The following is a 70,743-nucleotide window of genomic DNA, read 5'->3' on the forward strand; positions in this document are numbered from 1 at the left end:
TATATATTTTTTAATTTATTTTTGTGATTGCTGTGTGAATCGGTGTGAATTATTGTGCGAGATTGGTGGATAGTTTTCTTTTCATGATATTGCTTTGGCTTTCGTGTTTAATATTTTGGGTTTATGTTTGTGGTGGTTTTGATTATTCAATGTCTTCCATCTTCTTTAACTATATTATATAATATTAGTTTTTTTTTTTTTTTTTTGGATTATTGGTTGACTGGGCATAGTGTAGATTCATTTGTGTAGACTGTATGATTTGTGCCTGCTTTGTTTCTAGCCTTTCACATGAATCTGCAATATCTTTTTTCGTGTTGCCATCGTTTCATGCCATTTCCAGTCTATTCTATAAAAGCAATTGGCAGAATTTGGCTTGGTTATTGTATTTGATGTTGACCATTGATGATGGTTTGTTGATTCTGTGTGGTATATGATGGTTGACCAAAAAATTAGACTATCTCCTGTTTGTCCATAAGGTCGTCCAAGTCCAAAAGGGTAGTCCCAATTCGAGAAGGTCGTCCAAGTGGAAGAAGGTCGTTCAACATGACAGCACCTAGAAGACCTCCCAGTACTTAGAAATTCTCAAGATAAATTTATATTCAAAAGCTTATAATCTAGACCATGTTCTACTATTATGAAGTATGGACAAAATCTTTATCCATCGCTTTAACTCTCTACTAAGTTCTTAACTTCTAATGGCAGTTTTAGAAGATAAGTCTGAACTTTTTAACTTCTATAGCAGTTGTTAGACGTGGCAAAACGGGCAGGTCGGGTTGGGTTGGGTTGGATCAATCGGGTTTGCGGGTCAATCGGGTCGCGGGTCAAAACGGGTCATTTTTAAATGGGTCAATCGGGTCGCGGGTCAAAACGGGTCTTTTTTAAACGGGTCAATCGGGTTGCGGGTCAATCGAGTCGCGGGTTGAGTCGAGTCGTAAGTCAGGTCGAGTTGACCCGTATTTTTCAAACAAGTTTTTTTTTTGTTGAAATAGATGTAATCTGTCAATTGCTTATGAGTTCCTTAACTATGATTAGATTCTCACTGGTGATACTGTTACCACTAACCAATTACCACTAAACACTTGATACCCAAATTTGGTGCAACTCTTGTTTTAGCTTTCTAGAAGCCAATCTTGGTATAATCTTCAATTTGTTTAAAGTAGGAAGAGAAAATGAAAGTGACAAGTAAAAAATGACAAACTATAATGAAGTACATAACATATTAAGTAAAGAAGAATAAGTAAATACTTTATAAGAATTACACCTCAATCTCAATCTACTCAACGTTGGTAGACGTGGCAAAACAGGCTGGTCGGGTTGGGTTCGGGTCGGGTCGGGTCAATTGGGTTGCAAATCAATCGAGTTGGGGGTCAATCGAGTCGAGTTAGAAAATTCTGACCCATTTTGTCATGTCTAGCAGTTGTAGAAGATAAGTCTGAGCCTTCTAACTTCTATAGCAGTTGTGGAAGTTAAGTCTAAACCTTCTAACTTCCATCCATGTTGAGAAAGTTACTAAACAAGTAACCATTCTAAAGCTCACTATAAAAAGACTCATCTATATCAAGTGAAGGTAAGTTTCCAGCACTCTTAAAGTTGGAATTCTTAAGTTCTAGAGAGAAAACTAACTTAAGCATCAGAGAGTTCTTGGCCAGTTCACCTCGGTCATCTTTGATTTTGTGTTTCTTTCTTTTCAAGCCTTCCAAGCAACCACTAGTTTTGGACCCAACGTCTTAATCAACTTTTCTTGTTTGCATCAACTTGTGGACTATATGTATGCCTCATTCGTATTCAAAGTCTTGCATCATTTCATTATCTTGGACTTAGAAATAGAATGAGCTACATCAATCTTTCAAAATTCATGTTTTCCCCCACGCTTAAAGCTCAATTACATCATTCACACATCTCACTCTCTCATCTTTCCTTTTTTGAATCCAAGCCCAACATTTTTTCTTTCTTTTTCTTTTTCTTTGCTTTTTATTTTTTTATTTTTTTTATCTTTGGGCTTTGAATCCGATTACAAGTCACTCATCTCACCCTCTCATCCTCATTTGGGCTTAAGCATAGATTGTTCATGAATTTTACAAGGTTAACCCTATGAAAATGGTCTCATCAATGAATTCAAACACAAAAATCTATGCCCCATTTATAATGCAAGCCCATCATACTTTGGAAAAAAAAATTTCTTATGAAAAACTTGTTTGAACTTGTATTTAAAATGAGTCATGACATCTAGAAGTCCACATATTTATTTAAAGAGAACAAAAGTGACGAAGCTTTATCTCAACACATCAAAATCTTTTACTTGTCCCATAACAAAGCCCATCTTGAATGTTCACTCTCTCCCCTCATGAGGGCCTTGCCCCTAGTCTCAAAATTTTGATCCATATTTATCTTTCATTCTCAAATGGGCCTTGCCCCTAGTTCCAAGATTTTGGTCAGTTGGTTCAAAAAGATTTTATCTTATAATCCTCATTGGGCTCTTGGTGAGCCTACCCATGTCTTTGGGTTTTAGGGTTTCAAAATCTTCCCAAAGCATGGATTGGTTCACAACTTTTTTTATAAAACCTATAACATACTCATGATCTTGGGCTCTCTTACTTTTGAAAAAGATTTTTGAATTTCAACACAAAAGTCAGGGTATGTTATGACTTTATGGCCTAATGCCTTCCTCTTGACAATTTTTTTTTTTTAAATGGGCCCAAAACATAGGGTATATCATGGCTTTATGGATTACCTCTTATTTTCTTTTTTGAATTTTTCTTTTCAAAATTTTTTTCTTCTTTTTTATTTTTTTATTTATATCTTGAAAAATTTTCTTCATTTTCTTTTTGAAAATTCCTTTCTTAAAAAAAAATTTTACAAAAGATTTAAAGAAAAAACTCTTTTCCTTGAAAATTTTTCTTTACAAAACATTTATTTTCTTGAATTCTTTTTCTTTGCAAAAGATTTTTTTTAAAAAAATTCTACTTCTAAGAAAATATTTACAAAAGATTATTTTTTTTGAAAATTTTTCTTCTTTGCGAAAGTATTTCTTCTTTTCTTGAATTTTTTTTTTTTTTTTTTGAAGTAGCCCTCTAGCTAGAACATATTGTGGCCCTCCTCTCAAAGCTTATGGAATCTCTCATCGTTTTGGGTCTTGGCATACAACAAGGAGGTCCAAGATTAGGGAAGTTCATATTGACTTTGTAGGATGTTGGATGCTAAGCCCATCATATATTTGTTACCCTAGGCCCAATGTTCTCATTTTCAAGAGACCTTTTGATTTGGGCTTATGATAGCAACTAGGCTATGGTCTTATGAACCTTGCAAGTTAAGACATATTTTTGGACTTTGGGATAAGTCTCTCATGTGTGAGAATTTATTTTCTTTTCATCCCAATATCTTAGGGAATGCCATAACTTTTGAATCATCCGCCAATTCTTTACATCTTTTATTTGTCCTTTAGAATTAGGTGATCACAAACAAGAGATATAAAAAGTTAGCTTCCTTTGATAGGATCTAGGATCTCTTTAAGTGTAGGTAGGCTCTTTAAAGCTAAAAAGATAGATAAGTAGGTCACTCACAACTAGGTAGGTCATGATTCTAACTTAGGGCCTAAGTAGATCTTTGTGGATTGGTGGCAAACCGTTAACGTACTCAAAACCCATCATAGGCAATGACACATTGTGAGTTGGTGGGATGAACTTCGAAAGACTCGAGCTTGGATGAAGCCTTCCATCTTCCCATTCATCACCAACCGGGGTAAAGGGAAAATAGAAACAAGTGAATGTATGTGTAAACAAGTATTGAATAAGCCTTTATTAAGGTCAAGACATAGGACACCTAGGAATTAAACTCATTATCCCTAATGGAGTTGCCACTGTGGACACAACGAAAAGTGCCACCTAGTTTTGCAAGGGTCTAATAACCATACATATAGCATCCTCTCAAGGAGGGGCCTTTGATCTTACTATCAGAGTATGAGTTCGGAGTTTACGTACAACTTGGGAAGGTGTTAAGCACGTAAGATTTCCCAACCCTAAGGTTGGCTTTCACTCATTATGTTTTATGTTTTAACCCCATTAAAGACACATTTAATATTGCATCTATAGTCATGCACACACTAGCATACGTCTAGTAAACAAACATGGCATCTCCATCCCAAAACCCTAGCATACATCTATTGGGGCATACACATCTCTTAGCATACATCTATCTCATCCCATCCAAGGCAGCAAGCACATTCACACGTCATAATCACCACCAATCAAGGGAATTAATCAAGTATATTCATCATGTTCATCAATCAAGAAATATCATCATGCTCATCAACCAAATCAAATGCATGTTCATGTAATTATGCATGACTTACCTCACTTGCCTTATAGCACCACAACACCTATGCATCAATGTATGTTCATGTGATTCAACCAAGATATAAACCCTAATTATCAATTCAACAATCAAAGCATGTGAAACATATTATTCTACTAACCCTAGACCTAAATGTGTAAAAACTAGACTTAATAAGACCTAAACATGTGATTAAAACTAACCAAACAAAATAACAAGAACCATAAATATGGGCTTTTAGGCACCAGGATGTGTACGCACACATAAGTATGCGTACGCACACATAAGTATGCGTACGCATACATGAATATGCGCACGCATACATGAATATGCGCACGCATATCGCCTAGAAACATAGTTTTAAAGCAGGCAACAAACAACAATCAAACAAAACCTAACATGCTTCTAATATAAGACTAAACAACCTAAACTAACAATAAAGATATCAAAGATAAACAAAACTGTTAAGGACATATTTTATGTAGTTGGCTAATCCTTTGACAAAATGCACTTTATTTGTAATTGGGTAGATCTAGGATGTGTTTAATACTTCAAAGAACATGTTGTTCAAGTCTAGTATTAAAGCCATGGAGATTGAATCAAGAAACAAGTGAACAAAATGTGTTCACTAAAGCTGGACAGATAGCTCGACACCTGCGGACAGTTGCTCGACAGATAGCTATCTATCGAGATTTAATGAGGCTTAACACCTGCTATCTATCGAGGTTACGGAAATTAGAATTTTCAGATCTAATTTTTGGGCCAAGCTTTTGTATTTGTGTAGGGTTTCTTTTCTCACAACCCTAGACATATATAAGGCTTATTTTAGAGGCCGTCACATAAGAGAATACATGGAGAACATATGGAAAAGGTGACTGAAGCCTTATTCTCTAAAAAAAAGAAGCTATTGCGTCTTTGCACCTTAAGGTTTTGTAACCAAATGCTTCTTGATCTTCATTGTTGATGAAGTGAAGAACTTTGCAGCTAGCATTCTTCTTCCTCAAGTTGGTGAGTGAGTCACGTACTGGGATTCGTGCAAAGAAATTAAACACATACTGGGATCCGTGCATCAAAGGGTGGCGTTCATATATTAAAGAGTTCAGAGGTTCTGAAGTGGTAGAAGGTTTCTGCTGTAAGTTTATCTACGAGGATTGTAGAGTCTAGGAACAAAGGTTTTGTACTAGATCTGAAACTTCTCTTTACTATAGTGGATTGCTTTTCGGGAAGGTTTCCCCCCAGGTTTTTTACTGTGAAACTAGTTGGTTTCATTGGTTTTCCTAGGTCATTATATTTTGTCTTATTTATTTTTCCACTACACTTATATTTAACATGATATTGATGTTTGTTTGTTTTAACAAGTTTTAGTTATAATAAATCTAATTAACAACTTGGGTTTAAAACTTGTTAATTCTATCAACCAGGGTCTAAATTTCCCAACAAGTGGTATCAGAGCGGGTACACTCTGATTGGATTAATTTCCTGAGTGTGATCCTTAACCCCCATTGTCATGGAGAAATCTAATTCTTCTGTGTCCTTTAGTAAACATACTAGGACACGTGCCTTTTTATCTTCACGGCCAAAGATTCGTGCTGTGTGGGTGAGAAAGGAGCCTAAGACTTAACTGTCTTTTCTATTTGTCCTCTGCTTTAATTCTTTCTATCTATAGTAGGACTCTCTTTGTTTGATTTCTTATCTGCTTTTGGAATCATGCTTTCATGCATCTGCACCTTTCTATCATGCCTTCATGCATATGCATCTTTCTTTCATGTCTTCATGTTGTTTGTCTATTTTTGTTTGGTTCTTTAGTTTTTATTTTGTTTTGTTTTCAAAATAAATAAAAATGAAAAAATCAGAAAAATACAAAAATAGTGTGTGTTTGTGTACATTAGTTATTGTAAACCTTAAAATGGTCATTGAAAAAAAGTTTTCAAAACTTTGTATCTTTTGTAACTTAGATGAGCATCCTTATGTATAACTAAGCAAGTCAGCTTTGTGGCTATTTGTTTGTGATTAGTAAGATTAAGTGATCGCTTGTACTTAACACTCGTAACACTTATATCACTTTTTTTGACGGAAAGGACTAGAAAATCCTAAGAGAAAGACATAAATAATCATCTCACCACTGTTACCCGCCAATCATGATATGACATCTGTATGCTTCGACATAGCAAAAGTGCAATGTCAATGACATCTGTATGCTTTGGCATAGTAAAAGTGCAATGTCTAAAAGCTTAACATAATTGGGTATTTCTTTTCTCTCCTTTGTATACCCATGCATGGTTTGCTTAATAAAAAGAAAATATGCAAAGAAATAAAAGCAAAAAGAACAAAATGCTTTAAAATATGATTGTAAGCGTGTTTTTTAGGAGATGTGTGAGTTATAGGATGTACCTCAAAGGTGATAGTCCCCATCAAACAATTATGATTGTGTGTGAGTTAAAGTGATTTTCTCATATTTCAAATTGTCATAATATTGAGACACTTATGTAATCTTGCAATATTTTTCACACACAACACGCAATATTCTTTGCTACTCTTGATACATGTGTAGGTACAATGTGATTTGGCCATCACAAGATTTACATGTGCTGATCTATGCTCACTAAATTGTCTTAATTTGTTTTTGAAATATAAAATTGGTTAGACTTGTTTAGTGTGTGTGTGAGTTTTTGGGAGCTAAATGTTTAACTCTTTGTTGATTGAGAGGTTAAAATGTTGGTTGGATCATTGGCTGTATTGCATTTTTTATTGCATTCATATATGTGTTTTTCTCTTCTCGAAAAACTATTTTTAAACAATCTCGACACCTCTTCAACACCTCTCGATACCTGGCTTATCTGCCAAGATCTTCAATTGGTTTTTATTGCAATCTTGACACCTCTCGATAGCTAGGTGAATCGATCGAGAAAGTTCATGTCCCCTCAATAGTTTCTCGATAGCTATTCGATCCACCGAGGTATGCTCGATAGCTTCTCGACACCTCTTAATCCATCGAGATCCTCTGGATGCATTGTTTTTCACATGTTTTTGCATTTTTCTCTTATCTTATCATCCATAGCATCTTGTTTCGTTACATTCATGCATTTATATGGATTCTTTGTACCCCCTTGATCATCCTCGATCATCCTTATGTTTTTCGGATGAAGCTTTATAGCTTCTTGTATCCTTTGTCATTCATGACAAAAATGAGGAGAAATTGGAGAAATTGTGGTTTCTTTATTTAAGATTCTACAAGTTAGGGGGAGAAATACATTCCTTTGTAAGGAGAAGATGTGTTTCATCTTGTTAAGGGGAATGTTTACCTCCTTGTTGTTATAGGAGCTTCTTTAGCTTCTTGTTCTTGTACCTTAGGTCTTGTGATCATGTTTACATACATTGTGCTTATCTTTGATATATATATATATATATATGTGTGTGTGTGTGTGTGTGTGTGTGTGTGTGTGTGTGATGATGTATATTTTCTTCACCTACCTTTACATGTGTTGTTTTCTCTCTTTATATACATGTTTCTTATTTTTGTATGCAATTTATTATTTCTGTTTCACACAAAGATGCCTTGATGAGTTTTGTTTAAGTGTTTCAGAAATACAGGTTGTCAAAGTCTTCCATGCCACGAACTCTCTTCTTGCAAAGTTTTTCAAGAGTTTGTGTTAGAATAGATTTTATTGTACTTAACAAGTGAGTATGAGTTGAGTGATTTATGACTTCTATCATATGTTCATTTGTTTGTTGTGGTTTTGTCACAGATTACCAAAGGGGGAGATTGTTAAGGACATATTTTATGTAGTTGGCTAATCCTTTGACAAAACGTACTTTACTTGTAATTGGGTAGATCTAAGATGTGTTTAATACTTCAAAGAACATGTTGTTCAAGTCTAGTATTAAGGCCATGAAGATTGGACCAAGAAATAAATGAAGAAAATGTGTTCACTAAAGCTGGATAAATAGCTCGACACCTACGGACACTTGCTCGACAGATAGTTATCTATCGAGATTTAATGAGGCTCGACACCTGCTATCTATCGAGGTATCTATCGAGGTTACGGAAATTAGAATTTTCAGATCTGATTTTTGAGCCAAACTTTTGTATTTGTATATGATTTCTTTTCTCACAACCCTAGACATATATAAGGCTTATTTTAGAGGTCGTCACATAAAAGAATACAAGGAGAACATATGAAAAAGGTGACCGAAGCCTTATTCTCTCAAAAAAAGAAGCTACTGCGTCTTTACGCCTTAGAATTTTGTAACCAAGTGCTTCTTGATCTTCGTTGTTGATAAAGTGAAGAACTTTGTACCCAACATTCTTCTTCCTCAAGTTGGTGAGTGAGTCACGTACTGAAATTCGTGCAAAGGAATTAGACACGTACTGGGATCCGTGCATCAAAGGGTGGCGCTCATATATTATAGAGTTCAGAGGTTCTGAAGAGGTAGAAGGTTTCTGCTGTAAGTTCATCTATGAAGATTGTAGAGTCTAGGGACAAAGGTTTTGTACTAGATCTGAAAATTCTCTTTACTATAGTGGATTGCTTTTCGGGAAGGTTTCCCCCCAGATTTTTTACTGTGAAACTAGTTGGTTTCATTGATTTTCCTGAGTCATCATATTTTGTCTTATTTATTTTTCTGCTGCACTTATATTTGACATGATATTGATGTTTGTTTGTTTTAACAAGTTTTAGTCATAATAAATCTAATTAATAATTTGGGTTTAAAACTTGTTAATTCTATCATCTGGGGTCTAAATTTCCTAACAAAAACAAAATCTATTCCTAAACATGCATTGGATCTAACAACAAACAAGAGCAACACTTAACACATCAAAACATATTCATCAATATATCAAATCATTCAGCTCTCCAATAAAAACATGATGAGAAACAACAAATCAAAATTAAACAAAGCAAAACATATTTCTAAGCATGTATAACAAATAAATCAAATATAAACAACAAGAACACAAGTTGTAAAAAACCAAATTAAGGAAGAGCCACAAAGAGAGACTCACCTTACTTATGGAAAACATAACTTGATTGATATTTAACCCGCTCCACAGTGCTGACACAACAAGATTAAATGATAATCAAAGGAATCAAATATATCAATAGTTTATTAGTAATCACAACTCAAAAAAAGATATTCTTGAAAAGATTGTTTGAAAAAAGTTTTGAAAGAGATTATTTGCTTCCTTAGATCTAACTAAAGAGAGGTTTTGATTTTGTCAAAAACGTGCTAAGGGGCTGTCATAGGGTTTTCAAAAGAGAAAATAGGGTTTTAGAGACAATGAAGGCCAAAAAATCCTTCTCTCGAGCTAGGGTTTTGATTTGAGACATAAGATGAGTATTTATAAGTTAAAATTAGGGTCTTAGGGGCTTTTTAATAGTCTATGGATGTTCTCAAGGGTTTATGGGCCAGCCCACACCAAAGCATGATGTTTTGGGCCCTTAAAATGAAGTTTTAAAACCTACAAAATTGGGCTGTCTAGTTGGCCCAACTTCAAATGGTCATAATTTACTCAATATAAGTCCAAATTAGGTAAAATTTGTGTTCAAATTTATGGATCAAAAGTTATGATTAAAAAAGTGAGCAAAGGTCATTTTTCAGCATAGTTTTCAAAGTAATTTGAGCACTTTTGAGTTGTGATTACTTCCAAACTATCAAAATAACTTCAATTATCTTTTGTAGATATGTCAAGCTCATCATTGGGACCGGAGACTAAAGTTTATTAACCGGGTACAAAATGAGGTGTCTATAAAGCCGGCAAAGGGTGCATGGCCAAAAGAGTTACCAGATGTTTTATGGGCTTATTGGATAATTGCAAGAACATCAACAAGAGAAACACCATTCAAGCTAGCTTTTGGCACAAAAGCAGTGATTCCTATTGAAGTAGGGTTGTCAAGCCTTAGACGAGCCCATTACGACAGGAATCTCAACAATTAAAAGCTAAAGCTAAGTTTGAATTGCTTGCCTGAAGTTAAAGATGATGCAGCTTAAAGAATGTCTCACTGCCAGCAGAGGATGTCAAAGTACCACGACCAGAGGGTGAAACTTAGGCAGTTTAATTATGATGATATGGTGTTGCAAAAAGTCTCTCAGGCCATCAAGGAGCTAACCTAGGGAAAGTTAGGCCCTACTTGGGAAGGTCCATATAAGGTTATCCGTTACTCAAGAGGAGGAAGTTACTACCTGAAGGACCTCAACAGTAATCCATTACCTCATCCTTGGAATGTGGAGCACCTAAAAAAGAATTATCAATAGAAAGTATTGACAACAATAAATTCCATCCATAGTAATACCTCGTCTAACGAATTATCAGATAAGTGAGATCTCTTTTGTTGCAATTGCTTTTATTTTAGCATTTCTATTTGGTCAAGTTATTTCCCTCGTAATCCCTTCATAAATAAGGGTGAATAAATTAATAAGGTGTCCCAAACCATTTTTCTTCAAAGACTTGATCCTCGATTCAATCGTCCATAACAGCATAAACTCTAGAAGTAAAGTTGTATATGTGATTATACATTTTCTAAGGAAAAACTACCCATGGCAAAAACTCCAACAATGAGTTTAAATCATAGGAGGATATTATTAATGGCAAAAACTCCAACGACAAGTTAAAATTGTAAATTTCCTAGGGAAATATTGTTAATGGTAAAAACTCTAATGACGAGTTTAAATCATAAATTTCCTAAGGAAATATTATTAATGGTAAAAAATCCAATGATGAGTTTAAATCATACATTCCTAGAGAAGTATTATTAATGATAAGAACTCCAATAACGAGTTTAAGTCATAGAAAGGTTCTTAAAGAAAAATTTGTCAAGAAAATTTTACTAACGATTCGTCAAAACACTTTATTGACGAACTTTTCCGGTTCAAACTGTGGAAAAGGTTCTTCAAAGAAAAAGTTCTAGCAATTAAAGCTAAGACATAATATGAAGGTATTGATAAAAGCTAAAGCTGTATTCAAAATAAATACCGATAAAAGCTAAAGCTACATTCAAAATAATCATTGTTTTTAAGCAAAAATATAATAGCCTTAAAACAAGGAGGCAACCAGTGTTCTCAAAAAAAAAAAAAAAAAACTAATATTCTTTTAAGGTGTAGCGACGATCTCGTCTTTGTGGCCCTGGTCTACTCGTCCAGCATCTGTAGCATCGTCCCCTCCAACAACAGCAGTAGCAGCAGCTTCTTCCTGCTCTCTAGCTTCGTTGGCAAGAATCTCAGTGTCGATGGTCTCAAAGTCAAGGTTGGAAAAGTCCACTGCCTGGTTATGATGCTTCATCGTCCATCTACAAAGAAGCTCAATTTCTATGTAATACTAGATAAATTGAAGATAAAAAAAGTGTTTGGATTTCAGGAACTTGGCCATCACTTTTTCATGCTCCTCGCCGGTCTTTAGAAAAGCAACCTGGATCTCTTCGTCCTTCTGAGTGACGAGCATCTTTTCAACTTTCAAAGCCTCACTGAGCTCCTTGACTTTCTCCTTGGCTTTTATGGCTTGATTTATAGCCTCGATCAAGTCCTTCCTCAGCTTTGAGCTTTCAACCTCGACAAATTCAACTTTAGAGTTGGCCACCACCACTTTCTCCTCATTGCTCAAGTAATCAGTTGTCAAGCGTAGGGTTTCTCTAAGAACCTAAAGGAAAAATACATAATCAAATCTACGATCGAGGTAAAAATTCAGTGGCAATATAGCAATTGAGTAAAATACCTGCACCAATTTGTGTATGTGACGACTGACTAGTTCATGAGATGGGATGGAGGCCAGACCCTTAAGCTCCTCATTCACAATTACGTTATGAGCTTGTCCAAGGGCTGTCGCCGGTTCCTCCCAAACACTCTTTCTAATTTTACTCTTTCCCTTGGAACGAGTAGTTGGAGGCATGACATTCATCACCTCGAGAGAAGGGGTTGGAGAAGAAGGGACTGTATGGAAGAATGAAAAAATGATCGTCTCATTTTTCTCTTTGTTCAATTAGCATTTTTTTTTTTGGTATCAATGGCTAGTTGAGACAAAGTTTCATTCTTCATTCCCTTCACACGGGCATATTTTTCCTTGCTATATCTAGTGGCCATCCCTACAAGAAGAGGATCAAGGAAAGAAGTGAGTCTTGAAACAAGTAAAAAAAAAAGGGGTGAAACACACATACTTTTCTCTTCTTGAAGGATTTTCTTTAGCACATATTCTATGGGTTCGGGTCCAAGGCAATGATTGTACAAGTGACGAGGATCCACAAGGTCGTCAAAATCTTCAATTTCTCAAGCAAATTCTAGGGCAGCCTGAACTCGACCTTGGTAACAACTCTCCAATTCAGGACGCTCAGAGATTGCAAAACAGACGCTAAAAGAATGATCACTCAGGTAAAATAAAAGTAGTTAGTCCAAGGAAAGAGTTAAAAGAACGCACCGAGAAGGTTGAGTAAGGTTGTAACCTTAGGCTACAACCAATTTTATAGCTAAATTTTGTCCCTTGAAGAATGCCTGGGATGCCAAGTGCAACACTATTAAAAATGTCCTCAATGATCTCAAGGAAAGCTTTGGCTTTAACCTCTCGGCCATCTGGGGCATGAATGGACTAAGTTAGCTTTCTCATGGCATTGTCATCAAAGCTAGGGAACATCTGGTCATCATTCGTGAGTTTTAGCACCTCCTCCTGCGTAACATTAGCCATCTTGGTTTATCGCAAAGATCAAGATTTAGGTCAGGGACAAGGGTTGTGTTGGGTTGAATTTGGTTTTAATCTATGCCTTAGATATATATAGTTCATGTCAAATGGAATAAAGGCCAATTTGCTACCTTGCTTGCGATGGAGATTGAGTTGAACGTGAAGGTAAGGGTAGAATTTTGAAAAGGCTTTAGATTGTTTGTCCCTTAACCATCCTCTTTTTAACTTTACAGCATGGAAGCTTAATTGTGAGATTTGTATGGCTGGATGTTGCGCGCTTAAGAACCATTCCCACACAAAATCATATACTTAATAAAATTTGGTTCTTAGAAGCTATTGTGATTATGGTTTTAAAAATCAGAACGGTTGAAGAATAAAAAAAGAGATAGATTCGCGGTTTTAATTAGTTTTTTTTTTTAGTTTTTCCGGTTTTGACCGGATCAGTTCCATTCCAGTTCACTGTTAAATTGGTTCAACCAGCCAATCTAATTTTTAAAACAGTGGTTGTGATGCCAAATGAATATTATCTTTCTGCAATAAGTGGTTACACTATCCTTAAGAATGGAAGCTTAATTGCAAGATTCGTACGGTTGGATGTTACGTGCTAAAGAGTCATTCCCATGCAAAATCATATATTATATAATAAAAGTTGGTACTTAGGCTAGAGTTTTTTGTGATACCAAATGATTATCATCTTTATGCAACAAGTGGTTATATTATCATTAATTATTAATTTTGTTATCTTATTTTGGTTTACTTTTTATTTAACTCTCAAGAAATTAAAATTTTTACTCCAACAAAAATTCTATTTGTCTTATTAATTAGTAGGATCGTTTAAATTAGTTAAGACTTTATCATCTAAGTTTCAAAAAATTTAAAATTCTAATCGATTATGAAAATTAAGCTAAATATTGTTTGCCCCTTAGGGTCCGTTTGGATAGAGCTTATTGCTGAAAACTGAAAACTGAAAACACTGTACCAAAATAATTTTTAAATGTGTGAATAGTGTCGTGGGACCCATTTTTAATAAAAAAATTCTGTAAAGTGAAGTTTGTGGGTCCCGTGAACAGTACACAGGACCCACAAATGTGCTGAAAAGTCAGCAAAAGCTGGCTACTGTTCATGCACAGTCATGAACAGTAGCCTTTGTCCCCTGACCCGTACAGTAGCAGAAGAAGAAAAAAAAAAAAAAAAAAAAAAACGCAAAACGCACAGACGCAAAACGCATAAGCTGTATCCAAACTCAGCTTTAATTTTGTATATTTCATTTCTAAACTTTGAAAAATTATTTTTTGTCGTAAATTATTGAATATGTTACATTTATTACTTTTCAACTTTGAAAATTTTGTTTTTCATCTTTGAATTATTTTAAAAGTTTTTTTTAGGTACCTAAACTATTGAAGGAGTCTCTTTAAAAATTTTAGGAATGAATTTTTTATTTTTATTTTATTTTTTTTAAGTTTAGGGATGAAAAACGAAATTCATGCAAATTTCAGGGGCGGGAATAATATTTTAATCAAAATTTTTATAGGTTGAGAATATCCCACAAATAAATATTAGGAATGAAGAAAGAGAGACTAAAAAGAAAAATAGCATTTGATGGCTTAGTTCGAGAGTGGTGGACTTGGTTCTTTGAGAGAGGAATAGCATTTTGACTGTTACAAAATACTTAACCATGCTTCTGATAAATTCCTAAGCCTCCAATCAAACCATTTAGCCAAATAACCTCCTTGATGGCTTCTATCACAGTCAAATATTCACAGTCGAAACCCTACAATCACAAAATCGAAATCCTAAACCTAAAATCGAAACCCTACAATCACAAAATCGAAACCCTAAACCTAAAATCAATACCCTAAACCAAAAATTGAAACCCTAAAACATAAATAAAAAAAGCCCAATTTAAAATACTTACTGTTAGTTGGCCCTCTCAGTGTCTTGAGTGAGATTGAGAGTTCTCGAGAGAGAGGGAGAGACTTAGGGCAGTGCCGGTGTGTACGATCGGTAGTGGAGATTCGGTTTTTTTAGGAGTTTTTTTTTAATTTTTTTTCAGGGTAAGGCTTTTTGCCGCCGCATCGGACTTTGGTGCGGGTGAGGGTGGAGGCGGTGCCGCAGTGCTTGGTCTGGAGGTCAGTGACGATGCTTTGATGAACGACGGCGCGGGCGGTGTCGGGTGGGGCGGATTGAGTTCGAGTTGGGTCTTGAGGGAATCGGGTTCGAAGGGCTGTAGACAGAGCAAGGCTGTTGTTTGGGTAAGGAGATTTTTTCTAAACTATTTATAGTAGGGATTGTGGCCGCGTTTTTTAAAACGTAGCTTCAGGGATTCTTGAAGCCGCGTTTAAAAAACGCAGCTTCAGGGTAGACTATGGCCGCGTTTTTGAATAAACGCGGCTTTAGGAGAGGGCTGAAGCCGCGTTTTAAAAACGCGGCTTCAAGACATATATTAAAAAATATATATATATATATATATATTTCAGATGGGTCTAAAGCCGCGTTTTAAAAACGCGGCTTCAGCCCATTCCAGAAAAATGCAGTTGGAGAAAGAAAAAACGCAGCTATAGACTTGGGCTTGGGCTGCGTCCAACCCACGCGGCCATAATATAGGTGCTGTGGGTGCGTTTCTCAGAAACGCGGCCCAAGTCAGGTCTTAGGCCGCGTTTTTACAAACGCGGCTGAAAAAAACGCGGCCTAAGACCCGCGTGTTTTGTAGTGGTGGTTGATAATGCAATAGTGGACTATAGTGTGAACCTCCAACTCAAAAATTCTTTAACATATGTAAACAAATAGCATGTAGTATAGCATAACAATGTTTTTCTAGATCACCAGCTTAGTTCGAGTCAACATTACCAACTAAGTTTTACAACAAAATCGTCTCTCTCAAACTTCAAACCCAATCAAGCAGCTCTAGTGCTTAATCTTGGGTCTTAGGTGTGGGAAAAATCATGTGGATATTGATATCGATTTAAAGCTTGAGGCATAAAAGCCATCAACTGGAAGCAGTGTAGAATTAGGAGGAGAGCTTGTCTTAATAAGTGATTGGGCTTGCGACCATGTTCAAAATTAAATATTCAGTTGTTGGCTGACTCACAATAAATGATGCAATAAATAAATAAATTTGAAATCAAAATTTAAATGACCAATTTAAAGTTTTTCATATGTTCTGATTAATATTGAAGTTGGATTTTGAATATAAATTTTGGATTCTAGTCACAAGAGAGTATCTCATGCGCCAAGCCATGAGACATCTCTCTCACAAACAAGTAGGCCCCACACTTATGGAGCCCACATGTCAGTGAGAGGGTCTGCTCATGCGCATACAAAATTTTTTCTCCGGTCACATATTCTACCTAAGATAATAAATGATAGAACTCAAGAATGGATTTTAATGCTTATTGCTACCCAAATTTCAAACATGTTTGGGCCAACAAACAAAACCCAAATCACTTAAGCTGAGAAAAAAACTAAAGGGGGCTCAAGGAAGGCCCAACTCTTCTTGAATAGGGGAACGAGACTAGGAATGATCCTAAAAAATTGCTTTTCAATGGGGGCATGAATGGGCCCAAGGACAACCCAAATTCCTTGAGGAGAGGAGGAAAAGCCCAATAAGGGTTTTCTGTAGAATGCTCTTGAGTAAGAGAACGAGTGGGCTCATGCATGGCCCAAAGCCTTTGCCCAAGACAATGATTTGAAATAGGCCCAAAAGATCCTTACCCCTTTGTATAAAGGAGTTATAAAGAGCCGAAGGTGCCTACAACCTTCACTAGGCATTCTAACAAAGAGAGAAGACTCAGAAGAGGACACTGCAAAAAGAATGAGATTGAAAAAAAAAAATAAATAAATAAAGAAAGAAAGAAAAGAAGCTATTAGATTAAAGTACTAAAAACGATCAGCACTGATCTTATTAATAAGATATAATTATACAACATTATCAATCACACATAGATATCAAAACGTCCAAATTTTACAAAACTCCGAGTAATATAAGAGCAAGCTCTAGGAGTTATAAAAATTAAATACCAACATGTTCTTCTTTATTCAGAGAAAAACTAATAGTACAAGCTCACAACCCTTATTTCATAGACTTAATTAATCGGTGCAACAACGGTACATGATGAACTTCTCCATGGGACGGCTACATTCAGCACAAACCACCTTCTCGGGGATGCTCCCGGTGGCGCCAGGCAGTATCAGACGGTTGCAGTGAAGTGGGGAGTGGAGCTTTTTGAGGTACTCAATCAGTGCGGGCACAAAGCCTAAATCTATTACAGTTTCTTTCCATTGTTCATATTCGGTCAAGGCCTTCAAAATGGTGTCCCCTTTGGCCTTTGCCATCTCCGATGCACCTGATCCTTTACATATCACAGCCCAACCCTGCTCGCTCCCATCAAAACTCAGCATGGTCATAATCTCTTGCATTATGGAGTCATTTTCCACACTCTTGCCGTGTTGCATCTTGCTGTGCCACATGCTTTCAAGCCTGACCCAGAAGAACCAGATTAGAGTCAGGTCTGGTAGGTGGTGGCTAAGGTTTTCCGCAACAATGATGCTGTTGTTTTTTTTAACTTTTTCCCTGGGGTTGCTCTTCCCTACGTAAAGCATTTCTATTGGAACGTTGGCAGCTTTTGCAACAGTACGTGCAGTGTTTGTAAACTTTCGCACCCACTCGATATCTTCCCCTCCAAACAAGCAAATGATTTTCTGTTCTGCTACCTTAAATACCATCAAGTTCACACCATCAAATTACTCCATTAAAGGAATATGCATGGAATCGTCTAACTTAAAGATTTACTAGTAAAACAATAAAACTACTACAAATTTTACAAATTAAAATAACAATAAACGCAACTAGTGTTATTTCACCAATATAATAAATAATAGTTAACATACTTCTTTTAAAAAAAATTGTTATTTATAATTCGCAAAATCCATATGATAAAATTTTCTTTTAACTTTTTTCACATTTAAAGTGGTAAATTGTAATAGTGAAACATCATTTTTAAATGAAATTATTACTTATTTGATTTTTATTATATAATAATCACAACTGGCCATTTTAACAATCTCAAAAAAAAAAAAAAAAAAAGAATTAAGGAAAAAATTTAAACGAAAAGTTTAGGAGGGTCACCCATATATACCTGTTACAAAATTGAACTAAAATACAAGGGTAAAAAATTGAGTTTTTGGAAAAGTTTTGGTATATAGGCATGAGATAAATGATGAACATACCCAATTAAAGATTACTGGTTCAATGGTTTCAGCCAATAGCTCAATTCTCCAGCTCTCTTCCCGCCAGAGTGTTTCCTCCCTTGAACTAGTGAAAGGGTATGCTATGCTTCCCCAAATCCACATCATATGAACTGCGTTTTGGTTCACAACTTTGCCTTGCGGGTCAAGCACCACAAGCAAAGGTTTCTTAGTGAAGTGCCACACCTCCTTGATATACCTGATGACTGCTGGGTCAAGCTGTGATGGGTGGAACACCGAGTACCACGGCATCACCCCTTGTAAGCTATCAAAATGCTTTTGCTTGTCTGCGCTCCAAGGGGTAGACTTGTCCACCACTGGAATCCACACAACCTCGTACTGACTCTCAGGCCTCGATTGTTGGTGTCGAGACTCTAGGTACATTTGGATAAGGATTGAAAGCTCTTCGTTGGGGACATCCAGGTCTGTAATAAACAGCAATACAATCTTCCTTCTCAACACCTCAATGCTAGCCTGTTTAGCAGTGCATATATGCAGAGGTTCAGAAACATTAATTGAAACCGTTGATCTAGCTGTGTTTCAAGTAACTGTCTTTGTAAATACTGCTAATAAGAGTAGTAACTGAGAAACAAGACATTATTACGACACAAATGTGTTTGAATTTGATTGAAATTTAGGTCCTCACGAGTATCCTTGAAGAAGTTCAACATAATATCTATTAATTGCATGACATGATCACAGCCAACCAAGGTTATTCTAGATGCAAAAAGATTGTGGATTGACAACCACTACAAAATGAAACTAAAAAATAGTGCAGAGCAAGAAGGAAAACTTAGATATAGATATAGATAGCTAACCCTTTTCTTGTTAGAACCATCAAAGAGTGGCAGCTGATCTTCCTTTGCATAAATCAAAGCCTTAAGTATCTTCATGTTGTCGAGATGGGGTGTCTCAAAGAGACGCACGAGTGTCAAATATGCTTCAATATGCCTCTTCTCCTCTACATTAAACCATTTTATTATATCTTGTCAGGGGCGTAAACTACTAGGAAAAGCTTTATATTTTGTTTTATGGGTCCGCTTTGCTTTAAAAAATAAATGAGGTGAATATATAACTAAACGTGAATTATTGTAATCAAGGCCAGTAAGACTCACCAATGTGTTGATGGCAAAGAGTGATCTGCTTCATAAGGTGGCTGTGTATGTTGTTGACCTTGTGGGCCAAGCTCGACAGTTCCCAAGCCTCAGTAGTTGATGCTGCGTACCTGAGACCAGTGCAGCCCAGGTCAAAGAGAAATTACAAATCCAAAAAGTTTAAACACAACGAGTTCCACTATTTTAAATATTTTATATATAGGTAACAGGTTATGATTTGTATACAAAAGTGATATCTGTTTCATGTGACAGCGATGTTCATCTCAGCACAATCTGCCACTTCTGAAATTATGGAAGAAAAAAAACTATGAAATTTGTTTAATATGTAGCATTATTATTATAGTGTTGTTTGTTATCTACTCCTGCCTGCAGTTCTGCTTTTTGTTAGTGCTGTGGCAACATGCCAACATGTAAATCACAATGGCATCGATATGTTGCTAATACTCAAGATGAATATTTCTAAGACATCCCACGTCCAAGTTTATAAGATGTTAAATGTGTGAAATTGTGAGCGGTAAATATTGTCTACCTACTCTTGTTTACACGAACCTATTACTTTTGATTAATTATCAATATCATAGTTGCAAATATTAACAAGTTGTGAAAATGGATGTGTTGGTAGTATTGTTGAGAATAAAATGGCAAGCAAAAGTAGAAGAGAAAGATATTCTGGGGGATTGTACAAAGGAAACATACTCGTGACCCATGCCTATGAGGCCCATAATTTGTGAAGCGCACGCCACAATGCTCCGAATGGTCCAATACACGGCTGTTGGAATATGAGCAGTGGCAGCAACCATTTCAGGTGCGTCTGGAGTAATGTACTGAGAAGGAAGCTCCTTGAACTCAACGATGCACTTGGTGACATCCAACATGGCCTTGATGAGGTTGTTAAGTGCCTCAAACTTTGGTTTCAAGGATTCAGCACGCTCCAATATTTCAGGCATTTGCTTGAGGAATGCAACCGATTTGGCAAGAGGGTTGGTAGGGTAAAGCTGCACCACCAGCCAAAATTCACCATAGTTTACAGCAAAAGCTGCCAAGGCTAGCACCAACTTTGCATCCCATGAATAGCTTGTGAGTACATTGAATATAGCTACAGTTGTTGCATGAGCATCTCCACCCCCGGAGCACTTGCAGGATATCTGTCATACATAGTGTGCATGGCATAAACAAAATCTATTGCGAAAGAAAATGATTAAATTGCATGAATTCTAAAGACACAATAATTTGCATTTTTTTCCATCTGGATCTTGTGCTGTCCTTATGTAAGATGTAAAGCAATTTTATGAATGTTAAGATATATCAGACCAACCACATGAAAGTAACAACATTTATAAAATAAATAAGCCATAATTTAAAACCTCGCAGGAGATTTTGCTAATCGTGTATGACAAAAGGTCCAGCATGTCAGAGATGTCGCTAGAATGGAGGGCCTTGTCTTCCATTGATTCAAATTGTACTTGTGTTCCCTACGCAATTGGTCAACAATTAATGATTAGCAACTGCATAAAGAATACAATGCTACCTATATAATAAGTATCACAATTTTTTTTTTTTTTTTACAATTTGTTAAAGTAATTGATTGTAACCACTGTTTACTCTTGATGCAATGGTCACTCCATAAGTATAAATATTTGTGAGATGTGAGATGTGAGATGTGAGAGGTAAGTGCTAAGATTCAAGTTTCCAGAAGAAAACTTTACACATATCTACACTTAGATTAGACTAAAGTAAAATTTCTAATTTGTATAAAATATATATATAAATAAAAATAAAGTAATTAATTGTGATTAGAATAATGACCAGTGCATGCATCTTAGTGCACACAAAATACACACACGTGTGACATGCACTTATTCCCTCACCAATTTCACTCATATTTATTTTTTACCATTTATTTTGCTATTTGGCATTTGTACGTATGAATATATGTAATTGGTTGGGTGTGTGAAATAGACACAGCTAACGGGAATGTAAAACAAACACATAATTCTTTAGTATAAAGTTAAAAGTACATACTTGAATAAAGCCGGGGATGCCAAATCCAGCACGCTTAAAAATGTCCTCAATGATATGAAGGAAAGGTTTCACATCAACCTCTCGGCCATCTGGAGCATGAGTGCCCTGAATCTGCTTCATCATTGCATTGTCATCGGAGCTCGAGAAGAAATGGCGATCACCTCTTGATTGTGGCACCTTCTGCGTCGACACAAGAGCCATCTTGGTTTAATTGCAAAGATGAGGATTTAGGTGAGGGATTAGAGTTGTGTTGTTGGGTTGCATTTGGTTTAAATCTATGTCTTATATATAGATCATGAAAAATGGAATAAAGGTCAATTTGCTACCTTGCTTGCAATGGAGGTTATACTAGAAAGTAACATCAATAGGTTTAGAATTTTGGATTAGGCTTTGAGCTTTAGTCTCTGTTGTGTCTGTTAACTATCCTTTTTCATCTTTACAGTATAAAAGCTCAATCGTTAGATTCGAACTGCTGGAGATGCTGGTTAATTTTAGCCAATGTGATACACGTACGTTGTTACTTAGGTTAGTTCTTTAATTAATTTAGGAGAGGTTGGATTTTTCTGATTAACGTCAGAGAGAGTAAAATCGTACGATTCCATTTTCTTGTTAAAATTTAACCTCTTTTTAACATTGTACTAGAATTTTTCTTTGGATACTGTGGTAGGATTCCAACTTGGAATTTCCAAAGGAGCAATACGTGGAGTGTCAGGACTTCTTTATGTTGCACGTGCCTGCTCAATTTGAATTGGCCATTTGAGGATCCAAAGCAATTTGTTCATCAAAATAACATTAATTAATAAATGTATGGGGATCAATGCCATTGAACCCATAAATACTCTGGCAATTAAGGTATATTCAAACTCTTTGTGTCTAAGTATACCATAATTTAATTGGCAATTATTAACTATATTCAATCTTGTGTTAGCATAGATGTAATTTCTACTTTCACTTCAATAGCCATTGATGAGATGCTAGGTGCTACGAGAATTATTTAACTATTCATTTTGCATTCTCGTTTCTTCTAAAACATACCATTATCTATGAACAAGTTGATAAAAATCAAAATAGACCTATACAGATTGATTTTCAATCGAGGGCTTATAACTTGCACACTAGCATTCTTGAATAATAGGTCACATTGTAGTGAAACAAGAATTCTGTTAATTATGCAATTCATAATTCGATAGTTACAATAATGGTGAGAGATTTGAATTCTAAATTTCTCTATTGTTGCCAGTCGAGTAACTTGAGTTACATGGCTCTTGGTTGTTAATGTAATTCATACCCCACCAATACTTGTAGGCTAATCTTCATTTGAAAAATCCGTTAGTTTGGTGACATAAGCAAGCTTGTGTCATTAAAGTAAATAGGGAGATTTACCGTTGATGAGATGCTAGGTGCTTACGGATAAGGCAATTTTCCACATCACTTTAATTGTGTAATGTTGAGAGATTCCTTACTTGTTGTACATTTTGTGATTTACGTGGCTGAGAACTCAAAGAAAGCTGTTCAATACAGTAGCAAAAAGAACTTGCTGAGATGGTCTTTGATAGAAAGGGAAAAGGAAAGGAAAATGATAGTTAACACCATTTTTAGGATAATTTTAATTTAACAGCCAATCCTAAAAAGGCAGCAGCTATCTCTAAAGGTGGGTGATCAACCGAAAGAATGTATTCAGGGGCCGCTCCAATTAGAGCCCAGGGAGTTCAAATGAACCCTCTGAACTGGTCCCCCCAAAAAAAAAAAAAAAAAAGTTAATATATATATATATATATATATATTTGTTTTGACCCCCTAAAATAAATATTTGAACACTTTAACTCTAGATTTTTTTTTAAAAGTCTGCTGAAATAAGTTTGAATATGATCATCTGAATAATATCTTAGACTTTTTAATAAAAAAAAAAAAAAAAGCTCAATAACAAACTAATTTGATCTAAAATCTAGGAAAAAAAAATTAATATGCCCAACAGCAAAAGTAGAAATTTGTTAATTTTAAACTTTAGAAATAGCTCATTTAGATCTTAACAAATTTGAAATAAATCAATCAAATGGGAGATCAATAGATAAATAATTGTTTGGTTATGTACATTAAAAGAGATGTAACTTGTAGGATTGATAATGCAAAATATGAAACATCATAAAAAGCAATTGTAAAAAATTTATGTATTTTAGTTTTAGTTTTAGTTTTTTTTTTTAATTGTGATGCCAATATATTTAAGTTTTCTTTTATTTTAAATTTTGTATAATTTATATTTTTTATTGACCACCATAACAATTGTAAGTGCACAATTGCACCTGGCCCCAAGAACAGTTATGGGCTCAGGCCCAATGAGCCTTAAACAATATGATTTGTAGAGTGTGGGCTTGAAACCCAGGTTAGAAGTATTTGAGGATTAAATAACAAGCAAAAGATTGTAAACAATTGAAAACAACAAGGAATACTATAAATCAACCTGCTCGGACGTAAGCCGAGAGTTGTTCTTATATTATCTCTTTCTCTTTTTTTCTTTTAGATTACCAAGAAGGGAGCCCCCCTTTCTGTTCTAAGTTGCTCCTTAAATACTCCTCTTTTTGATACTTTGTACACGTGTTGCCCCAACTCCCCCTTAGCCTAGATATTTCCTTTCTCAGTGCCTTTGAATAATAACCAGAAGTTTCCCTTCCACTGTTCAGGTGTCACTTCCCCATTAATGCGGCCAGGGTGGTAGGTGCAGGGTCTTTAATGTGGAGGTGGCAGCCTTTATCTTTGGTATTTCCTTAACATCGGTGCTTCTAGGACATTCAAGGGTTTCCCCCCTTTAACCATCGGTCTTGTCCGTGTCATTCCCTAACCTTTATCATGAAGTCCTGGGTTCTCCGGTGTCCGTCCAAAGAGAAATTCACCCTCGGCTGGATCCTCGGATCCTCGGCGCATGGGCCGACCCGTAGTACTAACAAGTTCTAAACCCAAGAGCAGGTCGGCCTTCCTTAGTATGGCCCAAAGGCCCACATCCCCATCAGGGTCTTTTTACTCCCCACAACAATAATCTTGGAGCCGCCACTTAATGTATTACATTGGTCTTTATTATGCATTTTTTAACATAATAGATGCAAAAGAAAACAAATAGTAAAGAACACTAACTTAAAAATAAAAATAAAAAGGTAGTCATCTAGCTTCTAAAATGGAAAATTCCAGAGTTAGGATTGGCAAACAGGGGACCAATTCCACAACATGCCCACTGCATAACATGTGAAACAAAAGGAAAGAGGGTAGGAATTTATGAAAGTCCCAAAGATATGCAAGTGGATAAAGCTAACAAGACTGATAATTTTATGCCCATAAAGGAAAAAGGATACCATTATCCGTACTCCAAGCACCAGAGGATGCAGTTGCTTTAAAATGATTGAGAATAGTCTTGGTCTGTGATTGATGGTCATAGGATGATATAGCTGATTGCATGTTTAGCTCAGTGATAGATTCCACAAAGAAAGATTGATGGACAATGAGGATTTGACTTCATGGGAGGGAAAATTTATAACTAACTTATTTATGTGTATGTGTATAATATACACATTATATATTATATAAAAAAAAGTCAATATGGACAATAAATTATACTTATATGACCATTTAAGCTTTGTTTGATTAGAGGGGTGAAAAAATGAAATGATATATAAAAAAGTAGGAGAATAAAAGAGATTTAATTTTCTTTCATATGTATTTGGTTGGGGTGGAAAATAATTTGTTTGGTTAAGAATAAAAATGAGAGGATAACAAATGAAGTTGATATAAATTTACAATTATGTCTCTATTAAACAAAAAAAAATGTAACATTTTTTTATTAAAAAAATTGTGTACAAACACTTCAATTTTTTTAAAATATTTTTTTTAAGAAAGAGCATAAGCCAAAGTATCCAAAATAGATGAGAAAAAACAAAGAAGAAAATGACAAAAGCCAAAGAAGAAAACCAAAAAAGAAAAAAGAAAGATAGACAACAAAGATGAAAATGACAAACCATGTGCACCTTACACATTGGTTCTTTCATCCACATGGGTGGGAAGCCTTTTCTCTCTAGTATTCTCCTTGATTTGGGGAGAAAACATTTTGGTAGGCTTAGAGAGAAAGCATCCTCACTCCACCAAATTTTCTTCCTCTCTTCTCTTCAACCAAACACCCACAAAAATTATTCTCTCTCTCCTTTTCCATTTCTCTCCTTCTCCATCTCTAAAATCTCTCCAACCAAATGGTCCCTTAGTGGTGTTTTAATGTTATTTTAATGATAGAAAACCCATAAAAGTATTATTCATAATTTTTTTTAATAATGATTTATTTTGAAGTTTTCATAGTCAATTTTCACTAGTAATTCCCATGTACTTTTACTATTAGCTAAATGAACCTCAAACACTTTTCATTGTTGAATCCATAAAATGATTGAATTATATCAAATTAGAAAAATCATTTTTGCACCTAAAACTTTAGAGTTTAACTTGGAAAAAAAACTCAAATTATGAAGATATTTACAAATTTTATTACTTACTTATTTTTGTAAAAATAATAAGTTATTGTATAAATAGTTTGAGGTCTTGAGACTTTCGAAATATAAGTTTTCTCTTCATCAATTAATTTTTTTTTCCTATCCTTGGGGAATTTTGAAATGTAATAGTTTTTTCTTCTTCAATTAAATCTTTTTTTTTCTTTTTTGTTTTTTCCTATCCTTTGGGAATTTCAATTTTATTCTATTGAATTCAAATTTACAACCAACTTATTTATGTCTCCGTACACATGTACAATATACACATTATATATTATAATTAAAAAAATCAATGTGGACAATAAAATATATTTATGAACACTTAGGCTCTATTTGATTGTAGGGGTGGAAAATTGAGGAATAGAAAGAAAAGTAGGACAATAAAAGAGATTTAGTTTTCTCTCATATGTATTTGGTTGGAAGAATGAAAAAGCCATTTGTTTGGTTAAGAATAAAAATGAGAGAATGACAAATGAAGTTAATTTAAAATTTAGAATTATGTCCATATTAAATAAAACAAAAGGTAACACATTTTTTTTATTAAAACAATTGTGAATAGAAACTTCAAATTAAAAAAAAAAAAAAACCTTTAAGAAAGAGCACAAGCCAAATCATCCAAAATAGATGAGAAAAAAGAAAAAAGAAAAAAAAAGAAGAGAAGTACAAAAAAAGACAAAACGAAAGAAGAAAACGACAAACCATGTGCACATTGGTTCTTTTATCCACATAGGCGGGAAGCCTTTTTCTCTTTATTTTTCTCCTTGATTTCGGGAGAAAATTTTTGGTGGGCCTATAGAGAAAACACCCTCACTCCAATTTTCATTCCTCTCTCCTCTCCAACCAAACACCTATAAAAATTATTTTCTCTCCCTCCTTTTCCATCTCCCTAAAATTTCTCCAACCCAACGAACACTTAGAGATGTTTTAATTTTTTTTAATATTAGAAAATCCATAAAAGTATAACATATTCATAGGCTGTTTTTAATAATTAGTTATTTTGAAGTTTTCATAGTCAATTTTCACTTGTAATTCTCATGTACTTTTAGTATTACCTAAATGAACCTCAAACACTTTTCATTGTTAAATATATAAAATGATTAAATTATATCAAATTAGAAAAATCATTTTTGCACCTAAAACTTTACAGTTTAACTTGGAAAAAAAAAACTCAAATTATGAAAATATTTCGAAATTTTATTACTTACTTATTTTTGTAAAAATAACAAGTTATTGTATTAAATAGTTTGAGGTCTTGAAACTTTCGAAATGTAACAGTTTTTTCTTTTTCAACCATGTGCACTTTGCACGTTGGTTCTTTAATCCACACAGGCAGGAGGCCATTTTCTCTCTACTATTCTTCTTAATTTGGGGAGAAAATATTTTGGTGGGTTTAGAGAGAAAACACCCTCACTCCACCAATTTTCCTTCATCTCTTCTCTCCAACCAAATACCTACAAAAATGATTTTCTCTTCCTCATTTTCCATCCCCCAAAATCTCCCCAACCACATAGATCCTTAGTGATGTTTTAATGTTTTTTTAACGTCTGAAAACCCATAAAAGTATTATTTATAGGTTTTTTTTTTTAATAATTAGTTATTTTGAAGTTTTCATAGTCAATTTTTACTTGTAATTCCCATATACTTTTACTATTAGCTAAAGGAACTTCAAATTCTTTTCATTGTTAAATCCATAAAATGATTAAACTATATCAAATTAGAAAAATCAGTTTTGTTCCTAAAACTTTAGAGCTTAACTTGGTAAGAAAAAACTCAAATTATGAAAATATTTCCAAACTTTATTACTTACTTATGTTTGTCAAAATAATAAGTTATTGTATAAATAGTTTGAAGTCTTGAGACTTTCGAAATGTAACAGTTTTTTCTTCTTCAATTAAATCTTTTTTTTTTTCTTTTTTCCTATCCGTTGGGAATTTTGATTTTAGTCTATTGAATTCATATTAAGGGTATTTCCTTATCAACATGTAATATCTTAAGTAAGGTTTTTAGACCAGGACTGTTCATTGAACAGTAAAAGGAAGAGGTTCAAGATTTTTGAAGTTGAACCGAGGTTGGACCGAGGTCGAACCATGATGACGTCATAATTAATTTAATAATTATTTTAAATATAAATAAAAACATTAAATTTGTAAAAAAAAGAAAAAATTAACTAAAATAGTCTAATTTAATATAGAGATCTATCTTTCAAATGTTTTTTATTTCATAACTTTTACAAGAAAAATAAAAAATGTCAAAACCTAAGCAAATATAAATAAAGTATATCTTGCCAATTTCTTCCATTTACCCATCTTTGTTTGGGCCTTTTTCCCTTCTACGTTAGAGCACATTGCTTTATTAGGCCCATTTTGTGTCTTCATTGGGCTTGTCACCTCCTGTTGCTCTTTGTTTTGCTCAGCCCACCCTTTCTTGCCTTGCAAAGTCTCCTTTGATTTTTTTATTTTGAATTTTAATTGCATCTTCCAAAGAGTTTCTGTCTCCATCAACTGACACGCCAAGTAAGGTTACATCAGCTTTTTGTTTTCCAAGAAAAATTTCTACCTCCTAGTTTTGCCGTGGTGAGCTCATTTTTTATTCAACATTTAAAAGCTTTCAATATTTCCAATGCTAGGCAGCTAGTGTCAGTGTACTATAGACACGTGGAGTGCTTAGAAAGCTTTCCATATTTCCAATGCTAGGCAGCTAGTGTCAGTGTAGTCATAACAAATACAAAGAAAGTGGGAAACCAGACCACATACATAACAAAGTTCAGCAAAAAAAAAAAAAAAAAAAAACGAGAGAGGGAGATTGACAGAGAAGAAGATAAAAAAAAAAAAGAAAGAAGAAGAAGAAGAAGAAGCAGGAGAAGAAGTTCATGGTTCCACCCCTGCTTCGTCGTTGTCTTCTTCCTTTTCTCCTTTTCTATTTTTTATTTTTTATTTTTTTTATTTTTAGGTTCAGATTCAATGGGAAGTAGGGAACCGTAAAAAGTAGCCTGATCACGGTTCTCAAAACCGTGAGGTTCGACCGCGGTTCGCACGGGTCCCTGCTTTTTTTCCATAGAGTGGTTCTTGAGGCTAAAAAAACCACAAAAGTGAACGGTTCGAGGTTTTCCCGGTCGGACTGTACGATTCGGTTCGGGTTTCAAAATCTTGATCTTAAGTAGACGGAGATCAAAATTAAAAGAGAATATTTACTTAAATGATGTAGAAAGTAAATAAGTGTGTAGTTGTAGCAAATTCTGATAAGGAGAGACTTAGGGTGAGTTTGGTTGGACTTTTTGAAAAAGTGCATAATGAAAAAGTTGAGTTTTTAAAAAGTGTATAATGAAAAAGTGATTTTTCAAAAAGCTGAGTGTTTGGTAAAAACTGTTAAAAAGTGCTTTTTGAAAAAGCTGAGTGTTTGGCTAGAACTTATAAAAGTGGCAGTTTGAGGGGTAAATTACTAAAAAGGACAATGTCTATATAAGGAAGTTTATTTCATACTTAAATTAATATTGTGAAATTATTTTTTCTCACCAATATTAGCTAATAATAACCTGCCACTTAAGATTTATTGTGAAAGTATTGTGATAATTGATACTAATTTTAATTTGAACGTATTATTACAATTCTTTTTTTCTCTTTCTAAAAAAATTATTTTTTTCTCACTAATATTAGCTAATAATAACTTACCACTTAAGATTTATTGTGAAAGTATTGTGAAAATATTGTGATAAAAAATTGATACTGATTTTAATTTGAGCGTACTATTAAAATTATTTTTTTCTCTTTCTATAAAAATTATTTTTTTCTCACCAATATTAGCTAATAATAACTTACCACTTAAGATTTATTGTGAAAATATTGTGATAAAAATTGATACTAATTTTAATTTGAACGTACTATTAAAATTATTTTTTTTCTCTTTCTTAAAAAATTATTTTTTTCTCTCCTATATTAAAATTTATTGTGAAAATATTGTAATAGCATTTTCTTCTTCTTTTTTTTTTCATTTTTCTTTCTCTCTTTTTTTCTCCTCCACATACGTACTGCACCACATCTTTTTTCCTTTTTTTTTTCTTTTTTTTTTTCCCACTCTTTTTTTCTCCTCCACCCACGTATTACACTTTTCCTTTTTTCTTTCTTTCCTCTCTTCTTCCTAGCCATTTCCTCCAGCTACTTCGTCCTTACTCAAGACTTTCCACAGAGCTCTCCTCTTCCTTCTTTCTTTTTTTTTTTTTTTTTTTCTCTGCAAGAACTTATTTGTCCACAGAGCTACCGCAAGAAACCCTTGTGTGGGATGGCCAATTACTCATCCGTTGTCAAGAAATCATCCGTCCACAGAACTCCATTTGAAAGATTTTGGTATATTCTGATGTTTTTTTATTTTGCATTTTGAGGAATCCTAATTTGCAAGGGATTGATTTTTTTTTTTCCTTAGCTGATTTGGGAATTTGTTATAAATTTTTGTGTGTTTAGATTTGGATAGTTGTTATTATTATTATTTTCCTTAGCTGAGAGGCGTTAGTGATTTGGTAATTTTCGGTACCTTTGAGGATTATTCCTAGAAAAAAATTTCTCAGGTCAGGGCTTGAGCATTAGCGTGAGAACTGATGATTTTTCATGGGTAATTTGGTAATTTTTGGAAGAGCCCAACGGATAGCTTCAGAACGCGCATGATCTTTTTGGTTATGGACCTCCAGAGCTCCATAATTGGCTTGCGCGTTTCTTCACAAATACAAAATGCAACTTTTTTCAAAAAGTTGCGTTTTGTGCTTAACCAAACACACATAAAGAGCTGACTTTTTGGGCTCAAAACGTTGAAACAAACGGGCACTTAATGTAATTAGAAAGAAACTTGGAGACTATTTTGCAAAATGATTTTCGAGCATCCATCCCATAACAACTCATGCTTCACTTGCGACACCTCAATGTTTCCTTGCCCCCACCTCCTACTTTTCCATGCAATAATATGCTTTTTCTTTTTGGCTGTAGGCGTTATAGTTTTTTTTTTTTTTTTTTTTAAAAATTAAACTAGACATGATTTTGTTTAGGAATATGATTTTTATTTTTTAATAATTTTGGATGATTGCTTTTCTTTTTGGTCTCTTTTTTGTTTTATTTGGGCATCATTTTGTAAACAAGAGTATATGAGTAAATTTATATAAACTCATTTTTTCCATCTCTCTACTTTTTCACTTCCAACTAAACAAAAAGAAGAGAAATTGAAATTTTTTCTTTCCTCCAACTTTTCTATCCTCCTACCATTTTCTATCCTCCCACTTTTCTACTCCTCCAATCAATATTTCCCTAAGATATAACTAAGCAAAGAATCTTACAAGTAGAAAACTTGGAAAATTCTGTGAATTTCTAAAAAATTGTGTGTTAGTTACAAAATTTGAATATGAAATTATTATTTATATATAAGGGGTTATAGCCCTATAACAGCAACTTAGGAGAGTCACTATGGTTCATTTTCAAAGAACCAAACTATAGCCCTTAGAAACATTAAAATCACACAAAGTTTGAGCATAACTGCAATTTTGTAACTATCAGTACACAATTGTCGATGCACTCTTTGTACATAAACTGATAAACACATTTGTGCATCCACTCAGGACACGGATGCCAATTTGCACCCTTGCAGAGAAACACAGGTGCGGCACCTTTGTCTTTCAAATTTATTATTATAATTTTTTAATTTTTGTTTTCCACTTCTTTGCTTTTCAAAGCATCTTTACTCTTCTATATTACTGTACAAGTTACACTGTATATACCTATATATACCTCTATATATACAACAAGAACCACTTAATTACTCTTCCAAGGAAAAGCTCATAAGGAATAATTCAAGTCACTTTTGAAAAAAAAGAATTGGGGGGGGGGGGGGGGGGGGGGGGGCTATATTGTAATAGTTATACTTCTGGAAAGCTCAAAATTAAAATAAATTAAATGAGGCTATCTTGGAACTCTTCTCTTCAAACTTGATCCATCGTGGAATTCCATGACATTTTTTGTTTCTTTGGTCTTCCAGAGTACTTAGAAACTTCATATTATTTGTTTATTTTGGCATTTCTCAAGGATTCTAGTCAAAAGCATTTTTCCAAGACCAATAACATTGCATTATACTACGTGGCAGCCATCACTACTCTTATATGTCATTTACATTTCTTGTTGCCAATTATTTTCAGTAGTTCATAAATGTAGTTGTAATTTATTAGTTTTTCGATCCTTATATCAAGTTGTTTTCTTGATTTCTTGTATCACGTTATTTAAGTAATGCGAGTAAGATTCTTCAATTTCGTAGTCATTGGTTTTATTTTATTGTTATTGTCATATTGTGTTCTTTATTCTCTTCTTAAAAAAAAGGTACTAATAGAGGCAATAATAAACCATTCAATTCACTGCAGTTAGACAAATTTTTGGTTAAAACACCTATACCATTACATTTCATTCATATACAAAAAACTTCTTCATGGGACGCTTACATTTCTCACAAATTACAGTTCCTTCAATCAATCCCTCAGCATAAGGAATGACAGTGGAGTGACTGCAAGGCCCAGGTAAAGAAGAAGGCTCAAGGGCACTCCTAATGGCACCCGAGAATCCCAGTTTTGCCACATTTTTTCCCCACTGTGAAAAAAGGTTCAAGCATTGCATGAGTTCTTTTCCTTGAAGCTGCACAATATCTGTGGAAGACCCTTTTCCTATTACTGCCCAACCACTATCACTGAAGTCCAGCAATGCTGAAACCTCATCTAGAATATGATCATTATCGGCTGTCTTTCTAAGCCGGAGTTTTGACCTTCTCATACTCTCCAACCGAAGCCAAAAGAATTGAGTTGTTGTGAAAGAGAGAGAACCAGTAAGCTTTTCTTCTGCAATGCTGGCCAAAATGTTCCTCACATGATCATCTGGTCTGTTCCTGTTGCCTACATACACCATCTCAAGCTGCACGCCTGTGCTTTTTATTTCCTTCATTTTAGAGATGAACTCTTGAATCCATTCTTGGTTCTCACTTCCATAAATGCAAAGGTCTCTGTCTTCTTCTACCTGAAATCATTCTTAATCCTATGAGCTCAAGTACAAGGAATCTAACAATTTGGTACCTGAAATGACAAAAAAAAGTCTGAACAAGATGATCCAATGTTGCTTCATTGAGTTAAAGTGTCATACCCAACTAGCAAGTAGGGGGTCAATATTATCAATCAAAAGTTGCATTGTCCAGTTCTGCTCTTCCCAGAGCTGCTCTTCTATTGAAGCTGAAAAGGGGTAAGCCCAGACACCCCAGCTAATTACCGTGTCAATTGCATTTGAGTTGGTAACCATCCCTCTTGAATCCAACACTACCATGAGTGGTTCACCCTCGTAGTTCCATGCTTGTTTCATAGAGTTCACCACTGCTGAGCTATGTAACCATGGTTGGCGAATAGAGTACCATGGCAAATAGTTTGAGAAAAAGTTAAAACATCTCACCTCAGCATCAGTCCATGTATCAGAATACGAAATGGGAAACCATACAATCTCATAATTTCCCTTGTAGTTCTTGTTGAGAGGGTGATCATATGTTTGCTGAACTAGAAAAAGTAATTTCTCTATTGGGAGAAGCTCTGGCTTTGAGATCAAGAGCACAACTACCTTGTTTTTCAGTTCAGATACACCAAGCTGTTAATAAACACAAAGAAAGTGTGAATTTAGAGGAAAAAGAGTTTGTACTAAATAAGAGGGTCAAGACAGATTACAAGTTGGTTCCTAACAGATGTTCGAAACAATGAACTAACAGTCTGTACAGCTTTAGATTTGTAATATTAAATCTAAATCATGAAATCCATCCATTTCAAATGGAAAGTATCATTTTCACCCAAAGAGCACCCTAGAAGTGTCTTACAGATATTTTCATCGGAGTTTCTTGTTAGCTGCATTTCCAAATTGACCAATCAGCTCCTTGGACATTGTGTTTTGTGTCAATTTAGTCTTTGCACCTTACCATGGGTATTCTTTTGTATACTAATTTCCCCCAAGTGGCGTTATTTATTGCAGCTTCCTTTTTTTTTTTCTTCTTTTTTTTTTTTCTCTCTTCTTTTTCTTTCTTTGATATTTGTGGTTCCTTTGTGAGGATGCCCTAGTTAAGCAATTTAGTTAACGTCGAACTTGATCTTGTAAAAGCCACCATCCCTTCTTCTTTTTTTCCTTTAACAAAAAGTTAAACAAAAATAATAATTGAAGGTATAATATCATTTCAGAAGTATGTGTGATGTGGCAAAAGCATGTGCCTATTATGTGATTATTGGTTAAGATTTCACAGAAAAATATAGTAGAATAATCTATTTGAATAGAAACATAATGTTTAAGGGGTTAATTTTTCAAATTGGAAATGCATGACTAAATTAACACTTGCATAAAAATCCAAAGTTGAGATTTGTAAAGGTCCTTCAAAGTAAACTAATGGTGACATGGTTTTTTAATTATTAGAATAAACAGAATCTTTGTTCAACATCTTGTAGTAGTTGAAACTAAGAAGCCATGCTTTAATAATCATTACTTTAATTGAACTCATTATGTGAGAATCTGTTGGAATTTTATAGAGCTTAGAGAGCATGAAAATCCTTTTTCAAATATGAAACAACAGCTAGAAAGAATAATACCTTTTCTTGTGAAGAGCAATCTTTCAGTGGCAGGTCATCCATTGAAGCAAATAGCATATGGAGCACCTCTTGATTGTTGATGGGGGACTCCTTAAAGAGTTCTAATAGCTTCTGACACATCTTTCTCTCTGCGAGTTATGTAATAGAACAATCATTAATGTTATGCAGAGTCTAATACTTTAGACAACCAGTTAAGTGTTCCAAATTATTCTGAAGAAGCTATAAATAGTAACCTATATGTTCATGACACAAATCCACCTGCTGTCTGAGGTGACTCCATGTGCTGCTTGACCTACAAACCAAACTTAATAGCTCCCATGTTGCAATTATTGTTGAATCCAAATTCCTGTAAAGGGGGTTCAAACATTATTATAACATTCTAAAAGAAAATTATAAATAATATACATGTTATTACATTTAAATATAGATAAAATACAATAAATCATATTTTAATTCTTTTTTAAATGCTCAATCTTTCAGCAGAAATAATGAAGCAGAAGAAGAAGAATCAGCATATATGTAGGCCAATTGAAGAGAAAGAACATGCACTTGCTCAGGTTTCATGGCAATCAAATCTGAAATTAGAGAAGAGCATGCCAAGGCACTTCTAGTGACCCAGTAAGCGGACACATAAATGTAAGACTTTGTAACATCCACTTCCTTATCCAGCTCTACATGAGAAAGTGGCAAGCCTTCAAACTTAATGATACATTTAGTCACATCCACCATATTCTTAACCAAAAAGTTCAATGCCTTAAATCGAGGCTTCAATTTGCTCAAGTCATTGGGCAACTGCTTAAGCATTGCAATTGATACTGCCAAAGGATTACGAGGACAGAGCTCCCTTAGGAGCCAAAATTCTCCATAGTTTGTTGCAAATGCTGCAAGTACTATAACCATCTTTGCATCCCATTTATATTTTCCTAGCAAATCAAACAAAAACATCGTCCTCATGTGTAGATCATCTTCACCAGGCCACTTGCAGCGCATCTGCCATTACAATAAATGAACAAATATGTTAGATTGTATGAATGTATGTATGTATGTGTGTCTGCACGAGAGAGAGAGAGAGATGTGAATTACCTGTAGTGAAATCTTATAAATGACATGCCCAAGTGGTTCTTGGGAAATAGTTGCTTCAATGTTGCTTTCATCACTTATTGCCATCGCATCAAATTGTAGATCAGAAACCTGCAACAAGTGTTTGGAAATGAATAAACAAGTTCTTGCAAAGTAAAATACAAGTTAAGTGCTTAATAAATTCAACCATTGACAGGATGTGTCAGTAGAGAGCAATGCAGGCCTTATGAATAACTCTTGACAATATTAAAAAGCAGCACAAAATATAATAGTCTACCAATGTGATTGATCAATTTGCTGGGAAACCAGAATTTACTGAGAATTGCTTTGGTATAATACATCAACAATTTATACCATAATATTTTGGAAAGCTCACATATTTTGCAGCATCTCTAAAGGAAAAGTGAAATATAATTTTACTGAAGTGATCATCTATATTGAACAAGAAGTTTGACAGACCAGAGGGGTAAGTGGTACTTCTGAATAAAGGATGATGTACTGTATTGCACGAAGCAATAGCTCAGAATCCAGACAGCGGCCATCAGGATCATGAGTAAGGAGTAGCTTTTTTATCTGGATATCTTCATCTAAATATAATGGTGACCTCCAGAAGGGGTCACTCCCAAGAAAATTCATGGCTGAAGTAATGATGGTACTGTGTTCGTGTGGATTGAGGTATTATATGAGCTTACAAACATACTTCTAAGATAATCATGGGGTCGCATATGGAAAAAAAGGTGACGGATGAAAATAAAGTAGTTCTTTGCTTGTGCAAATAACCATTTAATATATTTCAGTGGCAATGGCATCACTGTATGTGTTTTGCGTGTGTGTTGAATACAGTGACTGATCACTGAAAGGAGTGAAGGACAGCCATGTTTCAGTTTTTCATTACATGGAGACCACCATAAATAGAGGTTCTTACTTTAAATAGAGGTTCTTACTTTAAACTTTAAAAATATCTGAGCTGGGAATCCAAATCCTTTCCTTTTGCACTTTTTCTTGGTGTAGCGGAGAAGAAAATAGAGCACATAGCACTAGTTAAAAGGGGAAAGTAGAGCAGGTACATGATATTTCAATTGTGTTTGAAAAGCAATCTCTTCTTAAAGCAAAGAGTTGTTCTTCAACATTCTTAGCTTTAATTCTTCGGGAAACTATAATGAAAAGGTTAAACTATAAGAACTAAAGGGAAAGCATCTAAAGAATAGGAATAAATCTCCAACATTCTTAGCTTTAATTCTGAGGGAAACTATAAAGAAAAGGAGAAACTACAGGAACTAAAGGGAAGACACCTAAAAGACTAGAAATAAATATTTAGACAAGTGAAAATGTGCTTGATAATTGGTATTGGCAATTCTTCAAAAAAGCTTGAAAAAACAATACAATTTATCAATTATTGTGGTGGCCGCTGACCTTAAAACGAAAGTTAGAAATGAAGCAAGAGTTCATGAAGACACTCATGTGAGTCAAGCTTTTATAGTTTCTATAGCTGCATGTGAGTATGTCATCAGGAAAAGCACACGACATCGTAGAACAAACTATAACTGTGTTTTATGCCCCCAACAATTAAGGTTTGAGTCTTTGGAAAGCATATGGAAAACCTGATTTAAAATGTAATAGGGGCAAGTAAATTTGATTAATATAAATTATAAAGAATATAACGTCTTTCTTTCACTGTGAACTTTAATTCATTTTTAAAGCCAATGGCTTTAAGGCACTGTAGAGCGTGTGTCATGCTAGAGTTAGAGGCAACTTTTATCAAAGAATAATGACAGGGACACTTAAAATTTTATTAAATAAGCTTCACAAACTGAAGTATCATTTTTTAAATACACAACACAAATTTTATTGTATTTTTGATACTTGATATGGCATAAATTAAATTCATTACTTCTTCAGCTTATTTATTTAATAAAATTAGTAATAGCTTTAATGTTTTTCTTTGAGTAATGGCCAAATTTTTTAAATAACTATAAAATCAAAACTATATTATTAGTTAGCCAAGGTTTGAAACTATTTTGGTATCTAACAAATTGAGTGCGAAAGACTAAATTTTGGAATGCTAAATCGACTGCTTTGAAGTTGATTTCAACATCGTTCGTAGCTGATGTGGATACTTGGTCCACGTAGGCAGTGAAATAGAAATCGAGTCCGTAGGACTCGATTTAGTTTTGCTTAACTGCAGACGAACCCACAGACCCAGACCCAAACGCAGAGATCAAAACGCAGTAAAAAAGGCAAAACCCAGACGCAGAGATCATCAAAACCCAAACATCAAAACGCAAAGATCAACAACCTGAGATCAAAACGCCGATCAACAACGAAGAAGAAAGATGCAATGATGCAAAACCCAAAAAACCAGAGAAGCAATAACGAAGCAACCTAGCGGCGGCAAAAGCTTCAGGCGATGGTGTGGAGAAGATGATGCAAAACCCAGGTTTCTCATTGCCACTCCAGTGGAGGAGAAGAACATGTTGGAGTGGAGAGTGTGTTTGATTTGTTTTGGGTTTTGTATTTGTTTATGGGTTTTGGGTTTGGGATTTTGAGAAATGGGTTTGGATTTTGAGAAATGGGTTTGGGATTTTGGGAAAAATGGGTTTGGGATTTTGAGAAATGGATTTAGATGAAGAAGGAAGAAATGGCTTGGGTTTTTGGAGGCTTGGCAGAAGGGAAGAAGATGTGAACAGGACCTAAAATGGAGAAAGAAGGGAAGAAGAGAACGGGACATGAAATGGAGAAAAAAAAAAAGAATAAAGAACAAAGGTAGAAGATGATGAACAAAAGGAAATCGAGTCCTTAGGACTTGATTTCTATTTGACAAAACTCGAGTCCATAGGACTTGAGTTCTATGCCTACGTGGACCAACTTTTCACGTCAGCTACGAACAATGTTGAAATCGAGTTTAGTGAACTCGATTTAGCATTCCAAAATCGAGTCCAAAAGACTCGATTTGTTATATACCAAATTAGTTTCGAACCTTGGCTAACTAACAATATAGTTTGGTTTTTATAATTATTTAAAAAATTTGGTCTTGAGTAATTTTAGGTAAACTATGCATTTTACTACATAAATATAAAAATTAATATGTCAACTTTTAAAGACAAAAAAAACAAATGTAATGTTAGAATGCTATAAATTATACTAAATTAACCTTACAAACTAATGTGTTATCAATTATAAAAAAAAAAAATCGACATATGTCTATTATATTGTTGAATTGGCACCAATTAGGGGTGAACACAAACCGCTCTAGTTAGACCAATACTCTGAGCTGAAGCCAAGTCATTTGAATAGCCATCGATGATAAATGGAATGGTGGTCGGTGGAGGATTTGTCTTTTTGTAGTAGCTTTGGTATTTTTTTTAAAATTAATTAAAAAATTAATTTATCATGTTATTAACATGACATTTATCATATTTATCGTCACGTTATTTTGTAAGCTTCTTTTTATAAGATTGGTAATAATTTTAATATTTTCCGTTTCAAATAAGTTTGTATAATAAAGAGATTTGTTACATTCAAATTTTACCATTCTTTGTGGGGTACATCTTACGTTGCGTCTTTTATAAAAGATGAGAAGAGTAAAGCTTACCAGGGTTTTCTTTTTCATAACCAATTCTTTGATGCTGGACGCGATGATTTCATCCAATGGCTAAGCCAAGGGTGCGACCGTGCGAGAATGGGCAATAGCCCCCGACCTTTCCCAAACCTCTATATAATAATATTAATAATGCCTACACAGCAATTTGCTCCCTTTCAGTTTGGTTCATCTCAATTTTGCCCCTCACCACAATTTAGAAAGTCTTTCCACTTAAGGCTCAAAGTTAATGAAAAGCTCATACGTCCATAGAACACATATTACTTTTTTCGTCATTTTATAATTAAAACAAAGTTCAATGAGTCCCACATAAGACTCAAAGTTTTATGCGTTTGACATGTTCTCATGCCTTTTTAACATTTTAACCTCTCTCACCAACAATAAATAATGCTACCTACACAACTTTTTTCACGAGAAATTTTATAATTATTAAAAGAGAAATGTTAAATACATAATATTTATTATAACAAATTTTCATATTGTTTAGTTTTTAAGTTGTTTGGGCTTACTATTAACATTATTTTATTTTTTATCATTTACAACTTGCCAATTTAATAATTGTTAAATTTTTATGTAATTTTAGACTTATTATTGTTGAAGTGATTTATTATGATTTGTGAGTAGTAGAGAAAAACAATAATACTTGTACCACACACAACTATACATACTTTGTCACAATTATCCTATGTGGCACACTTTGCCACAATTATTTTTATTTTCAATCTTGCACCTCCTGAACTAAAATCTTAGCTCCACTGCTAATTTATCCAAGAAAATTACCAAAAGCAAAGACACAACTAATCGAAAATATCTTTCCCAAGAGCTCTAAAAATTTCTGAGTTGCTAGAAGTTTAGATTTGTTTCTTTCCATGTAAAATATTCTATAAAAAATGTTTTCCTCATTTTCAGAAGTTTAGAGTGACTCAAGTTTAGTAAAAATGAAATCATTGTTGTTGGACTAGGAAAAAGAGGGGTTTTCCCCCTCTTTGGGGTTTGTTAGGTTTTTAAAAGTATTGACTAATTTCATAACAAAATTTGTGCTCAAATGTTTAGAATTGGTTGTATTTGATTTATTTTAAAAGTCTATTAGGAGTTGCATTGAAGATCTCAAAGAAATTGAAAACTCTATCAGGAGTTGCATTGAAGATCTCAAAGAAATTGAAGACTAGAGGTTTCGCTCAAGCAAAATCTGATTCGAACAAGTGAAACTAGTTCTCATTTGAGTGAAATATTAAAGCAGCCCAAAACTTGCCTGTCACTCGCTTGAGGTTATAGCTAAAGTGGGATTTCAGAATTAGAACTCTAAATTCTATGTGGAAAAGGATTCATGCTTTCATGGTAGCTTTTAACCTACTCTATACACCTATACAAACCGCTCAATGCACAAATTTTCAAGTGAGAAAAAACTGTCACACAAAGATTAACACAGAGAATACCTTATGCATTTTCTTCTTTGTGCCAATCTGAAAATTCCTTCAATTCTACCCACCCATTTTGTGATTCCAAACAAAGTGATTGTTAGATTGTTTTGAAACCAACGAGATTTGTTTCCATTGAGTTCACTACAACAAATCTTCAAGGTGATCCTTGGAGTTCAAAGGTTCTGCGTCGTGTGAAAGTGACATTTGTGGAAGAAATTACTATAAAAGGATTCTAGAGATTTTGGGACTATTGTGGTAGGAAGGTTTTTGGGGTCTCTTTATGCCATGACAAGTGTTGTGCTTTGATAGGCTAGTGGTTAGACCCAGGTTCTTTGGGCTAGCCAAGTCCAATTCTCACACAAATGGGTTCTCTGTTAGTTACTATCGTTGCGTTTTCTCCTAAGTAAAAGATAATATAATAAGTGATGGTGTTAACATGTATTGGGTTGTGGGCTTTAGGCCCACCTTGTTTACTTATATAACACTTTTACTTGTACTACACACATCTGCCTCCTATATAAAAGCACTCATGTATATTCTATGATTCTGAGAAATACAATACATTTATTCAGTATTTCTAACATGGTATCAGAGCCATTGTTCTAATTTTCTTGTGTCTTGCAGTCTTGTCTTTGTTGATATTTTTCACTGCCTCAACTTCTCTAGTCAGTAGACCTTTTTAGTGTCCTCTCCAAATTGCTCAGCCTCTGTCAGAGGTTCTCAAGGTTAAATCTCAACTGTCTGAAGTTCGCTCACCACCACCAAGACCACAGCCTCCATCGGATCTCTCACATTGGAGCTCTGATTCGCACATAAGAAATATCATCGTGTAGATTTTCAACCACTCTACATAACGCCACCAGAACCATCACCATCTGACCATCCACGTGCTACCACGTGCCAGTCAAAATTTCGGCAAAATTCTTCCACGCACCTTACGCGCCATAAGGGTTGCTCCAATTCAGTTGCCGCCGTCACTGTCGAAATCATCTTCCTCTAATCTACATCATCGAGAAAGAATCGACCTCATCAAACGCTGCACTTGCCTCTACACGCCGCCACAGTTTTCTGCAGTGTCATCTACATGCCTCATGCCCTACACATGCCGCCCTTGAACCCGCTGACGTCATTTGTGACGTCATCCTGCCACGTCAGCACTAGCTGACGTCATCTGCTTACGTTAGCGCCACATCAACTGCTGACGTCATCTACTTACATTAGTGCCCATCAGCCGTTGGCGTCATCCATTGACTTGACGCATTAGCCTTCGTTGACTTTTGCTGCTACTGTTGCTAACACTGAAAGTGTCCAACCAATGACTCTTGTCTTTGCACAGTCTAAGTCTTTAGGATCCATTTTCACCATTTTCACCATTTTCACAGATAACCTTAAAAACATCATCGCCAATACCATTTGTATCGTTGGTAATGCATCTCATTCCTCTTCTCTCTCAGCTTTATCTCGTATATCTCCTTCCTCTTGGTTTATAGATTCTGCTTGTTGCAACTACATGACACCTTATTCATCCTTATTTTCTCAACTTAATCCCGCACCAAACCCTCTTAATATTTACACAGCTAATGGTTCCACAATGTTCGGTCATAATATAGGTTCTATCTTGACCTCCAACATCTCAGTTCTTGGGGTCTTTAATGTTCCTAGCCTTTCTTACAATTTATTTTCTATGGGCCAATTAGTTGAGTTGGGTTACGCATTACCTTTAATTATTCTAGGTGTATTGTGTAGGATCCGAGGATGGGACAGGAGCTTGGGACCGATCTCAAAGTTGGGCGTATGTTTCCTATGGACAACCTTCATCTTCCACCTGTTGCTCCTAATTCTATTGCTGCTACAATTGCTGCAGTTTCTTCTATTCCTTCCCTTGCACTTTGGCATGCTCAACTTGGTCATGCATTTTCCTCTCGGGTATAACACTTAGCTTCTAAAGGTTTGTTAGGTTCAATGTCCACAGAAAATTTTGATTGTGTTTCATGTAAGCTAGGAAAATAACCAGTTTTTCCTTTCAATACTAGTGAATCAATGTCTATTGATATCTTTGACCTAATTCATTCTGATGTCTAAGGGCCTTCCTCTGTCTCTAGTATTGGTGGATCTCGATATTTTGTTGATGATTATTCCTGCTATAGCTGAATTTTTCATATGAAACATCGTTCTAAATTATTGCAAGTATATTCTAATTTTGTAAAAATGGTTGAAACTCAATTTTCCAAAAATATTAGAATTTTTCGATTTGATAATGCTCTTGAGTATACTCAATATGCTTTCCAAGTTGTTTTGCATTCCTATAGCACTGTTCATCAAGTAACTTGTCTAGGTACCTCTCAACAAAATGGTAGAGCCAAATGAAAATTTCGTCATATCCTTACATTGTTCGTGCTCTCCTTCTCTCTGCCAAAGTTCCTGCTCCTTTTTAGGGCGAAGCTACTCTTCATGTTATTAATCGCATTCCAAGTCCTATTATCCAAAATCAAACTCCATATGAGCGTCTTTTTAGGTCACCTCCAGACTATCACCACCTTCGCTCCTTCGGTTCTGCTTGTTTCGTTCTTCTTCAGCCACATGAGCATAGCAAACTTGAGCCTCGGTCTAGATTTTGTTGTTTTCTTGGCTATGGCGAAACTCAAAAGGGGTATCGGTGTTATGATCCTGTCTCTCATCGTCTTCGCATCTCCCGCAATGTTTTCTTTTAGGAACATCGTTCCTTTGTCAAGCTCTCTCACTTTTGTGCCTCCCTATCTACCTCTTCTGTCTTGAAACTTTTTCCAAATAAGCCACATATTCCCTCTATAGGTACTCCTGATCCTCCTATAGACTTCTCTATCCAACCACCAGATATTTTTAATGTCTCTCTTGGATCATCCTCTAATGAACAGGTGGAATATGAACAGGTCGAAGATGAGCCACCAATCTTAAGCTTGGGTCCCCTGCTCCTGCTCCACCTGAAGATCTTGCACAAGACATTCCATCTCGTCACTCAACTCGAGTAAGATCAATTCCTGCATATTTACTTGACTATCATTGTTATACTACCCTTGCTACATTGCATGAGCCTCACACCTATCATGAGGCCTCCAAGCAGATTATAATGAAAGAGGAACTTGATGCATTATCTAAAAACCATATTTGAGATTTGGTGACTCTCCCCCTTGGAAAATCTATGGTTGGTTGTAAGTGGATCTACAAAATCAAGACTCGCTCTGATGGGTCCATTGAGCGCTATAAGGCTTGTCTTGTTGCAAAAGGTTTTACACAGGAATATGAGATTGATTATAAAGAGACCTTTACCCCAGTTGTTCGTATTTCATTTATTTGTGCCCTCTTAGCTGTTGTCGATTCTAGTAAATGAGACATTTTTCAGATGGATGTCAAAAATGTCTTCCTTAATGGGGATTTAAGTGAAGAAGTTTATATGCAACCTCCTCCTGGTCTCTTTGTTGAATCAAACAAGGTTTTTCACCTTCAACGTACTCTTTATGGCCTTAAATAAGCTCCAAGAGCTTAGTTTACCAAGTTCAACTTGACCATTTTTTACTTGGGTTACACTATCAGTCCTTATGATTTCGCCTTATTTTTTCGTCGCACTGACAAATGCACCATTTTGCTTCTCTTATATGTGGATGATATGATCATAACTAGTGATGACCTCAGTGGCATTCAAGACCTCAAGGATTTTCTCAGTTAGCAGTTTGAGATAAAAGATCTTGGACATCTCAACTATTTCTTGGGTCTTGAAATCACTTATTTTACAAATGGTCTTTATATTTCTCAATCCAAGTATGCTTCTAAACTTTTATCTCGAGTTTGACTCATTGATAGTAAGACTGTTGACACTCCAATGGAACTTAATGCACATTTGACTTCCTGGGAGGGGAAACCATTGTCTAATCCTTTTCTTTACAGACGATTGGTTAGTAGCCTAGTTTATCTCACTATCACTCGTCCAGACATTTCCTATGCTGTTCACCAGGTGAGCCAGTATCGGTCTGCTCCATGATCGACTCATTCTGCTGCTATTTTGCGCATTCTTCGATACCTGAATGACACTCTCTTCCATGGCCTTTTCTACTCAGCTAAGTCTCGTCTTGTTCTCCGTGCATTCTCTGATGCTGATTGGGTTGGAAATCCCACTAATTGCAGGTCCACCACTGGTTATTGCTTTTTTTTTTGTTCTTCTCTGATTTCTTGGTGAAGCAAGAAAAAAAACCCATGTGGCTCGCTCCAGTACTGAAACAGAATAACGTGCCCTTGTTGATACCACATCTGAGCTCCTTTGGCTATGATGATTTCTAAAAGACTTAGGTGTGTTCACATCCTCTACTACTGCTCTTTATTGTGACAATCAGAGTGCCATTCATATTGCTCACAATGATGTCTTCCATGAAGCACTAAACACATCGAGATTAGTTGTCATTTTATCCGTTATCATCTTGTCCATGGTGCTCTCAAGCTATTCTCGGTCTCCTCTAAAGATCAACTTGCAGATATCTTCACCAAGTCACATCCTAAGGGATGCCATCATGCTTTGGTTGACAACCTTAAGTTGGTCTCACATCCACCTTTAGTTTAAGGGGCACTATTAATGTGTATTGGGTTGTGGACTTTAGGCCCACCTTGTTTACTTGTATAACACTTTTACTTATTCTACACACATCTGCCTCCTATATAAATGCACTCATGTATATTCTATGATTTTGAGAAATACAATACATTCATTCAGTATGTCTAACAGATGGAAATAACAAATTAATGATAAAAATAGTCTTCTAATGTATCGATTATTTAAGCATAATTTTTAAGCTATGATGCATAAATAAAAAGGAGAAAATATATGATAGGCTATAAAGCATATACAAATGCATGTGAAGGAATATGTTTAGGCTACTATATGCAAGGCCAATCAAGTATATTTGAAGGTGTTTAGGGAATACATTTGTCTATGCCCAAGTTAATATATATAGAGACCATAGAACTCATACAGTCACTTAACACACTTGAACCCTTTTAGTTCTCATACATCCTGGAACACTTAGTTACATTCAACAAGATGTGACCAAACACATTTTATATGAGACTAAAGATTATTGTGTCATGACAATTGACATGTAAGAAGGATTCTAAAGATTTGCTATGTGACGATTATATATATTGTCTCAGATTCTATGTGGTCGTGGAGGTGGAACCCTATGTCAGTGGAGGTGGAAGAGCGATGGAGGAGAAAGAGAGAGGAGAGAGAAACTTGTGGTAGAGGTGGAGGAGAAAGAGAGAGCAGAAAGAAACGTAAACTTGTTTTTGGGTTTAAAGATAGGTATGGAATGTCATAAGTAAGGGACAATAAATGAGATCCTAATTAGAATATCAGCATTAATGAACATCTTTTTTTTTACCATTGGATCTACTTAAATCCAATGGTTTAGAAAATGTGTAAATTTTTATGTGGCGTTTGGTATGGCGTAATGTTTTAGGATTCCTAGGAATGTTTAAAGATTTCTATGTTTGGTTGCAAATCACGCTAGGAAATCAAATGCCAGAGGAATCTGGATTCTCCTTTTAAACCCCTCTCAATAGGAATGTGGATTCCCTTTAGAACAGGTGGGTATCCAGATTCTCAAGTTTAAAGGAAATTATATTTTTTTATAAATTGACAATTTTAACAATTTTTCCTTATCATTTAAGCAATTAAAATAACATATAAAACAAATCATCAATATATTTTCTATTGTCTTATAGACTTAAAAGTTGTATAGTTGTTTTGTTATAGATTAAGCTCTTTTCAAAATTATTATTAAGAATAAAGCAATTGAGAATTTAAAAAGTTGTTTTTGTATTGTACTTATCATTTAAAAATGTTAGACTATAGTTTTAATGAATTTATCATAATTAATAGTTTATATTTTGTTTTTCATTATTTATATAGAGAAAGATTTTTTTAAGGACTTGGTAATTCACATTCAAATCTAAGGATAGCATGGGAAAAATAAATAATTCATTTAAGATTCATATGAATAAACCAAATATTATCATCTCACATTCATAGGAATCTTAATAGATTCCCAATGAAACCAAACATAAGAATAACTACATTCCTAAGCATCCAAATTGCAAAGAATCATATTCCTAGGAATCTGAATGTCAGGAGTAATGTGGATTCTCTCGTACCAAACGCCACATTAGAGTTACACCAAGTGTAACACACACACACCCTCAATTTATGCTATGTAATTATGAAGATTACTAATAGGGTTATTACATTTATTTCATGTATTAAAGATTTATAAATATTGCACTAATCATCTATATAAAATGAATTTCTTTTTTATTTTTATTTTTCTAAGAATTATATGAGAAAATTCGATTTGGAATATGAAAGTCTTACCCAAATTTAGTTGCATTGGAAATAATTATAACGAAGTCTAGCAAAAGACAAAAGCAATTTTTTTATGAAAAAGAGAAAATAAATGTAATAACATGCAATCAAGAATATTAAAAATTAACTCTATGCTTAAGTTGGAAGTAAATAATTAATTATTTTTTTGAGACGAAAAATAATTAATTATTTGGCTAATCACTCAAACAACATGTTCAAATATTTAAATATTTTAATGTTAAAATTTTTTTTTTTCCTAATGGCATAATGATATAATTGAACTCGATTTTTTAAATATATATGAACCATAAGATAATTTCTTACAAAGATAATTTAAAGTCCTCCATCTGGTGCGCGAGACATCAACTAGCATTAACAAATATTAATTCTCATACCATGTTTGACATGCCTTGTGGCAAGTCAGGCTCCACATAAAGCACTATCTCAACCAGAACAACAAAAGCAAAGTAATCAATTATCACCGTGTATCTTGAGTGTGATGGCACTTTTTAAGTACCAGTTTTAGTGGTTTGGAGGGTAAAAGTTAAGGTTCAAGTCTTTAAAAGAAAGCTTCACACATATATATATACTTAAATTATGGTAAAGTAGAATTTCTATCTCAGATTTAAATTAAAAATAAATAAATAAGCAAAGTAATCAACTAATAATGCTTTCAAAAAATACTTCCAAGTATGCAAATAACAAGTTCTTCTGAAAATTTTTGATAAGAAATCATTGGATATATAAAGACTTTTTATTTATACACAACCCGCGAGTGCTTTGTATTTACCTCTAATCAAACATCTGGAATAGTTGCCAGTTGCCACCTGAAACACCGCTGCCTAATTGCATTATCAGAAACTTTATTGCACCTGTATATGACATCTAATAATATTGTTCCTCTAGAGATATCTATTACAATTTTAGATTAATTTATTTCTTCGTTTCCTTTTTTTTTTCCCCGTAAGAAACTGAAATATTCGTTTAGATTCCTAATCGGCTCAACTACCACTTTTAATAATTTATTCAATATTCAACTAGCTAGTCAGTTAATTAATATTCAAGCTTACTATAGAGCATGGATAAAGATATAAATAAAAAAAAAAACAGTAAAAGAACATATACACACAAATTTACAATGTGAAAACCCAATACGTAAAACACTCCATGGCCAAATCCAACTCAACCAGCCCACTTTGAAATTTACTTGTTGCCACAAGTTAATCCGCTAACCGCAAAACCAATCTCTTGATCGTTCCAAAGCTTCTTGAAGATGTGATTTCATTTTTGTGGTTTCATACAGCAACTCAAATGCATAGGTAGTGGTGTTTTTGCTTGGAAATAAACTACCACTCAAGAACTAAATTTTTTTTTTTTTTTTGGGTTTTTAGTTGTTTAGTGTGGTCATCTTCCTTCTTACTAAATTAGGGTTGAAAATTCATTGAAATTTTGTTTAGGGCTTGCTAGCAATCAGTCGTGAAAGTCCAGATAGGTGGCTTTTCTTAATAGGCTCGCTCAATTAAAAGTCTTGTTAAAGCCTAACAAAATTTTATTACAAAATCCCTAGTTTAGGCGACCGATCAAGAAACTCCGCTAGAGAAATCTTCATTTCAACATAATGAACAATATTCTTCGGTTTCCATCCTTAATTACACCATACATTTACAATTGACCATATTGAACAGTTATGAATAAATCTTGTCATAGAATTAGCCAATACTAAAAATTTTGGAAAGAAAAACAAAACAAAACAATCAAATAAACAAAGTAATTTAGACCACGTTGGTTGATTTTAAAGCGGATTAAATCAACTTTGTACATTTAACCTATCATGAGTTCAAATTGATTTCAGGTTAATTACCTCAAATTAAATATGTCACCAATAAAGTAATAAAGTAGTAAATAAAGAAAACAACAATATGGAAACAAAGTGGAAAACTCAAGAATAACAATACTAGAGAAAAACCAACTCCAAGAAGAAATTCACTAATAGAATTGAAGTTTTGACAATTGAAACATACCCATGTTCCTAATTACTACCTCTCACAGTGATTTACTCGTGTGACCATACTCCACTTACTTGGACTCTTCTATTATGAATTCCTTCACACGAACTATCCACTCTAAGACTTCATGTACCAACTTGAAGATTCTTCACAATAGCTTGAATGTGTAGGCTTTGTGGCTTTGGACTTAATTTGCACTATTGCAACATCAACATCATGGATGGTGGTTCTTTTTTTGCTTATAAACTCACGCATTGAGTAGGTGGATGCTAAGGTTTCCTTTCTAAATAGCACAAGCTTTTTAGCCTCTACGGCTCTACAACCCATGTAAAACCTGTGCATAATGAGCCTTTATATAAACTCTCAAATTAAGGTTAAAAAAACTCATTTACACAATCGAATTAATGAAAAACACGTCAAATCAAAATCTGTACCTACAATTATCGCTAGATCCAGGATGTGTCAACTAGGTGTCCAGATTCCATAAACTGCTCTTTTCTCAGGCTGATCTTGGGTCATCATCTTGAACTTGAGATACAACACTTTGTGACTCATAAAACTCAATCTTTTTGTTATGGGTTGCTATCAATCTATTAAACCTAACACTATCTTCTAATTCATATGAAAAGGAAATACAAAAGAAAACGAGTGCCTCTAGTATGATTATTTCACATTCATATTCTTAGGTCTCAAATTAGTTTAAAAACCTAACACGGCAAGTCTTCTCTCTAGTCTCTATCTCTTTGTTCAGTCAGGATCAAAGAAGTTGGTGCAATCATTAATCACTTTCAAACTCTCTATTACTATTTCTATTCTTCTTGTTATATGAAAATCTCTCTTTTACAAATGATCACTTCCATCCCTCGCGCTCTATCATGCATTATATTCATCTTTGCCAATTCACCAAAGTACAAGAAATATAGCAATGATGAGAAATCTTGTTTTCTCTTCAATACAATGGCTGTATACTCACTTATGTTGGGAAGTTTCTATATCCCTGCTAGTACTATCCATTCTTAGTTGTATACTTCAGAGACTCACCAACAAGGGTCCAATGTCATGGCCAGTTGTGGGGATCTTACCTTCGGTATTCCTTCATATCAACAACATTTATGATTGGTTCACCAGGTCTTTGATCAAAGCTGGGGGTACCTTCCACTTCAGAGGGATGTGGGTGGGAGGATCCTATGGAATCATGACCATTGTACCTTCAAACATTGAATATATGCTTAAAACAAAGTTCAAGAACTTCCCCAAAGGTAAGCACTATATAGAGAGGTTTTATGACTTGCTTGGGAATGGTATTTTTAATGCTGATGATCAATTATGGAAGGAACAAAGACGAATCGCAACTTCTGAGATGCATTCAAGCAGGTTTGTGGAGTACTCATTCCAAACCATGCAAGACCTGGTGCACCAGAAGCTACTAAAATTGTTAGAGAAACTGATGGAGTCAGGGGATAGCTTTGATCTCCAAGAAGTGCTTCTTCGGTTCACATTTGATAACATTTGCACCGCTGCTCTTGGCATTGATCCTGGGTGCTTGGCCCTTGATTTACCTGAAATTCCTTTTGCAAAAGCTTTTGAAGAAGCCACGGAATTCACTCTATTCAGATTCTTGGTGCCATCTTTTGTATGGAAAGTGATGAGACTCATTGGAGTTGGATATGAGAAACGGCTCAAGAAGGCAATAAAAATCGTGAATGATTTTTCTGAGAAGATAGTGACTGATCGAAAGAACGAATTAGTGAAGTTTGGAAGCTTAAATGATCATTCTGACCTTTTGTCCAGACTAATTGAGGACTCTGAACTAGGTATGAAAAATCATTTCTCAGACAAATTTCTCCGCGATTTCTGCATTAGTTTCATTTTAGCAGGGCGAGACACGAGCTCTGTGGCATTGGCATGGTTCTTCTGGTTAGTACACAAGAACTCAGAGATCGAAAGCACAATTATCAGTGAGATTAATGAAATTTTGTGTAATCGCAAGTGCAAAAATGAACCATATGATGTGGCTTTTACAGTGGAAGAATTAAGGAAGATGGTGTATTTACAAGCAGCATTGTCAGAATCTCTGAGGCTTTACCCTTCAGTGCCAATTGACTTCAAACAGGTTATAGAAGACGATGTTTTCCCGGATGGCACCATGATTAAGAAGGGGAGTCGGGTTATTTACAGTATTTACTCAATGGCTAGAATGGAGTCCATATGGGGAAAAGATTGCTTGGAGTTTAAGCCAGAGAGGTGGCTTAAAGACGGGCAGTTTGTCAGCGAGAATCAATTCAAATATGTAGTGTTTAATGCCGGTCCAAGATTGTGTCTTGGAAAGAAATTTGCTTACATGCAGATGAAAATGGTAGCTGCTTCAATCCTGTTGAGATATGAAGTTAAGGTTGTTGAAGGCCATAAAGTTGATCCAAAACTGACAACCACTCTTTATATGAAGCATGGATTGCTGGTGACTATCAAGCCTAGGTTGGTTGGCGTTGCATAAGCTTTGCTGAGCACAATGGGTCGAGATCATATGTCCCAAATTTTTAAGACTCATTGAGTTAATGGAAACTACGTACTAGAGTTCTATTTTGTGTCTAATGTGTCTCGGATTGCTGTTCTGGCTAACTAGACTATATGTAAATAAAGTGGAATGCATGTTGAACCTTGTATTCATAATTTAAAAGAAGTGTTAAATTTACAAAATGGCTATCAATAAATCTTGATTTATATTTAAGGAATGTGTCAAATATCAATATATAAATATGTGTGTGTTTTTGGATGTTGCATACAAGAGCAGAGCCCGGCAACAGGGACAACAACCACCCCCAAAAAAAACAAAAATCTTGTACTACTTTTTATTTTAAGAAATAAAAAGGAAAAAAGTCATCATTATTTTATCAATATCTTTTAATGTAAAAAAAATCATAAAACCTATAAAAATAAATAATGATAAGGAGAAATAATAACAATAAGAGTAATGCTACAAATACAAATTATTTTACAACATTTTTACAAACTGCTGATGTGGCTTTAGTATTTTCCAAATAATTGTTGCAAGTAAAAATGTTATGTTTTAGAACTAGTAAGAATTTTCCACATTAACAGTTTATAAAAATATTGTAAAATAGTTTGTGTTTGTAGCATTACTCTAATAATAAAAAAACAAGATTTACAAAAGAAAAAAAAATGATATGGAAAAAAAAGATAAATTACACTTACACCTTCCAGTTATAGCCAAATTAGACCCACAATATCCAGGATTCAGATCCTCTAGAGTTCCTAGGTACTCTACCAAGTAGAGTTCATTAAATCCTAACCACTCTTTAATGATTTAATGGTTTAGATTCTGCCATGTCAGCATTTCATTAATAATATTCTTAAAATAATAAAATAATGTTGTAAACAAAATAATTAAGATGATTGTTAATGAAATGCTGACATGGCAGAATCTAGACCATTAAATCATTAAAGAGTGGTTAGGATTTAATGAACTCTACTTGGTAGAGTACCCTAGGAACTCTAGAGGATCTGAATCCCAATATCCAATCTATCTATTAATGTCTAAAACTTGAAGTGTATGATTTATTATTGCTACGCAATTGTTGAGGCACATCAGCATAGCATTTCAGTCCAGTTTGGTTCATTCGATCACCTTTAGTTTAGTTGGTCCACTTCGGTCCATTCTGATCAGCTTTGGTATACTCGGTCCATTTCAGTCCACTATAGTTCATTTCACTCTAGTCCACTTCGGTTCACTTTGAATTTTCTCTAGAACAAATTGGGTGTCATGTTACAAGTGGATTTCTTCCTTATAATAATAGTTCTCCTTTGTATTCATTTATAACATTTTTAATTTGGATTTTTAAGCTTTTGAATAGTGGAGACACGTTATTTAATTATAGTGCATGGGTATTGTCACATTAATGTAAAATTGCACAAATTAGCAACTAGTTTTCATAAAATGACAGTCCAACTCCAAATAATCAAAATCATTTTCTATTTAAGAAATTAAGTTGCAAACAGTTCTATTTCCTCAACCTCCATTATTGGTGGACATTGCCTAATGGCCATCCTAGGCACAATCTCTACAATACACTTGCTTCTTCCAATTTGTTTCTTATTAGTATCGGTAAATTACACACACCCGATAGAACTTGAACATAATCTCACCCCCCCCCCCTTAACACTTGCAAGAGGAGGTGTCAATTATGCTAAAATTCATTGGCCTTCTTCTGATCTTGACTACGGATATATTCTTAAAGAGCTTTTGGTTTATCTTATGTGATTTATTTATTAATTTTTTGGGAAGAATATAAGAGTAAATAGGACTAAAATTAAAATTTTAATTGTACATGTTAGTTTCTATTTTTTTTTAATTTAAAAAAAATGATGTGGTTTTATTTAATTGGAGGATATACGACAGAGTGTATGTAACTTTTTAAAGTTTAAACGAAAACAAAATAGCAAATACAAATGTCGCTAAAAACGACAGTTAGTTTAACATTAAACTTGTCGTTTATGAAAACTTAAATTTCTTCCGCTCCAAGATACTCTCTTAAAAATAACTTCTCGGACTCTGTCTCTCTCTCACAATCTCATTCTCACAAACTTTCATCTGCTTTCCCTATCGATCTCTCAGGTATTCTCCAATTCCCATGTTAACTTTCACAACAACACTTTGGTTCCCAGTTTATCATTGAAAAGAGCATCTGGGTATTTCATAAATCTCATTTTTGTGTCTTCTTTGTTAGTAGAAAAAAAAAAAAAGAATGTCTCAGGTAGCTGTGGAGGCTCCTCCAAAGGGTGGTTTCAGTTTCGATTTGTGCAGAAGGAATGGCATGCTTTCTAAAAAAGGTGTTCCGCCTCCGTCTTATCGCAAGACTGGAACTACTATTGTGGGTCTAATTTTTCAGGTAACCCTTTTCATATCAATTTGTTTAATGTTTTATATGAGTTTTTTTTAGATTTTCTCTCATTGTGAGTCTCTTTTTTGGGGTTAATTGCTCTTAATTCACCTGTGGTTTGAGTCAAATTCGGTTTGTCATGCTGGTCTTTCAAAGAAATGTGATTTAAACGTGTAGTTTTTTTAATGATTTTGGACTAGTTTTTGTTAATGAAATAAATGTCATGTTGGTAAAGTTTATTGTTTTAAATTTTATATTGACAAATTGAACTTGGGCTGAATCACTGGTAGTAAACTGGAGTTGTTACTTCCTTTTATTAAATTGGGTTTGCTCACTAGTACTCTAGTGTTATGTTAGTAAGGAGCATAAGCAATTTATGTTGTGGTTTTGTGCTAAATTTGATGAGAATGTTATATGCTCATATGAGGTAAAGACCTGAAAACAAAATTGATTAAGGGTCCAATGGTCCATTCATATGAGAATGTTATATGCCCATTCAAATGAATGCTGAAACTGTTGAATTTTGTAAAAAGGAAATTCATGATTTACTTGTGAAAAAGCTTATTAGAAATAGTAAGTCTCCCTGGTCTTGTACTGCTTTATATATATATATATATATATATTAGTGTTTGGTTTTGCATTTTTAAGAAAATTTCATTCTTAAAACTAGAGAAAAAGTATGTTTTCAAATCACAGCTCATGGAGTGCTTTTTTAAAAATTGCCTCATTTCACGTTGTCAATTTTCATGGAAACAATACTTTTTACACATTTAATCAAAAGCTTATTTGTGTTTCTAAAAGCATGTTTTCAACAAAAAAAAATTTGAGATTGATATTTTATTCAAAACACACATTTTAAAAAAACTAACCCAAATGGACACTAAGTACCTCTATGTGTGAATATGGACTCGTGTTATTGAAAGTGCTGCATTATATGCTCCCAGTTGGAATTTTGTAGTGGGTTTATTAGCATGCTTGAATCTTTAATTCTTTTGAAGATACTTTTTATTAATTTGTTTGCAAGTCTCTAATGCCCTCATGAACTTGAGCACTTATGTTTTGCTTTTTGGAAAGAGAGAGAAAGAGAGAGGGGGGTGGGGACTGTGCCTTTTATTTATTTATTTTTTTATATTTGGTATTCTTTTGTGGTGAACTTCTTGGTAGGACTTTTTTACCAGTCATTAATTTTTTTAATCCCTTATATTTCGTGTGGATTTCAAGTTTCTTTCAACTTGCTGATATACTTTTCTCAATTTGTCACCAGGATGGTGTCATTCTAGGGGCAGACACAAGAGCCACTGAAGGACCTATTGTTTGTGATAAGAATTGTGAGAAAATTCATTATATGGCGCCTAATATTTATTGCTGCGGAGCAGGAACAGCTGCTGATACAGAGGCTGTAACAGGTATCTTTGAGTTATAAGAAAATGTAGCCTGTACCTGTTTTTTATGCTTCTGCTATACATTTATTTCTATGTTAAAACTGTCCTCCATCTGTCTATCTAACTCTTTTTCAGTTTTTATAGTTATCTTATACTTTGCTTTCCTTGCCGTTTGTCTTTTCTAGACATGGTCAGTTCTCAGCTGCAACTACATCGGTATCATACTGGTCGAGAATCTAGGGTTGTCACTGCTCTTACTCTTTTAAAGTCTCACCTTTTCAAGTAAGCACATTTTCTATTGACATTGTCCTTGGCAATGTAGCTCTATACTTTTTAGTAGATAATAAGGACAAGGAGGTCTAATTTCTTTGAGACTTTTTTAGATACCAAGGTCATGTTCAAGCTGCTTTGGTGCTTGGTGGAGTTGATGCTAATGGACCACATTTGCACACTGTGAGTTGGGTTCAATTCATGAACATTTGAACATATATTGTTTTCTTGTTCTTCATGATACTGATTTTAGTTTTGGAATTTATTTCATTGCACAGATCTACCCTCATGGATCAACAGACACCTTGCCATTTGCTACAATGGGATCTGGTTCTCTTGCTGCAATGTCTGTTTTTGAGTCGAAGTACCGTGAAGGGCTGACAGTAAGCTAGTCTATTGTCTCTGCTATATGATTGGAAGTGCTTTTACCATCAACTGTGGTGTACCTAACCTCTGCGGAATTAAGTCAAAAATTATTTCTTCTGTCATCACTAAACAAAACTAGAACATGACTTAGTCTACTTTGCAAAAGATTCTTCTAGTTTGGTTGTAGTTGTGTTTTCTGAGATGAAGTTCATTGTTCTAATAACCAGGTGCTGGTTTTTTGTTGTTGGAAATTATATATTTTAATGTTTCTGTGGATAATGATTTTCAAATACAATTTTCTACAGAAAGAAGAAGGAATAAAATTGGTGTGTGAGGCTATTTGCTCTGGCATATTCAATGACTTAGGAAGTGGAAGCAATGTAGATGTTTGTGTGATAACTAAGGTTTGTGGTTTAATTTTCTTTTTTGTTTGAATTTTTTTATCTCTCAACCTAGACCAGTGTCACTAACTGATTTTAATTATGCTTGTTTGTCTAGGGACAAAAAGAGTACTTGAGAAACCACCAGTTACCAAATCCTCGCACCTATGTCAGTTCCAAACGATTTTCATTTCCCAAGAAGACTGGTTAGTAATTCAATCCTAAGAATCATTAGCCGTCTAGAAGTTAATTGACTTATATGCTCTTATCTATTGATGAATGAAGCTAACTTTGGATGGTTTAAAGTATTAATTGGCTATAGTAAATTTAATTCTTAGTTATTTGCACTTTGTTTGGTTTATACTTAAATTTTCCTCTCCTTGATTGGGTAAAGTTTTTCACTTGTTCTCTGGGCCCAATATAAATTTCCTTAGAATATAGATTGGATTTGAAGAATAGATTCAGTGGCAAGTTGAATCCAACAATTAGCCAAGTCAACGGAGAATAAATGAAATGTCTCAAGCTCTTTTAATATGTACTTATTTTCTATTTCTTTCTCCTTTTAGTAAAGAAGCAATGCAGTGTCATTTTTCTGTTTCTGTTTTTCACTTAACCATTTCTTAAAAAATTCAGCAGAAGGTTATGACACTTTGGTGTCTCCGCTAATCACAATTATTTGAATCCAGTTAATTGTTACAATAATATTTAGGATGTATGAAAGGCTTGTGACTATAGTAAGTGTGCCTAATTGTGTTAAATGATTACCAATTTATTCGTTGATTCATTTTATATACTATTCTTTCATTTCTATTCAAGAAGATGCATCAGGCAAGGACAATCAATACTATCTATGTTCTGCATGCAAATTGATGCATCCATGATTTATTGATCATCTGATACCATCAAATTTTCATGGTTGCAGAGGTTCTATTGACAAGGATCACACCATTGAAAGAAATGGTGGAAGTGATTGGAGGAGGGGATACAATGGAAGAATAAGATTTATGATTCAACTCCATGTTGCAATTTGAATGAATTTCTATTATACTTCCTTTGCTTTAGATCTATTTGTGTAGAGTGATTTGAATGAACTGTTTCAGGTCTAATGGTTAATTTCAAACTTTGGTGTATTATGTTTGGCAGATTCAAGCTGGAAATCATAGTGAGTGCCTTAATCTTGTGACATGCCTAAAATTTTTAAATTTTAAAAATTACTTGAGGTTTAAAGGTATGAGTTTTTTGAAATTGAGAAAGATACACAAATGACAATTAACAATTAACCTTCTTAAAAGTTAACCTTCCTGTAACAACTAACACTTAACCTTCTTCAAGTTAACCATCATATCACTTCTCTAATAGGTAATTTCCCATAAAACTTGAAACCTTCTTAAAGGTTTTTTTTTGGGTGAAAAACCTTCTTAAAGTTTAGTGTAACAATTAACCTTTCTTTGGTATTGTGTTGGGTGTAAACTATTGATTATGTTACACGTAACCCTCGGGCGCTTTTGAGTGCAACACAAAACTCTCCCTCTAGGAGTAACTTTAGTTATCTAAGAGGTTTAGAGTTATATTTGTCATTTCAATGGATATTGGGGTAGGGTAGAATTAGGAAAAAAAAATTGATTGGTTTCCGTGAGTAGCCAATGCGTTACCCATTTAACACCTATCTAATTAGGTGGGTTATAACTTAAATAAAATGGACTGCTTAAGGATTAAGTTCTTCTAGAGCTTTTAGGGTATTTCCACCATAGAATTCCTAAAGATCCATGAGGTTTTGGGTCCAAAGCTACTAGTACCCTTAAAGATTTATCCTCAAAAGAGATGCACGGACTTCAAGTACATTCTAGAAAATCTTGAAGCTAAGCTAATGGATTGGAGGAGTAAGACACTATGTTGGGTTGGGAGAGGTAGACTTATCAACTCAGTTATTCAAGCCATTCCAAATTATGTCATGTCTTTCTGTAGCACACTTGCCAAAACCTGAAACAAAATATATGCTCTTGCTCACAAATTTTGGTGGAAACCAAATGGCTTCGAAGGTAGATTCCTCACTCTTTTAGCATGGGATAACCTTTGTAAACCAAACTGCAAAGGTGGACTAGGTTTTAAAAAAAACCAAGGACATCAACAATACGTTTCTTGCCAAGCTCACTTGAATGATTGCCTCTAAAAGAGATGGTTTGTGTATGTCAGTCTTGAGAGCTAAGTACAAGGTAAGACAAGACTAGCTCTATAAACCCCCACCCAAGACCGCTTCTCCTATTTAGAAAGCCATTGAAAGCACAGACAAAATTATAGCCAAGAGTGCATGCTATCTTATTGGGGATGGAGCATCAATCAACATATGGACTAACCCTTGGGTGCCATGGCTATAGAACTTCACCCCAATCCCCAGGTTGCAAGCAGATACAAATAAGCTCATTTGGACTGACCCTTGAAAGGAAAGCTTAATACATGAGTTGTTCAAGCTAAATTCTGCCCAAGCCATCCTTTCCCTTCCAATCCCAATCAAGCCTAAGAAAGATAAACTCATTTGGGTACCAAACTCAAGAGGTATTTTCTCAGTGAAATCAGCATACCAGATAAGCAGCATCAATGACACTCAATCGAAAGGGTTGTAGAAAATCAAAGCTTCAGAAAGGATCGAGACCCTTCTATGAAGGATTGAAGGATCTGCTCACAAGAGATAATCTAAGCCATAGGGTTCACATGCTTTAGTTGATAATTGCGCGGTATATAATTCCAATTATTAATTTGGAGAATTTACACAGGCAATTATCTCCAGTATACTAATCTAAGATTCTTTAATCAAATAAAAACCGTTTAAATTTATTTATTTGCAATTTCCTGTGGACAAATATCTGTTAGCATGCTGAGAATTGAGAAACTCCACAATTTCTGTCCTTTTTTTTTTTTTTTTTTTCCGTAGTGAATAGCTTCCCTTGCTTGTTGCTCTAATGTTGATCTCAAAAACTTCCATACGAAATCCTTAACAGTCAAAGCCGAGATCAAGTCTAATTGAATGTTTTTGCGGAACTTGAACTTCTTGTGCTGTCATCAACCTTGAACCATTGGCTCCCTGCGTCACACGTGTCATCTCTGCTCAAGCATTTGCAAGTATTTGTGATAATGCTATTTTCGAAGTCTACATCTAGGCAAGCAGTAGAACCATCGTTAACCTTTGATGAGAGATACATTTTAGAATCTGAGATGGTTTGCCATTTTGAATTAGAGCCTGTGCAAATTATACCAAGCTTTGCTGGCTTTCCCAATTCAATTGCTTGTAAGCAGAAATATGTTCCTTTTAATGTTAAAGTTTTCTGGGGTGTGTAGCTCCAGGCTTCAGACTCAGTGCAAGCACCCAACCTCAATGGTTCAGTTAATGATTTTCTTAGGACACACAGGCCAGTTGAAGGATGGAAAATCACTTTGTGTAGATTGGCTTCTGATAGTCCTGGCCCTGAAAGTGACATAAGCATTATTACTCTATTACTTTGATTCTCAAAAAAAAAAAATTACTCTATTACTATTGAATCTCTAACTAGTTAAGAACCGGAGAAAACAAAGGACAAAGTTTGGTTGTAAACTGATTTGAACCTATATTTTCTGACTTATTATGTGATGACTTATAAAATTATTAATGTGTATTATTAAACAAGTCAAATGACTCATTAAAAAAGTCATCTAACTAAAACAACATATGAATGGTCTCTTCAACTGTTATGTCATGACTTGAATCAAGATGATTCGAAACTGGAGTTAAAAGAGCAAGAAAACTGGAATAATTTATACCTCCAAAAGGAGATTGGAAAGCAGAGATCCTTTGCAAGAAGGTTAAATTTCGGGTCTCAGTCCAATTCATAGTTAGCGGTCCATGGTACTCATTTAACCCAATTACCCCATCTCTCAAATAATAACTCCAATCCAGGTCGAGTTCAGCTGCAATAGCCAAGAAGCAATTCATATAACCGATGTCATTCACATTATTGGTTCCTCTTCGGTCCATTTCAAACTCGCTCACTAACAATGGCCAACCTTGGTCCAACATAAATCCTGACAATCTCACAAAATTATCCACCTCTCTCCCACATACTTGATTTTGGGTTGCCAGATTCCCATGCCTTTCCATCTGAGAACCCATTCCAGTTCACCTCATATACTAGCTTTCTAATGAATGTGAGGTTTACTTGTTGATTACGGAGAAATGACAAGTCTTTGTCATAACTCAAGCCAGAGAGAACGATAAGAACATCTGGATTTGCTAAATGCACCGCTTCAGCTCCTTTTTGCATGTACCTAGTTCATTTCATTTGCAAAACTGAAATTAGAATCGTGTAGCCATGTAATGTATCTTTCACGTGAATCTAGATGTGTGGTTATTGTGTAGGCTAGGTCCACTGAAGTTCGCTTTTTAAAGTAACCGATTATTTTTAGAAACTTTTTATGAGAAAAGAAAAAAGTAACTGATTATTTTTATATTTTTTTATATATTTTATCAAAGTAGTATCAAAAGTTTTCTAAAATTGTCCATTAACAAATGCTCTAAGGGCAACCATTTAAGACTTCGATCAATTTATACCTCAATTTGATGTAAACTATTGTCCATTAACATGCATGTTAAAGTTCTTATTAAAAAAAATGATTTATGTTCATTTCAGTAGGATGTTTTCAATTCATATATGTATGTTTTGTGTATCATTTTAAAGTAAATAAATAAATAAACTTGGAACTTAAGCATAGTATAGATAAGTTAATTATATTTTGGTCTTTTTTTTTCTTTTTCTTTTTTTTAACGTTTTACAAGGCATTGCGCACATAAAGAAATAATACAATCCTGTCGAAAACTACATGCAATATATATATATATATATATATATATATATAGAGAGAGAGAGAGAGAGAGAGAGAGAGAGAGAGAGAGAGAGAGAGAGAGAGAGAGAGAGAGAGAGAGAGAGGTTCAAGTTACATCTGATGTAGTTTTAAGCAATGTTACACCACCCAATAACTTGTTATAAAATTCATATTTTGAAAATCCCATTGTTGAATTACATTTTCTATATGTTCTTAACAATTATGCCAATTTTCATGTCAATTGGATGTTATTTACTATTTGATCTATAAATTCATCTTTTATGCATTATTTTAAACTGCAAAAACTTGAATATAAAAAATTAATTGATGATATGACTATTAATCATTGATCACCTTGAAATTTTGCAAGTATGGAGAATATACGAAGATAATGTAATCTAACGGTAGATTTGTCAAATATGCATCTAATTAAAAAATATTGAATGGTGTAACACTGCTTAAAGTTACACCAGGTGTAACTTTAACCCAACTCATATATATATATTGATAAGTACATCCAATAAAATTTATTTAATACTCTAGCGTTGAAAAGTTAGGTGTAATTTCAAACTAAGTGCCCGTTTGTTTCAGCTTTTAGAAGCTGAAACGCGCTTTTTGAAACCAAAAAAAAAAAAAATGCATTTGGTAATGTTTTAAAAGTGATTTTTTCTAAAAAGTTGCGTTTCCATTTGTGAATGAAAAACACTTTAACAGTGGATAGCTCTTCAAAGGCTTTTGCAAAAGTCAATGTGCGTTTTATAAATATTACCATTAGAAGCAGTATTTAATTACCAAATTGCCCAAATATTTTATTGAAAACCCAATTTTACCCTTTGATAAATCAAAGGACAACACCTCTCTGGAGCTCACCTCACGTCAGATTCCTCTCATCTCTCTGCTCTACTACAGAACAAGCCTCTCCGTGCTGCTGCAAGTAAAAGTCTTCTTCCTCTTCTTTTTCTTTCCTCTTCCCCTTCCTCTTCTTCTTCTTCTTCTTCTTCTTCTTCTTCTTCTTCTCTCTATATATATATTTTTTAAATTTTACTTATGTCTATATCTTATTTGAGAAAAACATTTTGAATGCAGATTTTTTGATCAACAAAACACCAAGCAACACTGATCTGCTACCAAAAACCACCAGGTATCACCAAAGATTCTAAAATATTTGTTGAAAAATTTTCAGATCTGTGCATGCTTTATTTGTTCTTGCTATTTACATGATCTATTTGTTCTCTTTTGGGTACTGAAAAAATTTATGGGTACATGCTTTGTATTTTTTTTTCTTTTGTGGGTATATGCTCTATCTTTACATGCTTTGTTTATTTCCATGTTCAAGTCACCTTTTAATTTATGACAAAAAAATCGTCCAACCCCCCTTTCTCTGTTCAAGTCACTTTAGATTGAGATCTGATTTTTTAAGTTTAAGCATGATTTGGGTCTTTTTTGGAATTGCGTATATTAGTTTTTGTTTCAGGTTTGACTTTTTAAAGCAATTTTGTTGTCTTGTATGTGTTTGATTAATTGTCATGGTTTGTAAAATGCTTGTCCTCTGGCAGAAAAGTTTATTGTTGAAGTTGTATGGTTGTGTGGAAACACTAAAGAAAGACATAGCAATAGCAATTGCAATAGCAACAGTGTGAGAAAGAGAAAGAGAGAGTTTTGTGAAGAGTGGAAACAAAATTGTAGTTTTTTTTGTTAAAAATTGTAGGTTTTTTTGAAATTGTAGTCTCTTTGAAAATTGTAGTTTTTTTGTTGTTATTTTCAACATTGTCATATAAACTTTTAAAAACTCCATTTTTTTTTCATGCCATTATATTTTATATATATATATATATATGTGTGTGTGTGTGTGTGCGCGCGCGCACGTGTGTGTGTATCGATTCAGTAAATTAATTTTTTTTTTAAAAGGCAATCAATAAATTTTTTTATTACAATATTTTTGTGGAATCAATCACATAAGTTAGTGTAGGGGTATTATTGTAGGAGTATTGGGCCCAGTAATTTATGAAGGACGGCCCAACGAGGTCTTTTGGGCTAGAAACCCAAATCCGAAAACATCAAAATGATCGTGGAGTTATTTAAGTGTCCCATACCATCCGAGGAGTAGATTTGTCCTCGGAATGTTAAGCCGAGGATACACGGTATACGTGGAGGACAGTAGAAAGAGCGGTGGAATGTCTAAAGTAAAGCTGCTACCACCGCCCATATATTAAAGACTCTGTAATTGATACGCTGACAGTGTAGATGGAAGGATGGGACCTGAGCATAAAACTTGGAACTTGGTCCCAAAATCCCAGCGGGCTTTAGGGAAGAATGGATGGGACAAGTATCCAAAAATCATGATTGCAACCATAAAGTGGAAGATGATGAAGAGAAGAGGAGGAGTATAAATAGGAGGGAAGGCATACGAAGAAGGGGGAGGACTTTGGTGAGTAGAAGAGATAGAGTCAAGAGTAATCAACACTTGTATCCAAACTTGAGAAATATTATTATAAACCATCCTCGGAAACAATCCGAGGACGATTTCTCAGTCTTACTCTTTGCAAACGATTCTTTGTTTTGTTCCATTGGGCCCAAAGCCCGTTCTTTTTATAATTGTCTAAAGCATCCTTGAAATCTAAATTACAAACCCATCCTCTACAAATTCATTGTGAAGAAAGGCCTTTCAAGCCCATTTTCCTCCCAGTCGTGGTTTGGGAATTTGAATTGTGTCCTTACAATTGGCGCCGTCTGTGGGGATTTAGTCTTCAAGGAAGTTTAGGACATCATGGTAGGATCAGGACCACAACGCAGTGCGGAGTCCGTGGGCTCTCAGCGTGAGGATCACTCCTTGCATCCTGATCATGGAGAGAACCGAGAGGGAAGTGTACATACTACACATACCATCAGAAGTGCAAGTCATTCGCAAGGAGGAAGCAGAGCTCCTTATGAAAGAAATGCCAGGGCCATGCAGAAGGAGATTGACGGCCTAAAGAGGAGATTGCGCCACGAAAGGCGAAGGAGAACTCCTCCGGTCTCTGACCCCTCTTCGGAGGGATCCGAGGATAACCATTACGGGCAGAGATCCAGAACCCCCCCAGGAGAATATGTCTCTTCCGAAGAAGACAATCTGCATGGGGGGCGTGGCAGAGACTACCCCCCTAGGGGCTTAGGAAATGACGCAATGGGAAGAGCATTACACCAAATCTCCAGATCACCCTTCGCGCGCAGATTGGAAGAAGGAAGGTTGCCTCGGCGCTTCACACAACCGGCCTTCACTCTTTACAATGGTCGGACGGATCCTGTGGAGCACGTAAGCCATTTCAGCCAGAGAATGGCAATGCATTCCAGGAATGAAACTTTGTTATGCAAGATTTTTCCCTCTAGCCTAGGGCCCGTAGCCATGAGATGGTTTGACGGCTTAAGGGCAGGCTCCATTGATTCTTTCAAAGAGCTTACTAGGGCATTTGGTTCTCGCTTTATCACGTGCAGTAGAGTTCCTCGTCCATTGGATTCTTTACTGTCCATGGCCATGAGGGAAGGGGAAACCCTGAAAACGTATTCGGACCGGTATTGGGAAATGTTCAACGAAATTGACGGAGACTTTGACGATTTAGCAATAAGGACCTTCAAGGTCGGCCTACCAACGGAGCATGACTTGAGGAAATCCTTAACAAAGAAACCTGTCAGAAGCGTACGTCGACTGATGGATCGCATCGACGAGTACAAAAGGGTTGAGGAAGATCAGCAGCAGGGAAAGGGCAAGACGAAGGTTATCCCACAAGAAAGGAGGGATTTCAGGTCGGACCGATACAACAACAATAGACCTGCGCGGGATTTTTCCAGGCAGGCTGGTCACATACCCCCACAAGTGGTCAACACCGTCTTCAGGGAGCCGGTGCAGCAGCTGTTGGAGAAAATAAGGCATGAGCCTTTTTTCAAATGGCCAACTAAAATGGCAGGGGACCCTTTGAGACGCAATCAAAATCTCCATTGCCATTATCACCAGGAGCGAGGTCATACCACCGAGGATTGTCGCACTTTGTGGAATCATTTGGAACAATTGGTTAAGGAGGGAAAGCTGAAGCAATTTCTGTACCAACCCAACGGGCGAGGAAACCAAGCAGGAATGACAAACCACGACGGTCCTTCATCCAGACCTCCTCTAGGTACTATCAATGTCATTTTTGCAGCACCTGGTAGGACTGGCTCAGCTCCTTTCAGGGTAATGTCAGTAGCTCGAACATTGGCCGAGGATTCACGGGATCAGCCAAAGAGGATTAAGGCGAATATCCTGCCAGTCCTAAGTTTCTCTGAAGAGGACAAGATGGGGACCATCCAGCCTCATGATGATGCCTTAGTGGTAACCCTCAGAATAGGGAACTATGATGTAAAGAGGGTAATGGTTGATCAAGGCAGTGACGCAGATATCATGTACCCCGACCTATTTAGAGGCTTGAAGTTAAGAGTTGAAGATCTTATGCCATATGACTCACCCTTGATAAGCTTCGAAGGGAGAGCTGTCGTTCCGAAGGGACAAATTAGATTGCCTGTGCAATCAGGTCCGGAAGTGGTAGACGTAGATTTCATCGTAGTCAATGCTTATTCCCCCTATACGGCTATTGTGGCAAGACCTTGGCTGCATGCATTAGGGGCTGTTTCCTCAACCTTGCATGTCAAAGTCAAATTTCATTCTGGAGACCAGGTGGTGGAGTTACTTGGGAGTCAGTCTGTGGCTCGACAGTGTGTTACGGCTGCAATTCTGCGTCGACCAAAACCAGAATCCTCGTCCTCGGCTAACGGAGAGGCATAGCAATCAAAGTCTCTTCCCATAGCCGGGGTAGATGAAGCGGTATGTGAAGAATTGGAGAGAATTCTCATAGACAATGATCCTGAGAAGTTCTTCCAGGTTGGAGTTCAATTGCCGCAGGAAGAGAAGGCAGAACTGATTTTATTTTTGAAGAAAAATATGGATGTATTTGCTTGGAACGCGTATGAGGCCCCTGGGGTTGATCCGAACTTCATATGTCATCATTTAAAGGTCAACCCAACTGTAGTTCCGAGGAGGCAACCACCTCGGAGGTGCTCCAGAGAACATTCCGAAGCCGTAAAAGAGGAAGTGCTCAAACTCAAGGAGGCAGGGGCTATCAAAGAAGTGTTTTATCCTGAATGGTTAGCCCATACGGTGGTGGTGAAGAAGAAGAATGGGAAGTGGAGAGTTTGTGTAGACTTCACAGATTTAAACAGAGCTTGCCCGAAGGACTCATTCCCAATGCCTCGGATTGACCAGTTAGTTGACGCTACCGTTGGGCATCCTCGGATGAGTTTTCTCGATGCTTTCCAAGGTTACCACCAGACACCCTTAGCCGCCGAGGACCAGGAGAAGACTGCATTCGTTACTCCTACAGGAAATTATCACTATAAGGTAATACCCTTTGGTTTGAAAAACGCAGGGGCTACCTACCAAAGGATGATGACGAGAATGTTTGAGGCCCAGCTAGGAAAAACTATTGAGGTATACGTGGATGACATGGTTGTAAAGAGTAAAGAAGTTTACGCACATCCGGAGGATCCGAGCAACACTTTTCGAAGCCGAGAATATACATTGCGGCTCAATGCCTCCAACTGCTCGTACGGTGTAGGATCGGGCAAGCGTCTAGGATATATGCTGACTCACCGGGGAATTGAAGTGAATCCAGCTCAGGTTAAGGCAATAAACGACTTACACCCACCTCGGAATCCTAAAGAAGTGCGAGAGACTAACGAGGTATATTCTTGCTCTCAACCGATTTATATCCCGGTCCGCGGACAGATGCAGACCATTCTTTCAATTATTAAATAAATGGAAAGGCTTTGAATGGACCGAGGAGTGCGCAGTGGCTTTCCAACAGCTAAAGGAGTATCTCTCGCGGCCACCAGTTATGTCTCGACCAGAAGTGGATGAAATTCTGTTTGCATATATTGCGGTGGCCAACCATGCAGTTAGTTTGGTTCTTATCCGAAATGACAATAACATCCAGAGACCGGTTTATTATGTAAGTAAATCTCTGCACGTGGCCGAGCTGAGTTATTTACCACTAGAGAAAGCTATCTTGGCGGTGGTACATGCTACACGAAGACTTCCCCATTACTTCCAGTCTCATACAGTTGTTGTTCTTACACAACTCCCTCTTAAAACAATTCTGCGAAGTGCAGATTATATGGGAAGAATTGCCAAATGGGGAACTGTCCTAGGAGCTTTCGATATCAAGTATATGCCTCGCACCTCTATAAAGGGACAGGTCATCGCGGACCTTGTGGCGGAATTTGCTGAGCCTTCGTTAGAAGACTATCAAGAAGGCATGGGTAAAAAGTCAGTAGGCATGATTTCGTGTGAAGGGCCTCCGTTATGGAAAGTCCATGTTGATGGAGCAGCAAATCAGAGGGGGTCGGGTATAGGACTAGTTTTGATATCCCCAGAGGGAATTACTTTTGAGAAATCTTTGAGAATAGGGTTCTCGGCCACCAACAACGAAGTAGAGTATGAGGCCGTCCTCGCAGGGATGAACATGGTTCATAAAATGGAAGGAAAGACGTTGCAAATGTTCTCGGATTCACTATTGGTGGTAGGCCAAGTAGAAGGGAAGCTAGAAGCAAGGGATTCCAGAATGCGAGAGTACCTTACCCAGGTCAGGTATATGCAATCTAAATTTGAGTCTTTTTCACTATTGCATATATCCAGATGCGGCAATACCCATGCCGACTCATTAGCCACGCTCGCAACATCCTCGGCACAAAGTCTACCATGAATTATCCTTGTTGAAGATCTGTTGAAACCCACTGGCACGGATGGTAACTCCACTCAAATTCTCCAAATTAGGACTGGGCCTAGTTGAATGGATCAAATAGTAACATTTCTCAGAAATGACATCCTGCCCGGAGAAAAGACTGAAGCAGATAAAGTTCGCAGGAAAGCTACTCGTTTTTGGTTGTCCGAGGACCAGAAATTGTACAAACGTTCTTTTTCCGGACCATATTTGTTATGTATACACCCCGAGGCAACGGAGCCACTTTTGGAAGAGTTACACGAAGGGATTTGTGGAAGTCACACAGGGGGAAGGTCTTTGGCTCACAGAGCCCTCACTCAGGGTTATTGGTGGCCAAATATGCAGAGAGAGGCGCAAGATTATGCAAAGAAGTGCGACCAATGTCAAAGGTTCGCTCCGAACATACATCAACCAGGGGGAGTCCTGAATCCTCTATCTAGCCCATGGCCTTTTGCCCAATGGGGCTTGGACATTATCGGACCCTTCCCCAAAGCAACGGGAAACAGACGGTGGCTTCTCGTGGGAACAGATTACTTCACCAAATGGGTTGAAGCTGAGCCATTATCAAACATCAGAGACACGGAAGCAAAAAAGTTTGTATGGAAGAATATCGTTACCAGGTTCGGCATCCCTCATACTCTTATTTCAGATAACGGTTTACAATTTGATAGCAAAGCCTTTCGGAAATACTGCTGTGATCTGGGCATTACAAATAGATATTCCACTCCGGCTTATCCCCAAGGAAATGGGCAAGCCGAGGCTGTCAACAAAGTAATAGTGAGCGGACTCAAAAAGAGGTTGGGTGACGCCAAGGGGAGGTGGGTGGAAGAACTGCCACATGTCTTGTGGACGTATAGAACTACACCACGAAGATCCACAGGTGAAACACCCTTCGCCATGACTTATGGAGCCGAGGCAGTAATCCCCTTAGAAACTGGGTTCCCAACCCTGAAGAGAAGCTCCTTTATTCCAGATAGCAATGATGATCTATTAATGAGAAACTTAGACTTAGTTGAGGAACGGCGAGAAAGCGCCATGGTTCAACTAGCTTATTATCAACATAAGCTCAAGCAGGGGTATGATTCTCATGTGAAACTTCGACCTCTTGGACCAGGTGACTTAGTATTAAGGAAAGTTTTGGGCACGATGAAGAATCCTGCGTGGGGAAAATTGGGGCCCAACTGGGAAGGACCTTATCGTATTACTTCGGTAGCAGGAATAGGGGCCTACAATCTGGAAGATTTGGACGAAAATGTTGTAAAACGTCCCTGGAATGTAAATAATCTACGAAGGTACTATTACTAAATAAAAGGCACTTCGGCCGTTCTTTGTTGTAAACTACATTATATTCGTTATCTTCATTCGTCTAAGTATCAAGCTGAAACTTGGTATGCCTGGATCCTCGGACCACATACCTCGTCTAAATTGATATTCTTTACTAAGTGTTAAACAGAACCTAAGTTACGTCTGGTCCTCAGATCATCTACTTTGGAAAAATTAACATTTTAAATTTATTCGTCTAAGTATCAAGCTGAAACTTGGTATGCCTGGATCCTCGGACCACATATCTCGTCTAAATTGATATTCTTTACTAAGTGTTAAACAGAACCTAAGTTACGTCTGGTCCTCGGATCATCTACTTTGGGAAAATTAACATTTTTAATTTATTCGTCTAAGTATCAAGCTGAAACTTGGTATGCCTGGATCCTCGGACCACATACCTCGTCTAAATTGATATTCTTTACTAAGTGTTAAAAAGAACCTAAGTTACGTCTGGTCCTCGGATCATCTACTTTGGGAAAATTAACATTTTAAATTTATTCGTCTAAGTATCAAGCTGAAACTTGGTATGCCTGGATCCTCGGACCACATACCTCGTCTAAATTGATATTCTTTACTAAGTGTTAAACAGAACCTAAGTTACGTCTGGTCCTCGGATCATCTACTTTGGGAAAATTAACATTTTAAATTTATTCGTCTAAGTATCAAGCTGAAACTTGGTATGCCTGGATCCTCGGGCCACATACCTCGTCTAAATTGATACTCTTTACTAAGTGTTAAACAGAACCTAAGTTACGTCTGGTCCTCGGATCATCTACTTTGGGAAAATTAACATTTTTAAATTTACTCATCTAAATTGATACTTTTTACTAAGTGTTAGACAGAACCCCAGTTACGTCTGGTCCTCGGATCATCTACTTTGGGAAAATTAACATTTCGAATTTATTTATCTAAATACCAAGCTGAAGCTTGGTATGCCTGGATCCTCGGATCATTTACTTGGGAAAAATTAATACATCAGATATTTGCATAGACCATATGCCTTATCTTTACATAGTTCAAACTAGAGATCCAAAACGAAGAAACAAATACTCAAAATGCATCACTTAATGCAGTTCTCGGCATAATTAAGCCTTCCTGGAGTATCAATTTCAATTCAAGCTGTTGTTAATAACTTTGGTAAAAGACAAAGAGATGATATTTATGGAAAGATATGATCAGAACAGAGCAAAAAGTAAGAATCATCCAAACAAGTAAAACAAACATTCGTGCTTATATTAAATTCAAAGTAAGTACTTTTTCAATCACATTTAGAAATTACACTTAGAGATAAAACAGAATAAAAAGGGAAGGAAGACAGCAGGCATTCATTGTTTCAGCTTGATCTTCAGAGGGCCTTTGGGGTCCTTAGGAGATGGAAGTTGGACCGAGGACTCAACGGCAATTCCTTTGCCTTTGGGATCATCTGTCAAGGGTATTGGGTTAGCTTGATCACCCAACTCATCCTTCGAAGATACCTGATGGTCACTTG

General features: G+C 35.5%; 6 protein-coding genes and 1 long non-coding RNA gene across 10 annotated transcripts; 3 read left to right on the forward strand and 4 right to left on the reverse strand.

Annotated features, from left to right (window-relative positions):
- Positions 1-11,374: 11,374 nt before the first annotated feature.
- LOC142629949 (uncharacterized) lies at positions 11,375-12,733 on the reverse strand. Of its 2 annotated transcripts, XM_075803999.1 has the most exons (3): positions 12,038-12,733; positions 11,699-11,962; positions 11,381-11,615 (listed from the first exon to the last, which is right to left on the reverse strand). In XM_075803999.1, the coding sequence occupies exons 1-3, from the start codon at positions 12,218-12,220 to the stop codon at positions 11,595-11,597; spliced, it is 468 nt and encodes a 155-aa protein (XP_075660114.1). In that variant the 5' UTR covers positions 12,221-12,733; the 3' UTR covers positions 11,381-11,594. The 2 variants fall into 2 exon arrangements, with proteins under 2 accessions (XP_075660113.1, XP_075660114.1); XM_075803998.1 differs by having other exon boundaries at positions 11,375-11,962.
- A 4,121-nt stretch (positions 12,734-16,854) lies between these two features.
- Positions 16,855-21,641, reverse strand: LOC142629967 (protein SIEVE ELEMENT OCCLUSION B-like). The gene is made up of 7 exons (XM_075804028.1): positions 21,373-21,641; positions 20,715-20,822; positions 20,047-20,495; positions 19,351-19,460; positions 19,054-19,196; positions 18,218-18,709; positions 16,855-17,701 (listed from the first exon to the last, which is right to left on the reverse strand). The coding sequence occupies exons 1-7, from the start codon at positions 21,571-21,573 to the stop codon at positions 17,078-17,080; spliced, it is 2,127 nt and encodes a 708-aa protein (XP_075660143.1). The 5' UTR covers positions 21,574-21,641; the 3' UTR covers positions 16,855-17,077.
- An 8,350-nt stretch (positions 21,642-29,991) lies between these two features.
- LOC142629784 (uncharacterized) lies at positions 29,992-35,113 on the forward strand. The gene is made up of 3 exons (XR_012843117.1): positions 29,992-30,229; positions 31,483-31,521; positions 34,990-35,113. It is a non-coding gene; the product is annotated as an uncharacterized LOC142629784 (long non-coding RNA).
- On the reverse strand, positions 32,241-36,451 carry LOC142629783 (protein SIEVE ELEMENT OCCLUSION C). Its single transcript, XM_075803820.1, has 7 exons — positions 36,049-36,451; positions 35,593-35,700; positions 35,063-35,499; positions 34,743-34,855; positions 34,510-34,637; positions 33,041-33,529; positions 32,241-32,917 (listed from the first exon to the last, which is right to left on the reverse strand). Exons 1-7 carry the CDS (start codon positions 36,223-36,225, stop codon positions 32,315-32,317), a joined length of 2,055 nt encoding a protein of 684 aa, XP_075659935.1. The 5' UTR covers positions 36,226-36,451; the 3' UTR covers positions 32,241-32,314.
- A 13,473-nt stretch (positions 36,452-49,924) lies between these two features.
- Positions 49,925-51,609, forward strand: LOC142626760 (cytochrome P450 86B1-like). The gene has a single exon (XM_075800462.1). It carries the CDS (start codon positions 49,925-49,927, stop codon positions 51,491-51,493), a length of 1,569 nt encoding a protein of 522 aa, XP_075656577.1. The 3' UTR covers positions 51,494-51,609.
- A 1,947-nt stretch (positions 51,610-53,556) lies between these two features.
- Positions 53,557-57,480, forward strand: LOC142627244 (proteasome subunit beta type-7-A-like). 3 transcript variants are annotated; one of them, XM_075801060.1, is made up of 9 exons: positions 53,557-53,632; positions 53,748-53,906; positions 55,162-55,303; positions 55,465-55,561; positions 55,663-55,732; positions 55,828-55,932; positions 56,221-56,319; positions 56,414-56,501; positions 57,218-57,480. In XM_075801060.1, exons 2-9 carry the CDS (start codon positions 53,763-53,765, stop codon positions 57,292-57,294), a joined length of 822 nt encoding a protein of 273 aa, XP_075657175.1. In that variant the 5' UTR covers positions 53,557-53,632; positions 53,748-53,762; the 3' UTR covers positions 57,295-57,480. The 3 variants fall into 3 exon arrangements, with proteins under 3 accessions (XP_075657175.1, XP_075657176.1, XP_075657177.1); XM_075801061.1 differs by having other exon boundaries at positions 53,563-53,632; positions 53,745-53,906; XM_075801062.1 differs by having other exon boundaries at positions 53,573-53,632; positions 53,772-53,906.
- Positions 57,481-59,309: 1,829 nt separating this feature from the next.
- On the reverse strand, positions 59,310-60,587 carry LOC142629014 (glycosyl hydrolase 5 family protein-like). Its single transcript, XM_075803018.1, has 3 exons — positions 60,389-60,587; positions 60,088-60,234; positions 59,310-59,755 (listed from the first exon to the last, which is right to left on the reverse strand). The coding sequence occupies exons 1-3, from the start codon at positions 60,585-60,587 to the stop codon at positions 59,310-59,312; spliced, it is 792 nt and encodes a 263-aa protein (XP_075659133.1).
- Between the last annotated feature and the right edge of the window lie 10,156 nt (positions 60,588-70,743).

This window comes from Castanea sativa, chromosome 3 (assembly GCF_040712315.1).
Source record: "Castanea sativa cultivar Marrone di Chiusa Pesio chromosome 3, ASM4071231v1".
NCBI lineage: Eukaryota > Viridiplantae > Streptophyta > Magnoliopsida > Fagales > Fagaceae > Castanea > Castanea sativa.

Excerpts from the sequence above, each read along its gene's own strand:
- LOC142629949 (XM_075803998.1), bottom strand. The coding sequence starts at position 12,220 with ATGAATGTCATGCCTCCAACTACTCGTTCCAAGGGAAAGAGTAAAATT. Across the intron at positions 11,963-12,037 it reads ACATACACAAATTGGTGCAG|GTTCTTAGAGAAACCCTACG; the intron begins GTATTTTACTCA and ends TTTTTCCTTTAG.
- LOC142629014 (XM_075803018.1), bottom strand. The coding sequence starts at position 60,587 with ATGCAAAAAGGAGCTGAAGCGGTGCATTTAGCAAATCCAGATGTTCTT. Across the intron at positions 60,235-60,388 it reads ATCTGGCAACCCAAAATCAA|CTGAACTCGACCTGGATTGG; the intron begins GTATGTGGGAGA and ends TGGCTATTGCAG. Across the intron at positions 59,756-60,087 it reads TTTCCAATCTCCTTTTGGAG|GGCCAGGACTATCAGAAGCC; the intron begins GTATAAATTATT and ends TGTCACTTTCAG.
- LOC142629783 (XM_075803820.1), bottom strand. The coding sequence starts at position 36,225 with ATGAATTTTCTTGGGAGTGACCCCTTCTGGAGGTCACCATTATATTTA. Across the intron at positions 34,856-35,062 it reads TTGATTGCCATGAAACCTGA|GAATTTGGATTCAACAATAA; the intron begins GCAAGTGCATGT and ends CCCCCTTTACAG. Across the intron at positions 33,530-34,509 it reads ATTGCTCTTCACAAGAAAAG|CTTGGTGTATCTGAACTGAA; the intron begins GTATTATTCTTT and ends GTTTATTAACAG.
- LOC142626760 (XM_075800462.1), top strand. The coding sequence starts at position 49,925 with ATGATGAGAAATCTTGTTTTCTCTTCAATACAATGGCTGTATACTCAC.
- LOC142627244 (XM_075801060.1), top strand. The coding sequence starts at position 53,763 with ATGTCTCAGGTAGCTGTGGAGGCTCCTCCAAAGGGTGGTTTCAGTTTC. Across the intron at positions 55,304-55,464 it reads TGATACAGAGGCTGTAACAG|ACATGGTCAGTTCTCAGCTG; the intron begins GTATCTTTGAGT and ends TGTCTTTTCTAG. Across the intron at positions 56,502-57,217 it reads TTCATTTCCCAAGAAGACTG|AGGTTCTATTGACAAGGATC; the intron begins GTTAGTAATTCA and ends TCATGGTTGCAG.
- LOC142629967 (XM_075804028.1), bottom strand. The coding sequence starts at position 21,573 with ATGGCTCTTGTGTCGACGCAGAAGGTGCCACAATCAAGAGGTGATCGC. Across the intron at positions 19,197-19,350 it reads TCTTTGCCATCAACACATTG|AGGAGAAGAGGCATATTGAA; the intron begins GTGAGTCTTACT and ends GGTTTAATGTAG. Across the intron at positions 18,710-19,053 it reads ATGGTTCTAACAAGAAAAGG|GCTAGCATTGAGGTGTTGAG; the intron begins GTTAGCTATCTA and ends ACTGCTAAACAG.